Source organism: Pinus tabuliformis, chromosome 3_1 (genome assembly GCF_031772625.1).
Source record: "Pinus tabuliformis cultivar Carrire ecotype Pingquan chromosome 3_1, CPIR1, whole genome shotgun sequence".
In the NCBI taxonomy this organism is placed as follows: Eukaryota; Viridiplantae; Streptophyta; class Pinopsida; order Pinales; family Pinaceae; genus Pinus; species Pinus tabuliformis.
The window spans coordinates 384,284,356-384,356,444 of record NC_142301.1 but is presented as its reverse complement, the minus strand read 5'-3'; positions in this window follow the sequence as shown (position 1 = coordinate 384,356,444).

Genomic DNA, 72,089 nt, shown 5'->3' with positions numbered 1-72,089 from the left:
AACAATGGGAAGAGTACCGCTTACAACTGGTACCTCTGGAGCAACAGAAGATGGAGAACCTTGATCACTTAGACCGGGAGTTGACGGGTCAGCCAGGATGACCAGACCCCTTAGAAAACCTAAAACAAACTAACGATAAAGATCCTACTCAAAACTAACGCACACAAGATCTAATCAGGTATAGTTATCGTGGCCGAATTAAATTTTAGACACACGAACCAAACTTGACCTTTTCATGTTTCGAGAGTCGAGAAAAGGACGAAAAGATGACTCCAGTCTCCTTCGAATGTTTAATGAGCACGAAGTGACAAGACGCTCACAGGCACCTTTTCATTTAGGGAGTCCGAAAAGGATCAAAAGTGACTGCTCTGGAGACTCTAGGTATAAGGTTTACCAAGCAACCCGTAAAACTGCTTATACACCTCAGCAATTGTATGAGAGCCAAGGACTTTCCGTACTACAGTCAATCTTCCCGAATGCTGTGTTCGGTGCGTTACGGTTCACAAGGCAGCAAACTCGGCTTCCTATGGATAAAGGATAAAAGCCTAGTGGGGTCTCCCTATATACGCGACGGTACGTGGGAGCGCAGTCCGTGTTAGACCACTCTCGAGTCACAGAAGGAGGAATCACCCAACCTAATGTGAAACAACAGTGACTATGTTTAAAGACGCCGGAACACGTCTCTAACCTAGACCTCTAGATGTTTGCATTTAGTTCCAATGCGTTTTTAGATTCATTCGGTTCATTTTATAGTTGATCTTGAAATTAAGTTTCGATTTCAGGCTCTATCGTATGTTCTCTCACAATTACCTAGATGCAAACTACATGCCAAAGAATTTCATTTTGTTCGATGAATTCTAGCTATGAGAGGGTAAAGAATTTTGATCAAACAAAACGAATACAAGCAAACCAACAACCTAATGCAGCTAAAAGCGAGGAAAGGAAACTTTTTTTTTTTTTGAAAATGCAAATCAACGAAATGTTCTTTTCCTTTTCAATTTTCAAAAGCAAAGCTACTAGTTTGAGTTTCTTTCAATGGCATAAAGCATCTAAATGAATTTGGAGGAACCGGAACACCAAGCAAATCACTTAATGAAAGCACACAAAGTTCCCAAAACATCCAACAAAGGCTTCCAAATCAAAAGGAAAACTAAGTTGTGCACGAGCTATGTGATCTAAGCTCGGCAAGACAAGCACGGATTGCAAGCAAGTAGGAAGCGAAAACCACTCGGAAACACAACCCAAGGCACTTCAACAATCACTGAACAAGTGCAACAACAAATCTGAAGTTGGCTGGTTCAACTAGAAAACAAGATCCCGACGGAAGGCTTGACACACACACGGCCACTAGATGCCCTAGGGCTAGAGTGCGAAATCAATGGAGAAAAGCAAACACCCGAAGGATGAGAGTTACAACCGGTCAATTAGAGACTCGACACAATCCAGCAACTGTAAAAGTGATGGCAGAAACACAAACCAAGTAGCGAAAGCAAAGAGGAAGGTGTTTGTAGAATCGAAAAAATGAGCAAAACGAAACCCTGTGGAACAAGACTTTGCAAGCAAGCAGCTCAGAGTTCAGATAATAAAAAACAAGTCATAAACCAAGTGGAGAGAAGAGGGGAAAGCTAAAGCAATAAGTTCAGGAGGTTAATCTGGACAAAATCAGGTTTTACAGGATCAGCGCGGGTGGCCTTCAGCAACTCGGCGCTGACAGGAGGTGTCCCGTAGCAACTTTGCGACGTCAGCGCGGAAATACACCGGTAAAGCGCGCTGTCTCAGAAAAACGAGGTCAGCACGACTATTAATCACACAGATGCGATGACGGGGAGGACAAAGAAGCAAGTGTGCGACGTCAGCGCGGAAGCACACGGATAAACCGCGCTGTCTCTGAAAACGAGGTCAGCGCGACTATTGATGGTACAGGCGCGATGACAAGGACAACACAAAAGAAGGGACGCGACGTCAGCGCGTCTGTTTTGAATTAAAGCGCGCTGAGGGTAAAAACAAGTGAAGCCAAAGCAAAAACTTCCCAAACCAAAGGTAAAGACCTTCTAACAGTTAAAACACTTCCCAGATGCACCCAGAAACTTTATGAGCAAAGAAACAATCCCAAAATCTCGAAAAGAGAGAACAATCAAAATCAAACACAAAAGTGGACTCAAGAGACAAAAAGGCTGATCCCCAGCGGAGTCACCAAATTGTTGGAGAGGTAAATCCCCTCTACGGATAGAGGCGATCCCTACTAGCCCAGCAAGGGTCTAGCAACAATCACACAATGCTGCTATGCATGTTCCTAATTACAATTAAACAAGAGGTAAAGAGCACCTACTTGGATTCCCGCACTGTTGTTTGACGAAGAAATGTTGCCTTCGCTCCTTCGCTTCGGCTGGTCACAATCCTCCGCGATCCCCGCGAATAGACACCTGCACACACGAAGAGGAAACAAACGCAAGCGTGAAATCTAGTAAAAGCAACCATACATTGGTCAGAAAAGATGTAATTCACATTCAACCATTGCATGTACAAATGAGAATGGAACAATAATAGCAGTCATCTATTGTTAATCAAGACAGAGAAGAGTACAACCAAATGTTCTGACGTCAGTATCCTTCTCAGGAGGGGCCAGTCAGCAAGCGTCTCAAGCATTCACCTTTGGAAATGATTCTCCCAAGACAAGAAACTCTCTCTCACACAAGCAACACAAAACAACCTTCCCTAAGCTATCAATCACTTCCACACCTAGCACACCAAATACCTATAGTAGCAGCAATCTGAGCACTATAAGCTCTATACAATCCAAGCTATTCCAAACTAGCTGCTCATGGTAATGGTGGAAGTTTATATAGGAGAAGGAACCTCCTCAAAAGGTGGAAGGATGAGCTTATCCTTGATGGAAATGGTTACAAAGAGTCGAACAGACATGCCATAGAAGGGAGTCGATACTCACAAAGCCAACAACCAAACCTGGAGTGATCTGGAAGGCTGGCTGTTGGAACAGATTCGCCCAAACAGGATCAGTGCAGATTATAAGGAAACTGACATGCTGACGCCGCGCCTCAATAACTGGGAAAGTCACGTCAGCGCGACTCAATACAAAGGAGAGATGCGCTGTCTCATAAAATGCGACCAGCGCGGAAAAGTGATGTGCTTCCGCGCTGGCAGCGCACTGAATACACTAAGAGCCGCCGGTCAGCGCGGATATTTTAGAAACAGACGCGCTGATGAGGAAAACTTTGGAAAAGTGGGTTTTGGGCCAGTTCAGAAGGCATGAACTTGATTATTGTGAATTCTTGACACAGTAGGGTGACTGACAGGGAGACAGTGACAAATTACTGTGTAACAGTTGTGTTTATTTCTTGTTGTTGTTGTAGATCTCTTAGATAACTGTGAATACCTTTTTATGTTCTGTAGTTGAGTTTTACTTCTGTCTCAGCAATGTTTTGAATGCCAATCACAAACCCTTGGTTGAGGGCAGATCATAACCTTTCCCCTGCATATACCTTGCATGTTTCCTTGAAAAGAATACGCACCCGGATTGATATATTAATGTAAGGAAAGAAGTGGATAAGTTGTTCATACCTAGACACCAACAATATGATGCAAACCCTTACCTTGCAATAGGACACCATGAACATCAAAAGGAAGCAAGAGGAAGCAGAAAGAGCCTTGGCCATCTTTTTTCCTGGATGCACCAAGAGGCATCCTAGGAACGAATTTCCATTGAACTATATTAAGATTTGCTTAGTCTGTGAAGAGAACCACTCCATAGACAAGTGTCATTCTTTACCTGGACTCGAAGTTGTATATCAAGGAGTTGAAGTGGTCACTGAGCAGCTTCGCTAAATCAACCAAAGGAGAACTCCTGGGCCTAGACCATACCAATAGGGTATGCAAGGTTCATCCCATGCATATTACAACCCCAACCAAACCACAACTATACCTCCTTGGGGACCCCCTGCTCATCCTTCCTGGTCGACACCCCCTCCTTGGTCCTATACATCTTAGTATCATTCCCAACCAGCCAACCAGTCATTTCAACCTTATGTTCAGCAGAAACCTCAGTGGAATACCCCACTCTAGGGGTGGAGGCCGCAATTAAACCATGTTCCAGCCCTATTACCTCCACCACCTATCCAACCACAACTCTTGCACTCTGCTCCACCTTAGCAACCCCAGATGCTTGCCCAGCCAAATCCGAACCTGAACAATAGGCAAGCTCAAAAGGTATATAGTGGAGAGACATCATGCCCAGGTTATGCTGTAGAAATCCAAGAGATCAACCTAAGATCTAGGAGAATTCTCCCAGACAACCAACCTCCCGATCCACATAGGGAGGTTGAGGAAGAAAGAGAGGAAAGAAACCTTAAAGTAGTTCCACCCTTTCTTGAGAGAATAACCCAACCACTCCAGCCTACCCTAAAAGAAACTGAACTTTTGGGAGAATTGAAAAACCTATGTATAAATATTCCCCTTCTCTAGGAAATCAAAGATGTTTACATTTACAATAAGTTGATTAAGGAGAAGTGCTTCAAGTATCTAGGAAGAAGAAAAAGGGATGCCCCTACCATTAATGTCATTGGGCAGTTGTCTTACTTAATGTTGGGGCAGGTAATATGTCCAAAATATTTAGACCCTCGAAGCCCTGTAGTAGATGTCCATGCGAATGGCGCCATTATCCCACACACTCTGATTGATCTTGGGGCTTCCATTAATGTGATGACCAAGGATACCATGCTCAAACTCAACCTCAAAGGGTCATTGAGGAAGATCACAACAATTCTGCAACTTGCAGACCGTTCCTTAGTCACCCCTGAGGGAATTATGGAGGATGTGATGTTTTGCATTGAATCCTAGGAGTACCCTTCAGATTTCCTAGTTCTCCAGCCTAAGGCTAAGCATACTGGTTACCCTGTCATCCTTAGGAGGCCATGGTTGGCCATAGTTGATGCTTACATTAGCTACAGAGATGGTAATATGAACATCAAGAATGGGCATATGTCCAAACCGTTAATCCTATACCCTCCTGCTCAACCTACCCTAGAGCATGATTTACCTTTATGGTTGGAGGAGGAGGAAGAAGATGAGGTTTATTCTACCCAGCTTTATTCTTTGGAAGCAACCATAGGAGGAGGACAACAAGATTAGGATGAATTAATTGAACACCTTCTCCAAAGTCCAACTCCTAGTTCATTACCATTAGAAGAAGAACTAAGGGAAACCCGGAACAATCATCTAATTGACTTCTACTTGTCCAATTCCATCCCACTCTATGCCAAAACCATAGAATTTGGCCGAGAGAAAACTTTGAAAATTAATCCATCTCTTTTTGCTTTAGAATAGGAAAAGTTATGCAACATGTTGAGAGAAAACCTAGAAGCCTTCGCTTGGAGTTATAAGGAAATGAAGGGAGTACACTGCTCAGTGTGTACTCACCGCATATACATCAAAGAAGGTTGCAAGCCAGTCAGGCAACCACAAAGGAGGATGAATCCAACTCTTAAAGACATAGCCAAAGAAGAATTGCAAAAACTGCTAGATTCAGGATTCATTTACCATATATCAGATAGTGAGTGGGTCTCTCCTTGAGTGCTAGTTCCCAAGAAAAATGGTAAGCGGAGGATTTGTATTGATTATAGGGAGTTGAATCAAGCCAAAAATAAGGATCATTTTCCCCTACCCTTCATTGACCAAGTGCTAGATGGCCTGGTAGGGAAGAATTTTGTTCCTTCCTAGATGGATTCAGTGGGTACAACCAAATCCAAATCTACCCAGAAGACCAAGATAAGAACACATTCACCTGTCCTTGGGGTACTTTTTCCTATAGGGTCCTTCCTTCTGGCCTATGCAATGCTCCTGACACTTTCCAGAGAGAAGTCTTTAGTATTTTTGTTGAATTAGTACATGATGTTGTGGAAATCTATATGGATGAATTTACACCTTATGGCTGTGATTTTCAAGAAGCCCTAACTAACCTAGGCAAAGTATTGCAAAAATTCATTAAAATGAACCTATCTCTTAGTCCAGAAAAATGTGAATTCTTAATGACTGAAGGGACTGTGCTAGGTCATTCAATATCTCAGCAAGGACTACAGGTGGACCCAAACAAAATAGCAATCATCGAAAGCATCCCACCTCTACAAAAGTAGAGAGATGTCAAGAGATTCTTAGGGTTAGATGGATACTACCGAAGGTTCATAAAGGACTTCAGCAAGTTGGCCTCTCCTTTGTTTGGGTTGTTGGCCAAAGATTCTGAGTTTATATGGTCAAAGAGATGTCAAGAGGCCTTAGACATTCTAAAGGGTAAGTTAATCACTGCACCAAATCCTTAAAGGCCCAAACTGGGCCCTCCCCTTTCATATTCATGCTGATGCCTCACGCAAAACTATAGGAGCAACCTTAGGTCAGGAAGAGGAGAAATTTATCTATGCCATCTATTTTATCAGTAAGAAACTTTCAAAGGCTGCACTAAACTATACTATGACCGAAAAGGAACTCCTAGATGTCGTGCATTCATTAAAAAAATTTAGGCATTACATTAAAGGCTATCAAACATTTGTGCATACTGATCATGCTACAATCAAATATTTAATGAACAAACCAGATGTGAATGCTAGAATTATAAGATGGGTGATTTTATTACAACAGTTCGATCTAACTATTGTTGATAAGCCTGGTAAGGAAAATGTTGTTTCAAAGTTTCTATCTAGGATGAATCTTCCTATAGGTGAAGAAGGAATGGTGGACGACTAGTTACCAGATGAGCATTTGTTTGCTATTTCAATTCTCTCTCCATGGTTTGCCGATATAAAAAACTATTTGGTATCAGCACAGTTCCCACAAAAATTGCCCTCCAAAGAAAAGAGCAAGATAGTCAGGAAGATCGCCCCCTTCACTTGGATTGGGGGCAATCTTTTCAAACATGGCCCAGATCAAAGCTTGAGAAGGTGTGTCAGGGAAGAGGAAGTTTTCGACATCCATTTGACCTATCATGATGGGACTTGTGTAGGTCACTTTGCAGCAAAGAGGAGAACATTCAAAGTGTTACAAGCAGGCTATGATTGGCTTACTCTTCATCAGGATGTGAAAAAGTACATTAGTCAGTGTGATTGGTGCCAGAGGATGTGAAAGCCTACTCCAAGAGATGAAATGCCTGTACAACCTCAAGTGACTTTTGAGCCATTTGACAAGTGGGACATGGACTTCATTGGGCCTATCAACCCTCCTTCAAAGAAAAAGCAATACATTATTGTGTGCACTAATTATTTGATTAAGTGAGTTGAAACCAAGGCGAATAAGGAAACAAAAGAAGAGAAGGTGGCTAAGTTCCTAAGGGAGAATGTATTATACAAATTTGGGTACCCTAGAGAGCTAGTCATGGACCAAGGCAACTAGTTTACCTCCATCATGATTGAAGAATTGCTCGGCCATCAAAAAATCAAGCATAGGACCTCCACTCCTTATCATCCACAATTTAATGGGCAAGTGGAGGTGACCAACAGGGCACTTGTTACTGGGAATAGTGTCTATGCAGAGCTGCTAATCCCACTAAGGCTGGTAGCTACCTTAGAAACAAACAAACTTAAAACTACTTTCGTTTTCCTTTATGAAAGATAGATGAGAGAAGAATGAAGGAGACCAACCTCTGTCTTGCACTTGGTTCCTTGCTCGATTCCTCTCTCTTCTGATAGTCTTTTGCTACTTGATTTCTTGTATACCCAGCTTCACAGAGTACCTGTAGAATCAAAGCAGCATAACACTATACGAGAACATAGATCTATTATCCTAAGCAGTATAGGATCAGAGGTATATTAACCATACAAATGCATAAAGCATAAATCATACAAGAGTATGGAGGAAAACTTGAATAGCTTTATTGATAATCAAGAAAGAGCCAAGAGAATTACAACCAATTGTTCTGACCCAGCATCATCCTCTCAGCAAGAAGCCTTTCTTCACCTCATGAAAAGCTTATCACCCAACACTATGATATTGCACCAATAATCCAGCAACACTTCCTTACAAGATACAAAGTTCTAGCCTCTGGATCACTGGGAGGAGGGATCCATATATAGATGTCTTCAAGGGGGGTGAGTCAGCTTTTGAGATTTGATTAGTGTCTCCCCTCTGATAGTTCTTGATTCCACTTGGAGATTGATGATCTCTTACTTATCCCTGGTCGAATTCAAAGAGGCAAGTGTCACAGGAGAAGTTTCTGGAGGATTCCATGCTTTTCCACCCTGTGGATTGACCTTGCCATTTGTCTCTTCTTGCCCATCGCACCCCATAGAAGGGCTCTTTGACATGCAATGCACCTACTGTGTGTATTCAGGTAGGATGCAACGCACTTTTCCTATGGAGCAGGTTAAATGATCCAGTTTTGACCAGTTCTGAGTGGTTTTTCATGGAGAACTTCTGGGAGAAGCTGTAATCAGTTGACCTTGATCTTTTAGGGGTTAGAACAACACCTTTAGGGACTTAGGAGCGCTTTGTTTATGGACATTTATGCTTGGGGTGGCAGTGCCCAAAAATATCTATAACAGTTTCCCCCTAAAGCATGAGGTCGTTTAATCTTTTTGATGTCGGGTGAAATGCTTTATCATGAGGATCTGAAGTTCTTTCAAGCTGGAAGGAGACCTGTAATAAGATACAATACAATACATTATCTTCATAATATTTTCATGATCTAACTGAGGCGGGCATTCCCATGCTTAGCTTTATAAACTCATTTTTCATGTACATGATACAGACAATCGTCTGAGTCTAGACTGATGATTCTGGTAGAGCCATCATCCCTTAGATTGGATGATTATCTATATACATTTGATATCTTTATTTTCCTGAATATATATCGCAGCCCGGATGGATGAAACTAGATCTGGGGTCTTCAATCTCGTTCGATCTTCACTCAAAGTATAAGTAGATCTATGTGAGAGATGTTCTGGAGTCGAACATGGAAAGACATCGCCTGATTACTAGCCAATGATGTAAGCTATTAACAGGCGTGAGAGGAATCACCGATAATGATAATGATCCTCAAGGTATTGCAGTACAATTCACGTGGTGTGAATAAGGGACTTGGCATCGAACACCACGCAAAATCTTTCGGTTGAAGGCCATTGACGTAAACCTGTCGCTGGAAGTGAGAAACTTGCCATTGAGGCATGCAAGCTTCAAAGTACTGAAAGGGGTGTTCCTAGATCAACTTCTTGGATAATGAGCCGATGTCAACAAGAAGCGATCCGTCATAGGAGGGCCTTAATGAATCCCACATCAATGACACGGAACGGAGCGAATGATTTTAATGGAGGTGAAAACAATCTGGTGATATAAGGTTCAGGGTGGCAGTCATGAAAGAATGGAGCGGAAATGTATTGCAGTGGGTGAGACACAGGTGAATTCTCTGAGCAAATTCTCTTGAACATATCGGTGACACTGACATGATGGATTGGTAGCATTAACCCCAAATGTGGTGTTAGAAAATTATATATTACGGAGCAATGGAACACATAAAATATTGCAGAAATATAAACACAGAAAACGCACAAAACAAGAGAGACACAGATATACGTGGTTCACCCAGTTTGGGCTACGTCCACCCCGAACAGCCAGTCCTTCCTTTTTATTATCCAGCAAAATGAAGAGACACAACCTACAACAAATCCGTTGTAATATCCTCTGTTTTCTCTCATAGTCTCACCTCTCTGTTTCTCACTCACAGAATACACATCTATCACACAGCCTCAAATACAATACCCTCATACAATGAGAGGGGTTGCCTTCTAGGGCAAAAAACCCTAAACTAAACATAAGTTCTACCGTCAGATCATCCACCTAATGAACGGCCCAGATTGACTAGAAATTACTATACTTTTACAAGGCAATTTTACAGCTATTTTTAGCTTCGGGGGTGCTGCCCCCGAAACCCCCCGCTAGGGAGGGGCTCCCAAAGGTACCAGCCGCCCCCCCCTGGACCCCCCCTACAGCGAACATTTTACGAGCGGCGTTGCCGCCCCCATTTCGATCTGGGGTCCTATGTGGCGATACCTTTGAGTATAGAAGATAATCAGGCTCCACACCCAACATGTGGATGGTGTGATGGAACCATGGTGATGTGACCAGTGAATGGACAAACCCAACCCGACTTGGATGCGGAGTGAAAGTTTCATGTTCAAGAGCGACCTGCTACCAACAAAGTTTCTTCAAGTTTTCTTCCCAATTTTTCCCCAGTCATTGCTGATCAGTACCTCTTTATTTTTGTCAAGCTTGAGGAGGATAACATATGCTTGTTCTATAATTTTCCCTTCGAGCAAACCCATCGGTATGTTTTAACAAGCCTAGCGATAGTGAAACTCGTTCTTGTCTGTTATGGACAAGTTTGTCGCTATTAGGTTTTAACGAGTTTAATGACAAAGATAACTCTATCCTTTTCAATTTTAGAGAGTCTGAAAAGGGACGTAAAGGAAACTCCAAAAATCCTTTTTTGTCATCTAATCCCTTAAGTCCAAAAAAGTATAAAACAATACAAAAGGGATGAATTTACGGTACTTTTAATGAGCCAAACAAAACAAGCGCTCGATATTTTTGTGTAATAATCCCTCAAGTCCAAAAAGATTAAAATCTAAAGGAGGGATAGCACTTCCGGTCACTTTAACGAGCTGGAGAGGCCAATGGCTCGGCAATCTTTTCATATTTTACGAGTCAGTTGAAAAGAGCTTAAAGGAGACTTGTCTTTGAGGAACAAGTGATAAATTCGGGTAGCAGCTGATTCCAGGTAAGGTTTGGAATTTTCCAACCATGGCAGTGTCACAAGGATGGCTAACAAGATCACTCTTCGCAGCTGTTCCTCAAAAGGGGTAAACAATCAAGTGGAGGTGAATGATCGGCCAATACAGAGTGGAGGTGATGGTGAGAACACGACCAAGGCTTCAAAGGCTAAAGTACTGCATTCACGATGGTTATTTACTGGAAATTGGTTCATTTTTTTGTTTTAAAATGAGCTTAAATGCTGGGGGAAACACTTGCTCATTGCTTATGTTTATTTTTTAACGAGCATGAAGTCCGCGTTAAAACTTCTCGATGTAGTCGTATAATAAGGATGTCTCATCTAAGATTCCATTTTTGTGGAGCTTGCACCGTACAAAGCTTTGCTCTGGATCCTTTCTTTATGCAAGTTAGGAAACGACTAATCCTATGAGTTTAAAGGGTTAGAGGACCTACAAATTTAAAAAATAAATAGTCACTCTTCGCTTGCACGCCAAAAGGTTTCCATGCCCCTAGGTATAGAAAAAAATTTTGAGGTTACCGAGAAAGTTTCATCCGCGTAGCGGATAAAATTCTTTCTTGGCAATACCTATCGAAATAGGCAAAGAGGAGTGGTGTCACCCAACATAACCTTAACGAAGGTATCTTATTCCAGTCTGTTCCCATTTTCCTGTAAGGATGGGTTCGCCAGATTAGTCATATATCCTTCGTGGAAATCAACCCTATACCCAAGGTTCTCTTGCCGAAGCAAACCAAGGCGCATGCCTCCTGGGTTTCAGTCATGTCCCCCAAATCACTCGCGCTCAGCAGGTGGATGGACTGGGGATTGATGAGACATTCCTTGCGTGAAAAGACCATTCAGGGATGGTATATGACTAATTGCTATGTGTGAACTGGGGAATGAAAGCTGGTCTACAAGCTTGACCACTCTTCCTTCGTGCGGAAAACACATTACTCTAAAGAGTGAGGAGACAATGGCTCCCATGCAATAAATATAGTCTCGTCCAAGGAGTAGATTATAATCTAGGGGTCCTTGGACTACCATTACGTTCATGTGAACAGTTTTCCCTCTCAATGTAATGGGCACATTGGGAAGGATCCCTAACGGTTGACTGGTTCCTTTGTCAAAGCCTGTTAGATTTCTCATTTCAGGCAAAAGCGATGGCGAACCAAGCACTTTCCAAGCAGTTGAGGAAAGGATACTCACAGAAGCCCCTTCATCTATGATGGTACCGGCCATGACCATTCTATATATTTGAGCAATGATTTGGAATGGTACAATAGCCGGTAAACGAGGTCTGTCTAGTAGATTCCAGTCAAAGGAAACAACTAGGTTGCTTGGAGGTGGGACTGAATAGATGGCTGGATATGACTCTGACGAACTTCCTTCCTGTGGTAAAGGAACGGGAAGACTGCCCCCATGTTCATTGGAGTCTGTGCTTACGAAAAGAATTTGGACAGTGTCATCCTTGTTCTCTTCGGTGACTGTATCATCTGAAGATGGAACCTCTGAAGGCAAGACCGTTGCAACTGCCACCTCGACCTTTTGACTTTCGTCTGGTATGGATTCAGATGATTTTTCTTCAGTGATAGATGCTTCGGCCGACCACAAGGGCGTGTCAGCCGGATTTTCAACTAGTGATGGACTCGGCAAGAGTTTCTTATATTGTTATAGACATTTTTGTGCCTTACAACTCTAAGCATGAAATGTCCATAAACCAAGGGCTCCTAAGTCCCTAAAAGTGTTGTTCTAACTCCTAAAGGAACAAGGTCAACAAATTACAGCTTCTCCCACAAGTTCTCCACCAGAAACTGCTCAGAATCAGTCAAATCAGGATCATTTCAGCTGCTCCACTAGCCAAGTGCGTTGCATAGCACCCAAGTCCACTAGCTAGGTGCATTGCAACGCACCTAAATGCACTACCAGGGTGCGTTGAGCGGGAAATGACAAGTGGCAGAGTCATTCCACGAGGTGGAGAGACAATGGAAGCTTCCAGAATCTTCTCCAATGACACTTGCCTCACTGAATTCGACCAAGGATGAGTAAGAGGCTCTCAGTCTCCAAGTGGAAGCAAGAACTGACAGAGAGAAGACACTAGTCAAATCATAAGCTGACTCATACTCCTTGCATACATCTATATATGGATCCCTCATCCCAGAGATCCAGAGGCTGGAATTTTGTACATTGCAAAGAATTGCTGTTGGTTTTGAGATAGATATCAGAGTATTGGGTGATTTATGCTTTGTTGGAGGTGAAGAGGGGCTTCTCTGCTGGGAGGTTGATGCTGGATTAGGAATCATCGGTTGTAACTCCTCCTGGATCTTCTTGTTATATCAATAAAACTATTTGAGTTTCTCCTACATTCTTGTGTATCATTGATGTTTGTTACATTTGTATGTTTAGCTTAAATCTGATCCTAAGCTTTTTATGAGTATAAACCCATGTCTTTGTATAGTTTCCTTCTTTTGTGATCTTGCAGGTACTTGGTGAAGCTGGGCAAGTAAGGGAGCAGGTAGCTGGAAGCTATCAAAGAGGAGAGAGATTGGATCAAAGGACTAGCGCAAGACACAGGTTGGTTCATCCTATTTCTCTTTGTTTATAGTTCATAAAGAAGAATACAAAAGTAGTTTTCTTTGTTTGTTTCTAAGGTCACTGTCACACCTTAGTGGGATAGGGTCGTTCTGAATAGACACTTTTCCCGATAACATATATCGAAGAGGGAGTCGTAACGGTAAACCGGACGGTCATTGGTTGAAGGGAAAGTACCCCTAGGGTCCTTTGGGCTAAGACTCTACCAGACTCAAAATTGCTTATTCAAAGAAACACACGCACAACCATTATCTTTACTTTTAAGCAAATTCTAATGTTAAGGGTACGTACCTAAGGTCCTACGTTCGAGAAGGCCTTTAGGGTCCAAACCCTTCTTGGAGTTCCCTTCTTCTTCCTTTGACCTGTAAGACAATCAAATCAAAGAACACAACAGTACATGTACAAATACTTATGTATAAACCATCTTTATGCTATAAAGTTAGTTATAAAAATCTTTAAGTAACCACTTGCATAAGAATTCAAAACAAGAATCTCATAAGCATAAAGAAAGATTGTTTCGGGAACAAAGACGTGTTTCTTTATATATAAAGGCAAATAAAGTACATATAACGGAAAGATATCACCTGAACACCTTCAGCAGGCTCCAAGAAAAGCTTCCTCCCGGATTCGTTCCAGCCTCAAGCCTCCAACAAGAGCTCCTTCCAAGTCTTACTCAATGATGATATCAAGGATGAATGATCACCAATACACATGGAAACAACGGTTTCCTATGCAAAATGGGGGAAGTGGAGAAAGCACCAAGGACTTCCGACCTGGTCTATGGGGAAAATCTCAGCATAATAATCTTTCTCTTCTTTTCTCTCTCTTTGGCCTTCCCTTTGATGTCTTTTTATACCATCTCCAAAGTAGTTTTTTAGTTAGGAGTTGGTTGGGAACAGTTGGGCCACGGGCACTAACAGGTGATCCAGCAGGTAAAACCCGCGATCTCCGCCCGAAAATAAGGAATTTATTATTTTTTTTAAGTGTTTTAATACATACACGCGGGTTGGGTATACACAGACCCGTGTACACGCGTTTAACTCAGGGCAATGTCGCGTGTAGGGAATAAAACATTGTTTTTTAAATTTTAGGACCAGGTCTGGAAGGAGGGGTTGCCCTAGGCCATGAGTGCAGCATCACAAACCATAAGAGTGAGATTTGGAGCTATAACAGATGCCCCCTAATGTATGTGGTCAGAAGGGGAATATGATGGCCGAAATATATTATGTAAGTACAAGGAAAGGAACTCTGTCGAAAAACCGAGGAGGACTTCACCAGAATTCAGCCTGCCAAGCCACCGAAAGGAGATCAGAAAGAAACATTGTCTGAGGCGGGCATACCCATGCTCAGGAAAAGTAAGGCATGTCCGCATATCAAGTACAAGCGGATCCACTAAGTATACAACTATAAAATGACTGGAAGATACATAATGGATCATCTGATCATAATGAGTAAGTACATGTCTGAATATCACATATAAAACTGTCAATGATGCTGAAAGATGCAATGGATCACTGATATCAAAGACTAATCCCAAAAGGTACCAACTGAACATGATGGAATAGGATGGTACTACACTGCAAACTCAGGTGCCAGCATATAGAATGTCGCCATGACTGACTGCAACATATAAGGTGGAGTGGTATCAACTAGCAGCAACAGGAGCAACTATCAAGTGAACCAATGAATGCTGATACAACCTGAGGTCTTCACCGACCGCCGTGGTACATTTCTACACCATGGGAATGAATGATCTGAAGTCGACCATGTGAGAAATTGTTTGATTACCGGTCATTGATGTATACCGTTAACAAACGCGAGACTACTCACCGATAATGATAATGAGCGTCAAGGTACCCAGTACAATCTAACAAGTGTGAATAAATGAGCTGAAGTCGAACACCTGTAAGAATCTATCGATCAGGAGACAATGATGGTTTCCCACTGTCGATAGCGAAGGATCTGCCACTAATGACTGCAAACCCCAAGGTACTGCCAAATGGACTCTAGATCTTTGCCCCAGAGCAATGAGTCGGAGTCGATAGGGAAAGATCTGCTAGAAGGAAGGCATTAAGGCATCCTCCATCAATCTAGCGCGAGTGTAACCCATAGGCCAATAATGTGGAAGGAATCGGACGAAAAAAGATGTAGTAACCCAACCGAAGTACGTTTCCGGCGTACACAAGATGTGGCTAGCGCACGGCAGAAACCCTCTGAACCAATCAATAATAAAAGCTGACACAGAGGCGAGGTATCCACCAATAGGGTCAAATGGAAACCAAGGTACTGCACGAATCCCAATGTGTGATAATGTATGCTGACGTCGAACACAAGGGAAACCACTCAGTCAAAGACCCATGATACTGATCGATGTTGAGCACAAGGTGACCTATCAATAATGAAAATAGGGCCAGGGCGCGGCTCTAGGCCTGTCCTCAGAGCAAGGTGTCGTCGTCGATAAGGACAAGACTCGCCAGCAAGAAGTCAATGGGGACCTTCTCAAACCGGCACGAGTAAAGGACCAATATAACTGATGTGATGATAGACATGACACTGACAACCAGGGATGGCCGACTGAAAAATGAGTCAAGAGACACCGCAGAAAGGCCGACTCAGGCTAACTTCCCTTGAACAAAAGCACGACTCAATGTGACTATGTGGCAGCATATGATGAATCTGTATAAGTTCGTCATGCAGGAGGCACGAAGAAACCCTCCATATGATTGGAAGAGATAACCAATCGGGGGAGAACTGACTCGATAACAAGGTTATGGCATACCTAAGTCAAACTAAATCCCACCCATGCGGAGGAGACTTTGCTTTGAGTGCTTTGTTCAAGGGCAACATGACTGACTCTAGCTGCCACCGATAAATGGAAATAATGTCCCTGTTCCCGCTCTTTTTGGAATATTTAATTTTTTTTGTCTTTTTCTGATAAGCCGGAAAAAGAATAAAAGAATGCTATGGTACAGTGGAAAGAACGAGTGTCGGTGAAACAGATGATCTAGTTCCTGGGAAAGGAACGTTCCTATGCTCAATGCAGGGAGGTGAAAACTGGTCAGTGACACTCAGAGGTATGTTCCTTCCACGGATCTGGGTATGTCAAGCTGTAGAAGTCAAAGGTATGCAAGGTTGATTTTGCAGACGTCATGGTCAAAAGTTGGCTTAAGCACAAATCCAAGTGAAGCCGGCTCTAGGCCAAAAGGTGCAAATGGTCAACATGCAATGCAAAAGTACAACTCGACACTCATAGGAGCCTCTAGGGTATAAGGCCAGAACGAAGCGAAGAAGCAAAGAAGAATGAGTCTTCAACGCATAAGTCATGGCGGGACTACAGAGGACTCCCGAGCCTACTCAAAGCGAAGCTGCATGGGCAACAAATGTCAGTGAGGTGCTAACTAGGATGCCCATGTAAAGGATGGCTCTACCATCGTGTCATGATTTAAATAATCGGCGAGTGAAAATGGCTAACGAACCATAACACGATGGGGTCGACCCTATGGCAGATGTATCGGTCAAATGGAGGCTAGTATGCATAATGCAGCGGAAAAATGGTGTCCCTAACCTATATGCCAGTGAGAACACGATACCTGCCATGACGGGTCAGCAGTCATGGAACCGTCTCGAACCGTCGAAAAATGTCCAAAATGTCCTGAAAAACAACCCAATCTCGACATTCCAAGCTCCCAAGTTAAAAGTGACATGAAACCAAACAAAATAAAATTTTGAAAAAATTTTGCATTTTCAAAACTTATAAAAAGAAATTTTGGACTTACCATTTTCACCGTTTGACTTGGAGAGAAAAAATTGTGGAGCAAAAGGAGAAAACTTCCCTGTGACTTATTCAACCGTTCAAACTTGCCGAAAACTTCCAGGTAATCACTAAACTTGTCTTGCAATTAATTGTGATAGTTTTTAGGAAGTTTAATTGATGTTTTACCGTTGGATTTTTGCAAAAAATTCTTTTGCGGCGTACATGCGGGTTGGCTATATAGAACTTGCATATACGACGGCCCTACACGCGATTGTATACAAAGGAACCTGTGTGTGTGCAGCAAACTAATTTTATATACAAAACTAACGGATGAAAATGATTTTTTCTTCCAGGATGACTCTCACATGGCGAGAAAGAGAGCACTCAGCTGTGGATAATGAAGTTATGAACAATGATGAGGCATTAGATGCCCTACGGGGATGCGGGTTGCTAAAGTTCTTCAAATTGCCAAATATGAAAGCCCACACGCGTTTTCTCGAGAGACTCATTGATTATTGGGATGTCGATGAGGAAGCATTCATCATTGATTAGATGCCACTCAGGGTAGAAGTGGAAGATATATATTTTATCACGGGCCTTTCCCGAAGGGGAGAGGTAGTGCATTCCCGGGGCAGGACATGGAATAGCCTCAGTGTAGATGACTATGTATAGATTTATTGCCCGGGTCATCGGAAGGTCGGGAGTCAGATATCTATCCCACATGTGGCGAGTTTGTCACTCAGGATAATCTTGTTCACCATAGGTCGAGTGAACGGATCATCCTCACTACATCAGGCATCACGGGTAAACATGAGCGTGGTAGTGGACTGTCTCACTACAGTGTTTGACTGGTGTACTCCTCTCCTTGCCAACATGAAGGAACAACTCACTTCTATCAGGAGGGGACAGACCAAGAACTTTGGGTTCGGAACCATCTTGTGCACTTTCTTCTTCGAGAAGGTTCCCGCACTCCGCCCCAGGGTAGCAGTTTCCATCAGTAGTCCACGTGATCCACGCATGGGCCGGTGGGCTGACTTGATGAAACGTCTGGGGGGTGGGGAAGTCCCTAGGAATGCATTCGACGATGATTTCTTTACCTGGTGGGAGCAGCAAATCATCGCCGTGGATGATTACCCCTATGCCGGACTGGATTTCCGAGGAGATCCTGATCTAGTGTTACCACCGGATGCAGCATGGGGCGAGATTGGTAAGATTTTTGATTTTTATGATTTTATGATTTTTTGGATTTTTCAAATATAATGATGAACTTTGAAAAATATTTTTTGATGAGATTCAAATGACTAATATGATGATCATGTTCCAGACATTGGGCCCATACGACCAGATGGATTCCCGCGGCATGGACGGCGTGGCCGAGGAGCCGAAGAGGCGGCTGCAGATGCGGAACGGACCTTAAACAACGTCCAGCGACACTTGGCGAGACTGAGCTGCCAAGTACCGATGGCCGAGATAGAGGACCTTCCTCCAGATATGCAGCGTCATGTGGTTGGCATGCCACGTGACTGGGTTCGCATCTTTCGGCGCGTGGCCCACGCTATAGTGACATACTTAGATGCTCATCCTGAGCCGAGGCGCTAGATATGCCTGACATGATTATGGGCATTTGAGTCCCAATTTTGTATATTTTTGAACACACATATGTACACTCGAGACGCTTTGCGACATATATATATATATATATATATATATATATATATATATATACAGTTTGACTTTTTGATGCATGATTTTATGATGATGAATGATTGATATGCCAGTCTAATGCTTGATTAGCGATAGAATCAGCTAACCAATTTTGAGATCTTGGAATGTGCAAATAATTAATGTAAATAAATGATCTTTGTAACAACCTCACCCTTAAATATTGGCGATATAATAATGGATCTCTAACCCGATAAATATTAATTAACTGAGACACTATCAATTGAGAATCAAGATATACTACCAACGAGTCGATCCCATAAGAGATTGCCTCGGATAATAAATTGATAACAGCTGTATACTCGACCATATTGTTTGAAGCAGGACCGATACACACGCCTCTCGATATCATCAACTGACCAGTTGGGTAATAAAGTACCCAAGCTGCGGAAGCAAGATTCCGAGTGTGCCGACTAGCACCATCGGCGAATCCAAAATAGACCAAATCATCCATCAGCACCTGCCACAGCAGACCAAAAAGCACTGATATCAGAAAACGCTCGACAATATATGTATGAATATATACATAAAATACAAAGAAGTCATCGCCCAACCTGAACTAAGCAAAGTACTTATTTAGGTAGAGCCCATTTCGGGGCTCCGCCAGCTTGTTTCCTTCGAAATCAATTAACTCATACGATCCTTTTTCTAAAACTCGTTTGATAATGAAAGGACCGTACCACATAGGCTTAAATTTGCCTGCCCCCAAGGCGTCCTTATCTTGGTCATAGACCAAGACAAGGTCACCTTCAGAAAAGACACGAGGACGGACAGACTTATCATACTATGTTTTGACCCTTTTCTTATGGGTCTCATTCATCGTGGCGGCATCTCGACGCTGCTCATCGAGATGTTCCAAGTGAACAAGGTGCTCCTCGAGACTTGACATCTCAGGAAGAAGCTCAACAACCAACTTTAGAGATGGGATTTCACATTCAACCGGAAAAATAGATTCCATCCCGTAAACCAACTGAAAAGGAGTAAAACCAGTAGTCGTTTTGACGGAGGTTTGGTATGCCCAAAGCGCCGGATACAACATAATGTGCCAATTGGACCGATTTTTATCGATTGTCCATTGGAGTATCGTCTTAAGAGTTTTATTGACCGCCTCGACCTATCCATTGGCCTGAGGATAATAAGGGGACGAATGTTCCTGACGGAATCCTAATTTAAGGGCCAATTTGGACATTAGCTGATTTTGGAAATGACTGCCATGGTCAGTGACAATCTCCCTTGGGATACCGAATCTTGAGATAACCTGATTGAAAAGAAACAAAGCTGCCGTGTCATTGTCGTTCTTATAAGTAGGCATGGCTTCGGCCCACTTCGTGAAGTAGTCTACAGCCACTATAATATACTTGTGATTCGCCGCTGAAGGCGGATTACAAGTCGTAAAATCAATACCCCACTTAGTGAAGGGACCGACGGTGACAATGGGAAAAAGGGGAGCTGGATGCACGCGCATCTTGCGAGTAAAAATTTGACATGGGTGGTAGCGTTTGACCGCTTCCACACAGTCCTTAAAGAGTGAAGGCCAAAATTAGCCGGCACGTAAGATGCGTTGGGCTGTAGCAAGCCCTGATAGATGACCACCACAAGCTCCACTGTGGCAATCATTAAGAACAGACTCTGCTTCCTCTAAGGTTAAACAACGTCGAATAATTGAATCAACCCCTCGACGGTATAATGTGTCACCAATGATAACATAGTTTTTAGCCAGGTGACGTAACTTGCGTCGTTCATCCTTGGAGAAAGTAGAGGGAAACTTCGAAGTCTGGAGATAAAAAATGATATCTCCATACCAAGGGTCTTGTGAAGAGATGAGAATATATGTTTGTCGGGTAAACTTTCCTCATAAACAATATCCTCTCCACAAGGAAGCTCAGAGATTAGCTCCGCGAAGACCATAGATTTCTTAGACTTGGCGGACAAGAATTCGAGATCGAATTCTTGTAAAATGACTATCCATCTATTATATTTGCCCCCAATCACTCGCCTACTGAGGACAAATTGAAATGGATTGAGCACCGCTAAGACAAAATTTTTGCGTAGCAAAATATAATGACGGAGCCTCTGGACAGGATGGACAGCTGCCAAGGCCAATTTCTCAACCGGAGAATAGCGGAGTTCAGGACCTATTAAGCCTCGGCTCAGATAATAAATCACGTGCTCGACAAGAGCATCGTCTTCCTAAACTAGAACCATACCAATGGTAGATTCTGTTGCAGCGAGATATAAAAGGAAGTCTCTACCATAATCCAGTGGACTCAAAAGCGGGGCAGAGACTAATGCTTTTTTCAAAGCATCAAACGACCGCTGCGCAAAGTCATCCCACACAAATGGAACTCCTTTCCATAGCAAACGCATGAACCCTTTAGTGATCTCAGCATAGTTTGCTATAAACCGTCTTAAGAAATTAGCCTTCCCTTGAAGACTTTGAAGTTGACGAATTGAGGACGGGGGAGGCAACTGAACTATTGCCTCAACCTTGAAGGGATCAACCCGAATCCCTTCATTGGACACAATAAACCCTAACAGCCGACCGGATGTAACCGCAAAAACGCATTTATTGGGATTCAACCGGATTTTATAGAAACGACATCGCTCAAAGACTAATCGAAGATGACTCGGATGATCAGTTCTCTTTCGAGAGCGAGCAGCGAGATCTTCTAAGTATGCCTCGATGACATGTTTGATGTCGTGGAAAGCGTATGACATGGCCCGCTGAAAAGTGGCTCCAGCATTTTTAAGACCAAAAGGCATCTTTCGATATGCAAAGGTACCCCAGGGACATATGAAGGCTGTCTTATGTTGGTCTTCAGGAGGGATAGAGATTTTATTATAACCTGAAAAACCATCCATGAAGGAAAAAATTTCATTACCCGCACACTCGTCAATAATCTGATCAATGAATGGCGTGGGGTAATTGTCTTTCGGACAAGCCTTGTTTAAGTCCCTAAAATCAATGCATACTCAGATTGTTCCTTGCTTTTTGTCCACAGGGACTGGATTAGAAACCCAATCCGTAAGAGGAACAGGGTATATAAAACCCGCTCTTAGCAGCTTCTCAACCTCAGCTTTGATAGCCGCTACTTTCCTAGGGTTAACTGGCCGAAGCCTTTGACGAATCGGTTTTGCGTTTTCGTACGTCTTGATCTCATGTTGGACTATAGAAGGATCAATGCCGGGCATTTCCTCATAAGACCAAGCAAACACATCACGATATTCCTTGAATAGGTCGGTATAAATTTGAATTTCTTCAGGGGAACACTCAATTCCGATGAAGAGATTCTCAATGATGTTAGGATCCTTAGAGATGTTTATAGGTATCGTTTTTGAGATTACCGACATATTACCTTCGGCACGTACGTGTGTTGGAGCCAAAGGGTTCGACACCGAACAAACATCACTACCAACGAGCTCGAAGAATCTAGATTCTACTTCCAGCAATGGAGGAAGAAAATATGAACGATGGTGTAAGTCTTCCCAAGGTCGATCTATACCCATCATTACTTTGAGGATTGCTTCTTCAGAAGGTAGAACCGAATCTAAGCAGTCCAAGGCAGAGTTAGAATCAAAGCTCCAAGCGGGGGCCACATGACCATCTAACTCTTCGGAAAAAGGAGTAGAATGGTTATCTGCAGAGTCTACGATAGACTGATATCTAAGCTCAGCTGCAGATATAGGAAATGCCATTCCATTAACTTGTCCTTCAACTAATGTGGTCGTAGGTGAAGGCAAGGTCCAAGGGTCAGAAAAATAATGAGTTCGGAAGAACTCTTCTCGAGGAGACTCCTTGGATGATGAAATAGCATTGATTCTTGCAAAAGGAGAGGGAAGATCAAACGTACCCATCAATGAGGAATACATCCCTACTCCTAAATTCTCAGTCGGCGGGCAAGGGTTATCCACCAAAGGAACAGTAGAGTCGGAGCTTGGTTGAGGATCAATTGGGGAATAGTCCAATTGATCAACCTTAATGATTTTCCCCTCGTGAGGAAAGCAAATGACATGAAACAGAGTCGACACGACGGCTTCCATCTCGTACACCCAGTTCCTTCCTAACAGGAGATTATAGTCTAGGTTAGCATCTACGACTTCAACTTCGATATTAACGACCTTCCCTCCAACACATATAGGAAAGGTCGGGATAATCCCATGCGGCTTGTGAGAATGGCCATCAAATGCAGTTAAGACGGTTGGTGAAGGAACAACCGAAGGTGAACCAATAGCCTTCCAACATGACATGGACATGACACATGTGGAAGCTCCTTCATCTATAACGGTGTGAAAAATATTGATTTTCCAGTATGTAGACTTTATCTGGAAAGCCATGTGATGAGGGAATCTCTTTTTGACATTTGACATGTCAAAAGAGAGCACTAAAGAGTTAGCTGGATCGACTACTCCAATTGCGGAGAGTAAAGCACTTCTATGAGACGGACACGATTGGAGAACCTCCAAAGCGGACATAGCACACGGGCTTTGAGCCAAATCCTCCACAATGGAGTAATTTTGGGCGGCCCTAGCATTAGGGTTAATCGTCGCGCGTTTGGCGGAACCTTTCGGTATCCTAGGTATAGTCTCAACAGGAGGTCGCTCAATATGAAGGTCACTACCTCCGGGAACAGTTTTATCCTTAGATGTTTCAGCTTCACCATAATCACGTGACCGAGTAGTCACATGGACGTTTGAACCCATCATAAAAACATTTGATGCTTTTTCCCCTTCCTGGTTGCCCCCTGAGGAGGTCCCAGGATTCGAATTCGCGCCAGCAAGAAGTTGCTGCCCTTGGGGAAACGGGTTAGTTAACACAGCTTGCGAACTAGAAGTCCCTTGTTGTCCTAACAAGCGCTGAGCGTCTTCAATTCTAGGGCAGAGATGAGTTAGATGGTCCCCGCTGCATAACTTGCAAGGGAACTTAACTTTCTTTCTCGACTCACCTTTACCACCACCAGCGTTGTTGCCGGATTTATTTGCATCGGGCTTCCCGTCCGAATTCTTCTTCTTACCATGTCCTTTCTTTTTCCCATTGGAATTTTGATTTCCTTTGAGGTTATCGGATTGGACGGCGTTAATGGAAGAATTTTGGGAAGCGGGAGGATTAGACAATGTGACTTGGTTGTTAGAAGAAGTTTGCAAAGACAACTGCTGCAATTGATTCAACAAGTTCACTGTAGATGTGTCTACAGACCCAACGATACCGTCCGCGTGCGGACCTGGCTTCGGCTTAGCTAAATCAACCTTAGATCCAGGAGCATCTGGCAAGTACTTTTGGAGGATCCCAGACTGAGAGTAAATCAGTTCTAACTGCTGGGCCCTGAAAATGGCTTGCTCCTCAGAATAGACCCCAGACATGGAGACATCCTTGGAGATCTCAGGTTGCAAAGACTTCAAAAACCACTCTAGATGGTACTCCGGAGGGATTTCGGCTTTGATGAGCCTCTTTCTCCGTCTCCATTCCTGAATGTGATCAGAAATGTGGGTTGCCTTATCCTGACGAAAGGTGGCCAGAAGTTCAGTTCCGGCATCATAGCGGACAGGCAACTGGAAGTGATTTAAGAAGATATTGGCTAAGTCAGCGAACGATGTAAAGCTGCCTCCTGGAAACTCTATGTACCATTTAGCCACATTACCAGTCAAGGTGCGCTGAAAGAGTCTCAACCTAATCGAATCCTCGATGAGGGAGTTGGATGAGCACCACAAATGGAATGTGGTTACATGATCGCCCGGATCTTCACCACTCTTCCCTTCGAATTTTGGAATATCCGAAGGGAGTTTGGTTGGGACTGGAGGCCAAGCCGGATTATACCTGATTGGGTCGTTTGTTAACTTTGTGAGATCTGGCAGGTTTAACGTTGCCAGAAACGGAAGCCTAGGAGGACCTAGGGGATTCCACCCAGACTGGACAGAACTCCCTAAGTTCTGAAAAGATTGTCCTGGGATTTGGGAGGCACCAGGCTGCCCGAAGTGACCAGTAGAACTGGCTGAACCAAAAGGCAAGCCTTGTGGTCCAGCAAAATTCGGAGTTTGACCAACTCCTGCCGTATAACCTCCATAGCCAGCAAATTTTCCTCCTAAAGAATGGTAAGGAGTTGATAACCCCTGATATGGGTTCCAAGCCGAAGCAAGGGGAGGAATACTTTGAAACGAACTAACCGTGGTGTACGGCCTATTCGCTTATTGGCCGATAAATGGATTCCCAGCTCCTGCACTACTAACCCCAAGGTTATTCCAACCTTGGAAAGGATTGCTGCTTTGTCCTATAGAAGAAAAAGGCATGGATCCTACCGTCGGGTTGGAATGTGGTATATGACCACTTCCGAAAGGAAAACCCTGGAATGAGGCTGATCCACCCATCATGGACGTAGCCGGACTAAACGGAACCGATGGGATACTCTGTGATTGGGTGCCAAAAGAGAAGAGTCCAGTACTAAAAGCATTGGTTTGGGCATTTCCACTCGTGGACGGAATGGAGGTAGACCCAAGTAGAGATGTGCTCACAAAAGATCCAAACAAGGAAGTGGAGGGGATGGAAATGGTTCCTCCCCCTTGCACCGATGTAGGGGTTTGCATAGTCGCAGCACTCGTAGAAGCCATGCTTCCAGTAGTGATCATAAATGGTAAGCGCGTAGCGTAACCTGGACTTGCCGGCCTATGTGACGGAGTCCCAACGTATTGCAATACGTCTGGATGACTAAATGGTAGAGGAGAATTTGGAACCACTAATGATTCTGAAAGTTCTTCTACCTCTACGTTATTCTCCGCTTGAAAGCGAACTCGAGAAAGGACTGGAGTGTCCCTCTCTTGCTCAGAAGTACCAGGCCTTGCTTGGCCACTAATATCCCCGAGAGGAGGATCAATCCCCGATGCGTCAACCGGCGTGGGACGGACCCCACCGGTAGTATCCCCTCTGCGCCTTCTAGGAGAAGGCTCTAAACTAGGTGGCGAGAGACCACGAAGTCTTCGAGACCGTCTTGGAGACCGGTCAGCCACTTTGAATTTTTTGTTATGATCTAACTAAAGACTCAAAAAATTAAAAGCTAGGCCAACTAGGAGCACAGAGCACACACTATAAAGTCCCTAAAGATTACAGCCAGTCAAACAACTTCCACGTATTTCCGCTCCGGGTGATTAGGACCGGACACCAAAATACGAGAAAGTGAATCAAGGGGCCTTCCGAAGATAGTCTGGGATGATGAGGGCCCAGTCCTATCAGCGAAGGTATCAGAGGAAGTTACGCTGACCTCCTAACAATAGCCTGTGCCGGTGCAAGCCCCCAAGCTTCGCAAGGGTGCCCTCCAGTAGTACTGTCGAGAGTGATACAACGTCGACCTCAGGTGCCACGGGATTCCCCTCCACAGCCACCTATGCATATCCCTAGGAGAGGCAACTATGGGTACCAACTCGTCGCAGAAGCCAGGCGGAACAGTCGTGAGGTAAGTTCGGAAAAGTAGGAGAGGGGGTATCTCTCTTCCCTGTCTTCACAGACCCTCGTGCTTAACTCCCAGATCCGGAGCTTTCCTGGTCTTCCTAACGCTATTGGATTTACTCTCGTTAATCAGACTCTTATGTTTGACGTTTTATGTGGCCTTGGAGAGTTAACTCTCCACTCGCCTAATCCAAGGCCCTAAAATCCTAAACTTGTTGGTGTAACTGGCTAAAACAAAAAAGTTCTAGTGGATTTTAATTTAGCGCTTGATTTTATTAGGCTGTTATTTAAGTCACAAGGTAATGGAGATGAAACTTGTGGTGTTTTTATGGACGCAAAAGAAACTAATAAAACTTAGCTACATGCACATGCACTTTTTGTTTTCGATGAAGAGAAATTTCTATGAGGTTCAGAGGTACTTCTAATATAAACAAATTTTCTTTTTCTTTTCAGACTCCACACTCACAAAAACTAACAAAACTAAATATGCCTAAAAAGAGATGCAAATCTATCCTAATGCAAGAACTATATGTGGATGCAAGATTTAAAGACTACTTCTAAAAACAAAGAAGGAAAGTTGCTGCTTTACCAGATTTTGTCTTGCCACTAAAATGCTTAGATAGAAGATGATGTGTTACCAATCATTTCGTCCAAACAATAAAAACAAGTTTTAAGATAAAAACAAAGCACTTTCACTTCGCAAAAAAGGAAATCAAATGAAAAGCAAGTTTAAGAAAGCGAAACTCAAAACTTTCAAAAGATTTTCTTTCAATCAAACCAAAAAGTCTTTTTCAAAGGAAAGCTCTCAAAAATACTAACACCAATGATTGATAAATAGGCAACTAAACACTTTTGTGAATTGACACCTTTCAAATGATGAAAACTCAACAAAAATAAATGTCTTTGAAATCGCTTTTGACAATCAGAAGCAGCAATGAAAGTCCAAAAGATCAAAAGACAAGTTTCAAGAAAATGATAACAAACCACTTTCCCGAAACGAAGGAGCAAATGGTCACAAAAATGATTTCGTTAAGCAAACAAAAGTGTCATGAAAGCAAAATGGACACAACGATTGAACCCAATCTTCCTACTCTGCCGAAACAGAGCAATCAAGATTTCTAAACAGAAATCTTGTGTGTCAAAAATCAATGACGCTTGCAATCAACGAAAACAAGATTAATACTCCTTATGACTAGAGAGAGTTCAGAACAAGATGCCCCCTGTTAAACAGAGGATTGTTACTGGAAAATGACTGCTTGAAACTGACCCAAACCACCAGACAAACATTCAGCAAAAAGAAAATTTATAAATCTTGAAAATTATGTAATATACGCGCCTACAATTATGTGCAGAATGTGTGTACATGCGACTGTAACTAAGGAAACCTGCGTATACACGGGTTCACTTAGTGCAACTTGCGTATATACGCTTCTGTAATCCAGAAAAAGAGCATATATGAAGTCTTTCAAGAAAAATAAAAAACACAGACTGAAAAAACTGGAAAAGCTTGGAGTTCAAGAACAGATCAGACAGTCAGAGCCAACAAACAGAGGGGCTGAGCCTTGATTGGCTTGAAGACTACCCAAACTAGGAACAACAAGAGTGTTGTCCCTAGCGGAGTCGCCAATTCTGGTTGAAGGGAAAGTACCCCTAGGGTCCTTTGGGCTAAGACTCTACCAGACTGAAAATTGCTTATTCAAAGAAACACACGCACAGCCATTATCTTTACTTTTAAGCAAATTCTAATGTTAAGGGTACGTACCTAAGGTCCTACGTTCGAGAAGGCCTTTAGGGTCCAAACCCTTCTTGGAGTTCCCTTCTTCTTCCTTTGACCTGTAAGACAAACAAATCAAAGAACACAACAGTACATGTACAAATACTTATGTATAAACAATCTTTATGCTATAAAGTTAGTTATAAAAATCTTTAAGTAACCACTTGCATAAGAATTCAAAACAAGAATCTCATAAGCATAAAGAAAGATTGTTTCGGGAACAAAGACGTGTTTCTTTATATATAAAGGCAAATAAAGTACATATAACAGAAAGATATCACCTGAACACCTTCAGCAGGCTCCAAGCAAAGCTTCCTCCCGGATTCGTTCCAGCCTCAAGCCTCCAACAAGAGCTCATTCCAAGTCTTACTCAATGATGATATCAAGGATGAATGATCACCAATACACATGGAAACAAGGGTTTCCTATGAAAAATGGGGGAAGTGCAGAAAGCACCAAGGACTTCCGACCTGGTCTATGGGGAAAATCTCAGCATAATAATCTTGCTCTTCTTTTCTCTCTCTTTGGCCTTCCCTTTGATGTCTTTTTATACCATCTCCAAAGTAGTTTTTTAGTTAGGAGTTGGTTGGGAATAGTTGGGCCACGGGCACTAACAGGTGATCCAGCAGGTAAAACCCGCGATCTCCGCCCGAAAATAAGGAATTTATTATTTTTTTTAAGTGTTTTAATACATACACGCGGGTTGGGTATACACAGACCCGCGTGTACACGCATTTAACTCAGGGCAATGTCGCGTATAGGGAATAAAACATTGTTTTTTAAATTTTAGGACCAGGTCTGGAAGGAGGGGTTGCCCTAGGCCATGAGTGCAGCATCACAAACCATAAGAGTGAGATTTGGAGCTATAACAGTTATCCAAAACTCTTTTAGCCTCATCTAAGAAGGGAAAACGGTGGACGGTGTGATCACCTTCACACAGTTTACAAGGAAATTTTCATTTTCCTTTTTGTCCAGGGGCTTCACTTTCACTAGTTGACAGTGTGTTTTCAACATGATCATCAGAGGTTGACGACACCGGATTGTGCAAACGAGGAGACCAGTCCCTTAAGATCCGAGGGATGTAAGGACAATCTCGATGATAGTGGTCTCCTTTGCAAATGACACATGGCGATTTAGAACTGGTCGATGCAGTGTGTGGATTTCTGCTAGACGATGCTTGGTTGCCCCTTTTCACCTTTGGCTCCTTCTTCTTCTTCTCTTTTTTCTTCTTGTCCTTCTTCTTCTTAGGTACTTGATTTTCGGCTTTACCAGCTTCATCAAGCGAAGAGGAAGGAGGAGATGAAGAATTGGATGAAGTAGAGGGTTGGGGGGTAACTTTGGAATCGTTTAGTTGCTGACTCGATTGTTCAGGAATCGCGGTGTTCTGAACGACGGAGGTTGAGAAGAGCCATACGGGCAAGCCAATTGTCAATCCTGGAAGTGACAATGTGGCCATATGGGGTGCACCAACATCTCCCCAAGAGGAGAAGGGACTAGGATTTCCTCCAAGGGGAACTCCTTGGTTGGTGGACTCCATTTTCCTCAACCTAAGACCAACGTAGGAAAGGTGATAATTATTCCGTTTAAAATAAATTTTAGACTCTTTGACACAACTTGTTTTTTCAATTTTTAAGAGTCGAGAAAAAACAAAAGATGACTCTAGTCGCCTTTGATTTTTAATGAGCCGAAGTGACAAGTGCTCAGATGGACCTTTTCCGTTAAGGAGTCTAAAAAGGAACGAAAGGGACTACTCTGGAAATCTAGACAGAGGGATTACCAAACCAATCACAAAACTGCAGAATACTTTTTACGGTACGACTGTCAATCTTCCTGAATGTTGTGTTCAGTGCATTGCGATCAATAGGGTGGTAGACACAACTTCCTATGGATAAAGGCTAAAGCCTATTGTGGTCTCCCAAAATATAACTGATGGTACGTGGGAGCACAAGTCCGTACTGGCACTTATCTTCTCAAAGTGGAGGAATCACCCAACCAACAGTGAAAGCAACAGTTACCAGGCTTTACGACGCCGGAATACGTCTCTAGCCTAGACTTCTAGATGTTGTGCGTTAGGTTCCAAAGCGTTGTTAGATTCATTAAATTTATTTTATAGTTGATCTTGCTTAAGAAATTTTCCTTTCAAGTTCATCGCGTGATGTAGATGTACAATTCCTGAAATGCAATCTAAGATGACAAACAATCATTTTATCTTCTTTGTGCAATGAAAATCCTAGCTACTAAGGAAAGAGAAATGGCGTTCTTTCAGCATAGAGCAAAGAGCACACACTATATGCACTATCTTAAATCAAACCAAGAAACAGTCGAAATGCAAATGCACATGCATGTATTTGTTTTCAGCCTTCTTAATGTGTAAATGATAAAAAGAAAGCTAATGCGCAAATCTAAATTATTTTTCAAAGCGACAATTACTAACAAGTTTCTTTTCAAGACAAAATGAGGACAATGAAAAAACTTTGCAATTTGGAATTGAAAACTTGCTTTCGACACTAGAAAAACTACTAATTCAGATCGAATACAATAGTAACAGGGTAATCGACTATCAAGAACAATCAGATTCTCTTCTATGACTGAAAACAACACTTGTGAAACTTTCAAATCAAGAAACGAAAGTACAATTACGCTACTTCTTTGTAAAGGAGAACTGAAAATGACTCAAAAAATAAATAAAAACATTTACAGTTCTTTGCACAATGGAGGTGGAATATCGGCAAGGAAAGGGGTTTCCAACAGAGGTGTACTGACTACAGGCAGCAAAACTCCTGAATAGATCTGAAAAGAGTGATCACAGAAACCAAAATTTAGGAACAAGGCATTGTCCGATCAGCGCACCTGTAACACAGTGAAACTAAAATGCAACGCACCTACTACACTCGGGAAGTGCACTGCATTTGAATTTCACAGAACAAACAGTGCACTGGACCAGGGACGAGACTTTGATTGGGTTCTGGCTCACAGTTTGCAGTTCAGTTCAGGGATTTAAGCCAAGCAAGTGGTAATCAGTAAATCAATCATAGGGGTAGATCTAAGGAGGTTACTAGAGCCACAACAAGGGAAATTATAGAGCTTTTAAATCAATTGTTTAATTCATAAACAAAACCCGAAGATTGACTGAAGCAGCGTTTATCTACTTTGCACCTGCATAGCAAATGCAGTTCGAAGGCTAGTTGGCTTGACTTCAGGCTTCGTCTGTAAGTTTATAAAGTAAACAAATGTAGATGAACAAACAATCTACTCGCTCCCCATTGGAGTCGCCATTTTTTTACCGGGAATAGTGTCTATGCAGAGCTGCTAATCCCACTAAGGCTGGTAGCTACCTTAGAAACAAACAAACTTAAAACTGCTTTCGTTTTCCTTTATGAAAGATAGATGAGAGAAGAATGAAGGAGACCAACCTCAGTCTTGCGCTTGGTTCCTTTCTCAATTACTCTCTCTTCTGATAGTCTTTTGCTACTTGCTTTCTTGTATACCCAGCTTCACAGAGTACCTCTAGAACCAAAGTAGCATAACACTATACGAGAACATAGATCTATTACCATAAGCAATATAGGATCAAAGGTATATTAACCATACAAATGCATAAAATATAAATCATACAAGAGTATGGAGGAAAACTTGAATAGCTTTATTGATAATCAAGAAAGAGCCAAAATTACAACCGATTGTTCTGACCTAGCATCATCCTCTCAGCAAGAAGCCCTTCCTCACCTCATGAAAAGCTTAGATCACCCAAAACTATGATATTGTAGCAATAAACCAGCAACACTTCCTTACAAGATACAAAATTCCAGCCTCTGGATCTCTGGGATGAGGGATCCATATATAGATGTCTGCAAGGGGGGTGAGTCAGCTTTTGAGATTTGATTAGTGTCTCCCCTCTGATAGTTCTTGATTCCACTTGGAGATTGATGATCTCTTACTCATCCCTGGTTGAATTCAGAGAGGCAAGTGTCACAGGAGAAGTTTCTGGAAGATTCCATGCTTTTCCACCTTGCGGATTGACCTTGCCATTTGTCTCTTCTCGCCCATCGCACCCCATAGAAGGGCTTTTTGACATGCAACGCACCTACTGTGTGTATTCAGGTGGGATGCAACGCACTTTGCCTATGGAGCAGGTGAAATGATCCAGTTTTGACCAGTTCTGAGTGGTTTTTCATGGAGAACTTCTGGGAGAAGCTGTAATCAGTTGACCTTGTTCTTTTAGGGGTTGGAACAACACCTTTAGGGACTTAGGAGCCCTTGGTTTATGGACATTTATGCTTGGGGTTGCAGTGCCCAAAAATGTCTATATCAGCACTGGAGAACATCTTAACCAAGGTAGTGAACAACAACAGGAAGGATTGGGCAGAGAGACTAGTTGAGGCCACCTCGGCCTATAATACAACATGGAAGACCACCACTAGATTTACACCCTATGAGATGGTCTATGGTAAAAAGACTTTGTTGTCGATTGAGTTTGAATGTAACACATTGAGAATGGCAACCCAACTAGATTTGGATCTCAGTCATTCATAGAAATAAATATTGTTCCATTTGAATGGCTTGGATGAATTCAGAATGCAGGCCCTCCTACATACAGAGATAGTTCAGCTTCAAAGGAAGATCTAGCATGACAAACATATCAACGAGAAGCAATTTCAAGAGGGAGAATGGGCATTGTTATATGATTCTAGGTATAAATACTTCAAGGGCAAGATAAGGACAAGATGGCTTGGACCTTATGTGGTGGAAAGATGCCATGATAATGGTTCAGTGCAAATCAAAACTATAGATGAAGAAGCCATTCCATTGCTTTTTAATGGACACCGATTGAAAATGTACAAGAGGCCTTTATCAAAACAAGAGTTCATTGACAATATCAATAAGATAGTGATGATGGTGGAGCAAGTTCCAGCTCCTCCCTCATCAGGGCACTGAAAAAGAGAAAAAAGAATAAGGATTCAGGTGAAAACCTCCATGAGGCACCTAAGTCCCATCTTTGGGTTGAAAACCTCGTGAGGCGGCCCAAGGATGAGAAAAAAATGAAAAAGAGTAAGAAGATCCCTGGGTGAAAACCTTCCTTGAGGTGCCCAGGGTAGATATCTAGGGTGAAAACCTCTCTGAGGCAGCCTAGGTGTTTTTCAAAAAAAAATATAATAATAAAAGAAAAAAGAAGAAAGACATAATTGTTATTTGCAGGTGGGTGAGAAAGACAATTATGTCTTTTTTCTTTTTTCTTTTATTATTTTATATATATATTAAAACACCTAGGCTACCTTAGGGCGGTTTTCACCCTAGATATCTACCCTGGGCACCTCAAGGAAGGTTTTCACCTAGGGATCTTCTTACTCCTTTTCATTTTTTTCTCATCCTTGGGCCGCCTCACGAGGTTTTCAACCCAGATGAGACTTAGGCACCTCATGGAGGTTCTTACCTGAATCCTTATTATTTTTTCTCTTTTTCAGTGCCCTGATGAGGGATGAGCTAGAACTTACTCCACCATCATCACTGTCTGATTGATATTGTCAATGAACTCTTGTTTTGATAAAGGCCTCTTATACATTTTCAATCGGTGTCCATTAACAAGCAAAGGAATGGCTTCTTCATCTATAGTTCTGATTTGCACTAAACCATTATCATGACATCTTTCCACCACATAAGGTCTGAGCCATCTTGTCCTTAGCTTTCCCTTGAAGTCTTTATACCTAGAATCATATAACAATGCTCAGACTCCCTCTTGAAATTTCTTCTCCTTGATATTTTTGTCATGCCATATCTTCGTCTGAAGTTGAACTATCTTTGTATGTAGGAGGGCCTGCATTTTGAATTCATCCAAGACATTCAAATGGAACAATATTTCTTTCTGTGCATGACTGCGATCCAAATCTAGTTGGGCTGCCATCCTCGATGTGTTATATTCAAACTCACTGGACAACAAATCCTTCTTCCCATAGATCAGCTCATAGGGTGTAAATCCAGTGGTGGCCTTCCATGCTGTATTATAGGCCCAAGTGGCGTCAACTAGTCTCCTTGCCCAATCCTTCCTACTGCTTCTCACTGCTTTGCTTAAGATGTTCTCCAGTGCCCTGTGGTTACCTCCACTTGCCCATTAGCTTGTGGATGACAAGGAGTGGAGGGACCATGCTTGATTTTGTGATGGCTGACCAATTATTCAAACATGCTAGAGGTAAGCTTGCTGCCTTGGTCTGTGACTAGCTCGCTAGGGTACCCAAATTTGTAGAATACATTATCCCTTAGGAACTCAACCACTTTCTCTTCTGTTGTTGCCTTAATCACCTTGGTTTCAACCCACTTAGTCAAATAATCAATGCACACAATAATGTACTTATTTTGTTTTGAAGGAGGGTTGATAGGCCCAATGAAGTCCATGCCCCACATGTCAAATTACTCGAAAGTCACTTGAGGTTGTAGGGGCATTTCATCTCTTGGAGTAGGATTTCCCATCCTCTGGCACCAATCACACTAACTAATGTACTTTTTCACATCCTGATGAAGAGTAGGAAAATAATAGTCTTCTTGTAGCACTTTGAATGTTGTCCTCTTTGCTACAAAGTTACCTCCACAAGGCCCATCATGACAGGTTAGAAGGATGTCAAAAACTTCCTCTTCCCTTACACACCTTCTCAAGATTTGATCTGGGCCAAGTTTTAAAAGATTACCCCAACCCAAGTGAAGGGGGCGCTCTTCCTAACTATCTTGCTCTTTTCTTTGGAGGACAAGTTTGGTGGGAACTTTGTTGATACCAAATAGTTTTCTATATTAGAAAACCATGGGGAGAGAACTGAAATAGCAAAAAAATGCTCATCTGGTAACTCATCATCCACCATTCCTTCTTCACTTGTAGGTAGATTCATCCTAGATAGAAAGTGTGCAACGACATTTTCCTTACCAGGCTTATCAACAATAGTTAGATCAAACTGCTGTAATAAAAGCAACCATCTTATAATTCTAGCATTAACATCTAGTTTGTTCATTAAATATTTGATTACAGCATGATCAGTATGCACAAATGTTTGATAGCCTGTAATGTAATGCCTAAATTTGTTTAGTGAGTGCACAACATCCAGGAGTTCCTTTTCGGTCACTAATATAGTTTAGCTCAGCCTATGAGAGGTTCTTACTGATAAAATAGATGGCATAGGGAAATTTCTCCTCTTATTGAGCTAAGGCTGTCCTATGGCTTTGTTTGAGGCATCAGCATGGATATGAAAGGGGAGGGCCCAGTTTGGGCCTCTATGGATTGGTGAAGTGGTTAACTTACCCTTTATAATGTCTAAGTCCTCTTGACAGCTCTTTGATCATATAAACTTAGAATATTTGGCCAACAACCCAAACAAAGGAGAGGCAAACTTGCTGAAGTCCTTTATGAACCTTCGGTAGTATCCAGCTAACCCTAAGAAACTCCTAACATCTCTCTGCTTTTGTGGAGGTGGGAGCCTTTGGATGATTTCTACTTTTTTTTGGTCCACCTGCAGTCCTTGCTAAGATATTGAATGATGTAGCACAGTCCCTTCAGTCATTAAGAATTCACATTTTGCTGGAATGAGAGAGACGGGTTCATTTCAATGCATTTGTGCAATACTTTGCCTAGGTTAGTCAGGGCTTCTTGAAAATCACATCCACAAGGTGTAAAATCATACCTATATATTTCCACAATATCATGTACTAATTCAGCAAAAATTCTCAAGACATCTCTTTGGAAAGTGTCACGAGCATTGTAAAGGCCAAAAGGAAGGACCCTATAGGCAAAAGGACCCCAAGGACAGGTGAATGTGGTCTTATCCTAGTCTTCTGGGCAGATTTGGATTTAGTTGTACCCACTGAATCTACCTAGGAAGGAAAAAAACTTCTTCCTTGCCAGGCCATCTAACACTTGGTCAATGAAGGGTAGGGGAAAATGATCCTTCTTTATGGCTTTGTTCAACTCCCTATAATCAACACAAATCCTCCACTTACCATTTTTCTTGGGAACTAACACTAAAGGAGAGCCGCTCACTGTCTGAGATAGGGTAAATGAATCCTAAATCTAGCAGTTTTTACAGTTCTTCTTTGACTATGTCTTTAAGAGTTGGATTCATTCTCCTTTGTGGTTGACTGGCTGGCTTGCAACCTTCTTTGATGTATATGTGGTGAGTACACCCTAAGGGGTGTACTCCCTTCATTTCCTTCTAACTCCAAGAGAACGCTTCAAGGTTTTCTCTCAACATGTTGCATAGCTTTTCCTCTTCTAAAGCAGAAAGAGATGGATTAATCTTCAAAGTTTTCTCTTGGACAAATATTATGGTTTTAACATGGAGTGGGTTTGGATTGGCCAAGAAGAAGCCAATTGGATGATTGTTCCAGGTTTCCCTTACTTCTTCTTCTAATGGTAATGAACTAGGAGTTGGACTTTGGAGCAGGTGTTCAATTAAGTCATCCTCATCTTGTTGTCCTCCTCATATGGTTGCTTCCAAAGAATAAATTTGGGTAGAATAAACCTCATCTGCTGAATCCTCCTCCAACTGTAAAGGTAAATCATGCTCTAGGGTAGGTTGAGTAAGAGGGTATGGGACTAACTGTTTGGACATATGCCCATTCTTGATGGTCATATTCCCAGCACGGCCGCTAATGTAAGCATCACCTGTGGCAAAGCATGGCCTCGCAAGGATGAGAGGCTAACCAGTAAGCTTAGCCTTAGGCTACAGAACTAGGAAATCTGAAGGGTACTCCCAGGAGTCAACGGAGACCATCACTTCCTCCACAATTCCCTTAGGGGTGACTGTGGAATAGTCCGCAAGTTACAGAACTATTGTGGTCCTCCTCAATGACCCTTTGAGGTTGAGTTTGAGCATGGTGTCCTTAGTCATCACATTAATGGCAACCCCAAGATCAATCAAAGTGTGTGGGACAATGGTGCCATTGATGTACACGTCTACTACAGGGCTTCTAGGGTCTAAATATTTTGGACATATTACCTACCCTAGAATTAAGTCAAACAACTACCCAATGACATTAATGGTAAGGGAACCCCTTTTTCTTCTTCCTGGATGCTTGAAACACTTCTCCTTAATCAACTTATTGTAAATGGGAACATCATTGATTGCCTACATAAGCAGAATCTTTACACATAGATTTTTCAATTCTCCCAGAGTTTAGCTTCTTCTAGGGTAGGCTGGAGTGGTTGGGTTAATCTCTTAGGAAAGGGTGGATTTACTTTAAGGTTACTTTCCTCTCTTTCTTCCTCAGCCTCCCTATGTGGAGAGGGAGGTTGGTTGTCTGGGAGAATTCTCCCAAATCTTAGGTTGATCTCCTAGATTTCTACAGCATAAGATGGGTATGATGTCTCTCCACTATATACTTGTTGATCCTGCCTATTGTTCCAGTTCAGATTTGGATAGACAGGCATTTGGGGTTGCTTAGGTGGAGTAGAGTGCAAGAGGTGTGGTTGGGTCGGTGGTGGAGGCAATAGGGCTGGAACATTGTTGAATTGGGGCCTCCACCCCTGAAGTGGGGTAGTCCATTGAGGTTGTGGCTGAACATAAGGTTGAAATGACTGGTTGGCTAGCTAGGAATGATACTGAGATGTATAGGGCCAAGGAGGGGGTGTAGGCTAGGAAGGCTGAGTAGGGGGTCCCCAAGAAGTTATAGATGTGTTTTGGTTGGGGTTGTAATATGCATGGGATGACCCTTGCATACCCTATTGGTATGGTCTAGGCCCAGGAGGTCTTATTTGGTTGATGTAGCAAAGCTACTCAGTGACCCCTTTAGCTCCTTGATATACAACTTTGAGTCTAGGTAAAGAAGGGCACTTTTCTGTGGAGTGGTTTTCTTCATAGACTGAGAAAATCTTAATATGGTTCAATGGACATTCGTTCCTAGGATGCCTCCTGGTGCATCTAGAACAAAAGATGGCCAAGGATCTTTCTGCTTCCTCTTGCTTCCTTTTGATGTTCATGGTGTCCAATTGCAAGGAAAGGGCTTGCAACATATCACTTTTGAAATCTTCCAGCATATTTCCAATTTCACCCTTGATGGATGAGTTTGAGGATGATGTACTGGCCATAGGTTGACTACCCCTATCCTTTTTCCTAGTTGCCCTAGAATGGTGTCTAAAGAAATTCTTAATATCCTCATAGGGTAATTGGTAGATATCTCCTCATGATATCATATTTAAGGTATCCAGAAGATCCTCCCTTACTACTCATAGGGTAATTGGTAGATATCTCCTCCTGATATCATATTTAAGGTATCCAGAAGATCCTCCGTTACTCCTCTAAGCAGAACTAGCTTCAATGACTTAGGGTCAAGTGTGCACCTGGCCCTTTCGTAACTGAGCTGGAATCTTTCTTCATAATCTTCTAAGTATTCATCTTGGACTATGATCATCTTGAAAATCTCTTCTTTAGTGTCCTTTTACCTACAGTAGTCCCTATATTTGTTGTTAAAATCCTGTTGCATCTAAGCCCAGTTTATGATGCTATCTCTAGGTAAAGCCATGAACTAGTGCAATGTTGCATCCCTGACAGTAGATGGAAACAGTTTTAACTTTTTCTCATCATCTATATAGGCATAGGTTTGGCATATAACAACAAAATCAAATAGGAAAGTGTCAGGGTCCTCTATGGTTAGGCCATAGAAATTAGGTAGAGCAAAGGGGCTCATATTCTTCATCTTAGTGTCCCCATTCGTCTCCCTGATGGGGAAGGCACCCTCAATTCTCTCTCTATTTCCTCTAGCATTTCGGTTTTCAGCCATTGGTTCCCTAAATTGTCCCTATTTCTATGAGGCATGAAAGGAAATGTTTTTGGGTTGGTTTTGTAATATTTTTTGTTTTTTTTTTAAGATGGAAAGTACTTTGTAGAAAGGAAATTGATGATTGAATGAAAAACCACTAACAAGAAAAACTAGCTGAATTGAAATTCTACTCACAAAATGAAATTGCTGATTGAAGGAAGACTACTGATGGAAAATGTCTACTTGTTGAATTGAAATTGTACTTGCAGAATGAAAAGGAAAGGAAATAATGACAACTGAAAGAAAGGAAGAAACTAGTTTACTTTTGTAGAAATAAACTAATGGAAGAACATTGGAGACTAGAAATAGAAGAAAGGAGTAATCACATTCTACTTAGACACCTCCCCAACAAAGGTGCCAAAAGGTGATGAGCCTAGGTATTGCAACAAGAATGTTGCAACTCCGAGGGCTACTAGCTTTACTTATCAACCCATGGTTTGTACAAACTTGGAGGTGACAGTGCTATATGCACAAGTAAAAGTGAAGGTCCTGCCTGTTGTCACTGCTCATCTAGGAAGAGACCCCAGGGGTTCCAAGACAGACTTCTATAGGGTTAGAAGAAGCTTAATTATTTGATGGAACAAGAGAAAATCTATTCTAAGAGAGAGCTACTCTACTGCAGTAATGAAGAAAACAACATGTAATGCTAAACCACACCATAACCTAACTAACCATTTAGACAGCTATGCTAAACAGAATTTCTAAATGAACACTAACCTAATGTTGTTATCTAAGTTGTAGAGGTAAAGAGAATTAAACTATTCTAAGGCATAAGCAAAGGAAATAAAATGAATCTATTTTCAAGCAGAAGAGTAGACAGAGATCGAAATTAGTGAAAGGAGGATGTAAGGATGCAATAGTACATAGGGACCATTGGATCGGTTAACGAATAGGATGAACGGTGGAGATCTTGTCACGAGGAATTAAGTGAATGGATGGACGAACAGGTGTTATAGATCCATTTTGGCACATCAACCCCAAATTACATATCAATACTATTAGGGCCCAACAACCCCTAATGTAGTTGTTACATGCCCTAAAGAAGTTAGTCATCAGAATGCCTCATTTCCAAAGACGTTCCATCAATGAAAACATCCAAAAACTACCTCTAAGAACATCAGTCCAGGTAGGCCATCATTTGGATGCACTGCAATGAAAACCATACATTGACAGGGTACTATGCAGCACACTCGGTCCCTCTTTGGCCTACGCTGGGCGAATTTGAGCAAAGTTCCATGAGGGTTTGAATATTCCTTATCCATTGGAAGCCTCTAGAAGTTTCTCAAATGCCACCTAAACGTTTGAGTTTGCTTTTGGATGAGGAAGGGAATTAGGAAACATCAATCCTCTATCCCTTCTACCATGGAACTAATTTCTAAATTTAGAAAGGCATTCAATATCTCCATTGATGGCATAACCTGCTTCACTCACCTATAAATAGATCACTAATCTAAGAGATCTGGGCCTGGAAATCATTGAATTATAGGGAGATGTTGGTGATATGAGATTAGAATTGATTGCAAGTATTGTAATAGTGTTGAAGTGTCTTGCCTTTCATGAGGTGAAGAGGGATTAAATTGGAAGAATGTTGCTGGATCGAGCTCATATGGGTTGTAATCTTTCCTCTTATCAATAATGTTTTTAAGACTTTTTCCTTATGCTTGTGTTACATGTTACTGCTTTCATACGTATATCATGTTCTCGATTCCAAGTTATTTATAAGCAATAGATCATTATCATTTGCCTTGATGGGTGTTTGTTTCGATGTTTGTGCAGGTACTTGCCAAGCGGCTTAAGTACAGAAAGGAGCAGCAAGATTGGTCAAGGGAGACAAGGACCTAGCAAAAACTACAAGTAGGTTACTCTCCTCTCTTGTTTTATCTGTTGATTATAGAAAAGGTTAAGATTACTTTGTCTGTTGTTTCTAGACCTACTACTAGATCTACAGGGTTACGCGTTTGTCCAAGAACACTAAATATTCCCAAAACAAATTGGAGACTCCACTTGGGAGCAATTGTCCATCTTAGTAGCTTATCAACCTCTTAAGACACCTTGACATACTTTACTTATTGTAATTCAGCCTTTTGAATTGAATTTTGGTCAAAATTTGAGATTAGAGGACTCTTGAGTGGCCGCACAGGAATTAGTGCAGGCTAGCCTTAGAGACAGTGCATTGCAGCGCAATTAGGCCTTCTTTGCCCTGCACTAATTAAGCTTGGAATATTTTGATCAGCCCCGTTTGGCCTTCTTTGACCTACACTAATCAATGCAGATTGGCCCTCTTTGACCTGCACTGATCAGTTGTGAAATCATTGAAATTAGCGCAATCTTTAGTGAGAGGTAGTGTTCTGTAGCATAGTTAGCTCCTCTGTGACCTGCGCTGATCAAACTTATGTTAAATTCCCACCTTTGGATTGATTTTTTGCCAAAATTCTTCTGATTGTTTGCTTGCTGAAAACCAATGATGCGCTGATCAAACTTAGGTTAAATTCCCACCTTTGGATTGATTTTTTGCCAAAATTCTTCTGATTGTTTGCTTGCTGAAAACCAATGATGTCTTATCTCTGAAAACAATCTTTTCATCTCCTTAGCTAGCCTTGCTTTGATTGGATTGATTAATGTTTCTTTAATGTTTTCTTTGTCATTATTAGTCTATAGTGAAAGTTATTTTTTGGTCAATTAATATTTGTTGAAAGAAAGTGTCATAAAGTTGTCTTTTCGTTCGAAAACTGAATTGTCGTAAAGTCTTCATTCTAAAAGATCGATTGATTTATATGTGAATATGGTTTGTCTTTTCGTAGAAAGTGTCGTAATTCCTCATTTCTTTGAAATCGAAAGTGTCATAAATTATTCCTTTCCTTGAAAAGAAATTGTCGCAAAATCGTTATTTTTATGAAAAGAGATTTTTGATCAATTGTGCATATTTCATTTTTGTTCATCATAACATTAAAGAAAAACATGCATTGTGAATATTAAAGTTTGTGAATGCTTGAAAGGAATGGTTTAGGGATATAAAAGGTACTTGTTTGCTCTATCCCTAGTAGCTTGCTGAAATCAGATGGAAAGAGTGCTTCTCATTCTAGTTGCATTCTTAGGAATTTCGACAAACATCTCATGGTGAACCTTCAAAGGAAAATTTTAAGCAAGATCAACCTAAAATTTACATCAATTAATCTAATAACACATTGGAACTTAATGAAAAACATCTAGAGGTCTAGGCTAGAGACGTGTTCCAGCGTCTTTAAACCTAGTGGCTGTCATTTTCACCAAGGTTGGGTGATTCCTCCTCTCTGATTCGGTAAGTGCTACTACGGACTTGTGCTCCCTGTACCATTGCGTATATGGTGGGAGACCCCAAATAGGTTGAAATCCTTTTTCCCTAGGAAGCCAAGTTTGTCTCCTTACCGATCGCAATGCACCGAACACAACATTCGACAAGATTGATTGCGTACGTAAAGTCCTTAGTCATTTCTCCTTCATTTATCACCAAGGTGTATATTGTAGTTTTGTGATTGGTCTGGTAAACCCTATTGTCTAGAATCTCCAGAGTAGTCACTTTCATTCCTTTTCGAATCTTTAAAATTAAAAGGATCATCTAAGCACTTGTCGTTTCAGGCTCATTAAACATCGAAGGTGACTAGAGTCATTTTTTGTTTTTTCTCGACTCTTAGAAAATGAAAAATAAAAGTTGTGTTCCAGTGTTGTAAAAATTAGTTGATCACTGATAACATCCTCCACACTTATTTCTTATTTGATCTTAGGTTGAATCATATGGTGAAAAATATGGAATCCACCGATCAAGGAATTCCTTTTGATGGGAATCCTAGTCCTTTTCCTCCTTTCGGAAATATTGGTGCTCCTTATATGTCTACATTGTCCCTTCCAGGATTTACCATTGGATTGCCAGTATGGTTGTTTTCAACCTCCTTGGTTCAAAATGTCATGATTTCTCTGCAATCGAGTACACATCCAACTGGAAAAAATCAACCGCCAGTTGATCCTAAAGTTGACCCTTTGCCTTCTTCCTCGTTTGTTTCTTCCTCCCCTTCTTCCTCTTCGCTTGGTGAAAGTATTGGTACTAGTAACCAAGTGGCTAAGAAGAAGAAGGAAGGGAAGAGGAAGAAGAAAGGGAAGAAGAAGAAGAAGCAAATTCAGCAGAGAGTGATGGAGCGAAATGTTTCCCTATGGCTTTTTGGGTTGAAACCCTAGCAGACTGAAAGTTGTCTATTCAAAGAAGCACACATTCACACAACCATTATGCTATTATAAGAAAATTATATTGTAAAGGGTACATACCTTAGGTCCTACGTTTGAGAAGACCTTCAGGGTCCAAACCCTTCTTGGAGTTCCCTTCTTCTCCTTTGTCCTGCAAAACAACCAATTCAAAGAACACAGCTGTATATGGACAAAAACTTATAAAGAAACCATCTTCATGTTATAAATAAAGGTAGTTAGTCATGAAATCCAAATAACCATTTACATATGAATTCAAACATGAATATCATTAACATAAAGAAGATTGATTTCGGGAACCAAGACATGTGTTTCTTTTATTATAGACAAATAAAGTACATAAAAAAGGAATATTTTCACCTGAATCACCTTTAGCAGGCTCCAAGCAAAGCTTCCTTCCGGATCCATTCCAGCCTCAAGCCTTTAACAAACTCCTTCCATGACTCTCTCCATGATGTCATAAATGGTGGATGAACATCAACACACAAGGAAACAAAGGTTTCCTGGACAAATGGGGGAAGTGCAGAAGGCACAATGGACTTCAGACCTGGTCAGGGGAAAAATCTCAGCATAATAACCTTTCTCTCTCTCCTCTCCTCTTTTAGGCCTTCCCTTTGAGGTCTTTTTATACCTCTCCCAAAGTAGTTTCTTAGTTGGGAGTTGGTTGGGAATAGTTGGGCCACGGGCACTAACAGGTGATCAGCAGGTAAAACCCGCGATCTCCGCCCGAAAATGAGGAATTTTATATTTTTTTAAGTGTTTTAATACATATACGTGGGTTGGATATACACAGACCCGCGTATACACGCATTTAACTAAGGGCAATGTCGCGTAGAAGGGATAAAACACTGTTTTTTAAATTTTAGGACCAGGTCTGGAAGGAGGGGTTGCCCTAGGCCATGAGTACAACATCACAAACCATAAGAGTGAGGTTTGGAGCTATAACAGATGCCCCCTAATATATGAGGTCAGAAGGGGTACATGATGGCCGAAATATATTATGCGAGTACATGGAAAGGAAGTCTGTCAAAAACCGAGGAGGACTTCACCAGAATTCAGCCTGCCAAGCCACCAAAGGAGATCAGAAAGAAACACTGTCTGAGGCGGGCATACCCATGCTCAGAAAAGTAAAGCATGTCCGCCTATCAAGTACAAGTGGATCCACTAAGTATATAAGTATAAATGACTGAAAGATACATAATGGATCATCTGATCATAATAAACAAGTACATGTCTGAATATCACATATAAGACTGTCAATGATGTTGAAAGACGCCACAGATGACTGATATCAAAGACTGATCCCAAAAGGTACCAACTGAACATGATGGAATAGGATGGTACTACACTGCAAACTCAGCTTCCAGCATATAGAATGTCGCAATGACTGACTGCAACATATAAGGTGGAGTGGTATCAACTAGCAGCAACAGGAGCAACTATCAAGTGAACCAATGAATGCTGATACAACCTGAGGTCTTCACCGATCGCCGTGGTACATTTCTACACCATGGGAATAAATGATCTGAAGTCGACCATGTGAGAAATCATTTGATTACCGATCATTGATGTATACCGTTAACAAACGCAAGACTACTCACCGATAATGATAATGAGTGTCAAGGTACCCAAACAGTCTAACAAGTGTGAATAGATGAGCTGAATTTGAACACCTATAAGAATATATCGATCAGGAGACAATGATGATTTTCCACTGTTTATAGTGAAGTATCTTCCACTAATGACTGCAAACCCCAAGGTACTGCCAAATGGACTCTAGATCTTTGCCCCAGAGCAATGAGTCGGAGTCGATAGGGAAATATCCGCTAGAAGGAAGGCATTAAGGCATCCTTCATCAATCTAGCACAAGTGTAACCTATATGCCAATAATGTGGAAGGAATCGGACGAAAAAGATGCAGTAACCCAACCGAAGTATGTTTCCGGCGTACCCAAGATGTGGCTAGCGCACGACAAAAACCCTCTGAACCAACCAATAATGAAAGCTAACACAGAGGCGAGGTATCCACCAATAGGGTCAAATGGAAACCAAGGTACTGCACGAATCCCAATGTGTGATAATGTAAGCTGATGTTGAACACAAGGGAAACCACTCAGTCAAAGACCCATGATACTGATCGATGCTGAGCACAAGGTGACCTATCAATAATGAAAATAGCGCCAGGGTGTAGCTCTAGGCCTGTCCTCAGAGCAAGGTGTCGTCGTCGATAAGGACAAGACCCGCCAGCAAGAAGTCAATGGGGACCTTCTCAAACCGGCACGAGTAAAGGACCAATATAACTGATGTGATGATAGGCATGACACTGACAACCAGGGATGGCCGACTAAAAAATGAGTCAAGAGACACTGCAGGGAGGCCGAATCAGGCTAACTTCCCTTGAACAAAAGCACCACTCAATGTGACTGTGTGGCAGCATATGATGACTCTGTATAAGTTCGCCATGCAGGAGGCTCGAACGAACCCTCCATATGATTGGAAGAGATAACCAATCGGGGGAGAACTGACTCAATAACAAGGTTATGGCATACCTAAGTCAAACTAAATCCCACCCATGTGAAGGAGACTTTGTTTTGAGTGCTTTGTTCAAGGGAAACAAGACTGACTCTAGCTTCCAACAATAAATGGAAATATTGTCCCGTTCCCGCTCTTTTTTGGAATATTTAATTTTTTTTGTCTTTTTCTGTTAAGCTGGAAAAAGAATAAAAGAATGCTATGTTACAGTGGAAAGAACGAGTGTCGATGAAACAGATGATCTAGTTCCTGGGAATGGAACGTTCCTATGCTCAATGCAGGGAGGTGAAAACTGGTCAGTGACACTCAAAGGTGTGTTCCTTCCACGGGTCAAGGTGTGTCAAGCTGCAGAAGTCAAAGGTATGAAAGGTTGATTTTGTAGTCGTCATGGTCAAAAGTTGGCTTAAACATGAGTCCAAGTGAAGACGGCTCTAGGCCAAAAGGTGCAAGTCGTCAACATGCAATGCAGTAGTACAACTCAACACAAAGGAGCCTCTAGGGTATAAGGCCAGAACAAAGCGGAGAAGCTAAGAGGAATGAGTCTTCAATGCATAAGTCATGGCAAGACTACAGAGCACTCCCGAGCCTACTCAATGGAGCAGAATGGGCAACAAATGTTAGTGAGGTGCTAACTACGATGCCCAGGTAAAGGATGGCTCTACCATCGTGTCGTGATTTAAAGAATCGACGAGTGAAAATGGCTTACGAACCATAACACGATGGGATCGACCCTATGGCAGATGTATCGGCAAATGGAGGCTAGTATGCATAATGCAACGGAAAAAATGGTGTCCCTAACCTATATGCCAGTGAGAAAACGATACCTACCATGACGGGTCAGCAGTCATGGAATCGTCTCGAAACTGAAAAACATTCAAAATGTCCTGAAAAACAAACCATTCTCGACATTCCAAGCTCCCAAGTTAAAAGTCACATGAGGCCAAACAAAATAAAATTTTGAAAAAATTTTACATTTTCAAAACATATAAAAAGCATTTTGGACTCACCATTTTTACCATTTGAGTTTGAGAGCAAAGGTTTTGGAGCAAAAGGAGCAAACTTCCCACAGTCCGATTCAACCATTCAAATTCGTCAAAAACCTCTAGGTAACTCTTATACTTAGCTTGCAATTGATTGTGACAGGTTTTAAGATTTTTAATTGATGTTTCACCGTTGAACTTTTGTCAAAAATTTCCTCACGGCGTATATGCGGGTTGGTAATATTGAACCCACGTACACGCGGGCCCTATACGCGACTGTGTGCACAGGGACCCACGTATACGCCGTGAACCATTTTGAAACAAAAAACTAACGGTTTTAAATCAAATTTTTTTCTCAGGATGCTTGTCACGTGGCGTGAAAGAGAGCACACAGCAGTAGATAATGAAGTTATAAATAGTCCAGAAGCATTAGATGCCCTACGGGGATGCGGTTTGCTTAAATTTTTCAAACTGCCAAATATGAAAGCGAACACGCATTTGCTTGAGATGCTCATTGATTATTGGGACGTCGAGGAGGAAGCCTTTATGATCGATTAGATGCCGCTTAGGGTAGAAGTGAAGGATATCTATTTTATCATGGGCCTTTCCCAAAGGGGAGAGGTAGTACATTCCCGAGGTAGGACACAGAGTAGCCTCTTGATAGAGGAATATGTACAGATATACTACCTGAGACATCCCAAGAAGGTTAGGAGCCAAATTTCCATCACACATGTGGCAAGTTTGTCACTTAGGATAATCCTGTTCACCATAGCTCAAGTGAACGGATCATCCTCTCTACATCAGGCATCATGGGTCACCATGAGCATGGCAGTTGTCTGTCTCACTACTGTGTTTGACTGGTGTACTCCTCTTCTGGCCAACATGAAGAGCCAACTCACTTCTATCAGGAGGGGATAGACCAAGAACTTTGGATATGGGACTATCCTGTGTAATTTCTTTTTCGAGAAGGTTCCCACACTCCGCCCGAGGGTAGCAGTTTCCATCAGCACCCCACGCGATCCATGCATGGGTCGGTGGGCCGATCTGATGAAACATATGGGGGTTGGGGAGGTCCCAAGGACTACCTTTGATGATGATTTCTTCACCTGGTGGGATCAACAAATCATCGCAGTGGATGACTACCCCTGTGCTGGGCTGGATTTATGAGGAAATCCTGATCTAGTGTTACCACCGAACGCAGCATGGGGCAAGATTGGTAAGAATTTTTTGATTTTATGATTTTTTTGGATTTTTCAAATATAATGATGCATTTTGAAAAATATTTTTGATGAGATTCAAATGACTGATATGATGATCATGTTCCAGACATTGGGCCGGTACAACCAGATGGGTTCCCACGGCATGGATGGCGCGGCCGAGGAGCCGAAGAGGCGGCTGCTGATACAGAACGGACTCTAAACAACGTCCAGCGACACTTGGCGAGACTGAGCTGCCGAGTACCGATGGCCGTCATAGAGGACCTTCCTGAGGATATGCAACATCATGTGGTTGGCATGCCACGTGACTGGGTTCGCACTTTTCGGCGTGTGGCCACTGCGATAGTTGCATACTTAGACGCTCATCCTGAGCCGAGGCATTAGATATGCCGGACATGATTATGGGCATTTGAGTCCCAATTTTGTATATTTTTGGACACATATATGTACACTCGAGATGCTTTACGATATATATATATATCTATATATATATATATATATATATATATATATATATATATATATATATATATATATATATATATATATATATATATATATACAGTTTGACTTTTTGATGCTTGATTTTATTATGATGAAGGATTGATGTGCCAGTCTAATGCTTGATTAGCGATAGAATCAGCTAAGCAATTATGAGATCTTGGAATGTGCAAATAATTAATATAAGTAAATGATCTTTGCAACAACCTCACCCTTAAATACTGGCGATATAAAGATGGATCCCGTACCCGATAAATGTTATTTAATTGAGACACTATCAATTGAGAATCAAGATACACTACCAATGAGTTGATCCCATGAGACATTGCCTCAGATAATAAATTAATAATGACAGTATACTCGGACATATTGTTTGAAGCAGGACCGATACACACGCCTCTTGATGCCATCAATTGACCAGTTGGATAATAGAGTACCCAAGCTGTGGAAGCAAGATTCCGAGTGTGGCACCATCGGCGAACCCAAAATAGACCAAATCATCCATCAACACCTCCCACAGCAGACCAAAAAGTGCTGATATTAGAAGACTCTCGACGATATATGTAGAAATATACATAAAGTACAAAGAAGCCATTGCCTGGCCAAAACTAAGAAAATTACTTCTTTAGGTGGAGCCTGTCAGGAGGATCCGCCAACTTACTCCTAGGGATGTTTATATGTACGACAATCGAGCCAATCAATATACTCCCTTCGGCAAATGAATGTGTTGGAGCCAAAGGGACCATACAAACATCACTAGTCGAACTGGAGGACCGAGATTCGACTTCATGCACAGGGGAATGAAAGTGTGATCAATGATGTAAATCTTCCAAAGGTCGATCTACAGCCGTCATTACTTCGAATATCGCTTCATCCGATGGAAAAACAATATTCGAGCAATCCGATGCAAAGGTGGAATCGAGGGTCCGAAAATGAGCCACATCACCGTCTATCTCCTTCCCAGAGGAACAAGTAGAATGGTTATCTACAGAGTTATCGATAGATTCACATCTAAGCTCTACTGCAGATATAAGAGATTCTATTCCACCCACCTTATCATCACCTGATGTGGTCACAGATGAAGCTAAGGTTCCAGGTTTTGAAGAATAAGGAGTTTGAACAAACTCTCTCCGTAAAGGGTCCTTGGAGGATGAAATTGTATCTATCCCAGCTGTAGGAGGGGGAAGATTAAACTTACCCATCAATGAAGAGTACATCCCGACTCCTAGACTCTCAGTAGGTGGATAGGGGTTACCCACTAAAGGAATAGTAGAGTCAGAGCTTGCTTGAGGATCGACTAGATAATAATCCAATTGATCAACCTTAACGATTTTCCCCTCACGAGGAAAGAAAATGACATGAAACAGAGTCGAAACAATGAAATCCATTTCATGTACCCAGTTCCTTCCTAAGAGGAGATTATAGTCTAGGTTAGCATCTATGACCTCTACTTCAATATTAACGACCTTTCCTCCAACACATATAGGAAAGGCCGAGATAATCCTGTATGGCCTATGAGAATGACCATCAAATGCTGTCAATAGGGTGCGTGAAGGAACAACCGACGGTGATCCAATGGCCTTCCAGCATGACATAGACATGACACACGTGGAAGCTCCCTCATCTATAACCGTCCGAAAAATATTTGTTTTCCGGTAGGTAGACTTTATCTGGAAAGCCATGTGATGAGGAAGTCTCTTTTTGCCATTATTCATATCAAAAGTGAGAGCTAAGGAATTACTTGGATCCACTGCCCCCATTGCCAATAGCAAGGCACTTCATTGAGCACGACACGACTGGAGAACTTCTAAAGTGGACATAGCACATGGACTCTGAGCCAGATCCTCGACAATGGAGTAATTCTGGGCTGCCCGAATATTAGGGTTGATAGTCACGCGTTTTGCGGAACCTTTTGGTACCCGAGTTATAGTCTCGACAGAAGGTCGCTCAATATGAAGCGGGTTGTTAGTTTCGGGAACTGATTTACCCTTGGAAGTTTTACCTTCACCATAATCGTGTGACTGTGTGGTCACATTAGCGTGAGCACCCATCATGAAAACATTTGATGACTTTTCCCCTTCCTGGTTGCCCCCTATGGAGGTACCAGGGTTTGAACTTGCGCCAGCAAGCATTTGCTGCCCTTGGGGGAAAGGGTTGGTTAACACAGCTTGGGAACTAGAAATCCCTTGCTGCCCTAACAAGCGTTGAGCGTCTTGAATCTTGGGGTAGAGATGAGTTAAATGGTCTCCACTGCACAACTTGCATGGAAACTTGACTTTCTTTCTCGGCTCATTTCTACCACCACCAGCGTTGTTGCCGGATTTATTTTCATCAGGCTTCCCATCCTGGTTCTTTTTCTTACTTCATCCTTTCGTTTTCCCATTGGAATTTGGATTTCCTTTGGGGTTATCAGATTGGATGACATTAATTGAAGAAGTTTGGGAAGCGGGGGATTAGACTATGTGACTTGGTTGTTAGAAGCAGTTTGTAAGGACAACTGCAGCAATTGATTCAACAAGTTCACGGTAGTTGTGTCTACTGACCCGACGATACCATCTGCGTGCAGACCTGGCTTTGACTTAGCTATGTCAACCTTAGACCCAGGAGCATCTGGCAAGTATTTTTGTAGGATCCCTGACTGAGAGTAGATCAATTCTAATTGTTGGGCCCTAAAAATGGCTTGCTCCTCAGAATAGACCCCAGACATGGAGACATCCTTGGAGATCTCGGGTTGTAAAGATTTCAAAAATCACTCGAGACGGTACTCTGGAGGGATTTTGGCTTTGATGAGACTCTTTCTCCGTCTCCATTCCTGAATATGGTCAGAAATGTGAGTTGCCTTATCCTGACGAAAAGTGGCCAGAAGTTCAGTTCCGGCATCATAGCGGATAGGCAACTCGAAATGATTTAAGAAAATATTGGCTAAGTCAGCGAAAGATGTGAAGCTGCCCCCTGGCAACTCTATATACCATTTGGCCGCATTACCAATCAAGGTGTGCTGAAAGAGTATCAACCTAATCGAATCATTGATAAGGGAGTTAGATGAGCACCACAAATGGAATGTGGTTACATGGTCGCCTGGGTCTTCACCGCTCTTCCCTTTGAATTTTTGAATGTCTGAAGGGAGTTTGGTTGGGATCGAAGGCTAGGCCGGATTGTATTTGATTGGTTCATTTGCTAACTTAGTGAGATCTGGCAAGTTCAACATTGCCAAAAACGGAAGCCTAGGAGGACCTTGGGGATTCCACCCAGAATGGGCAGAACTCCCAAAGTTCTGAAAAGATTGTCCTGGATTTTGGGAGGCACCACGCTACCCAAAGTAACCCGTAGAACCGGCTGAACCAAAAGGCAAGCCTTGTGATCCAACAAAATTCGGAGTTTGACCAACTCCGGCCACAAAACCTCTATAACCAGCAAAGTTTCCTCCTAACGGATTATAAGGAGTTGATAACCCCTGATAAGGATTCCAAGCCGAAACTAGGGGAGGAATACTTTGAAACGAACTAACCGTGGAGTACGGCCTATTTCCTTGTTGGCCAATAAACGGATTCCATGTTCCCACACCACTAACCTTAGGGTTATTCCAACCTTGGAAAGGATTGTTTCTTTGTCCTATAGAAGAAAACGGCATATATCCTATCATCGGGTTGGTATGTGGTATATGACCACTTCTGAAAGGAAAACCCTGGAATGAAGCCGATCCGCCCATCATGGACATAGCGGCACTAAACAGAACCGATGGAATACCTTGCGAGTGGGTGCCAAATGGGAAGAATCCAGTACCAAAAGCATTGGTTTGGGCATTTCCACTTGTGAACGGAATGGAGGTAGACCTAACTAAAGATGTGCTAGCAAAAGATCCAAACAAGGAAGTAGAGGAGATGGAAATCGTTCCTCCTCCTTGCACCGATGTTGGAGTTTGCATAGTCGTAGCACTTGTAGAAGCCATGCTTCCAGTAGTGGTCATCGATGGTAAGCGCGTAGCGTAACCTGGACTTGACGGTCTATGCGTTGGAGTCCCAACATATTGTAATACGTCCGGATGACTAGATGGCAGTGGATAATTCGGAGCCGCTAATGACTCTGAGAGTTCTTCTACCTCTATTTTATTCTCCACTTGAAAGAGAACTCGAGAAAGGACTGGAGTGTTCCTCTCTTGTTTAGAAGTACCAGGCCTTGCTTGAACACTAATGCCCCCAAGAGCAGGATCAATCCCCGATACATCAACCGGCATGGGATGGAACCCACCGATAGTATTGCCGCTGCGCCTTCTAGGAGAAGGCTCTAAACTTGGTGGCAAGAGACCACGAAGTCTTCGAGACCGTCTGGGAGATCGGTCAGCCACTTTGAATTTTTTGTTATGATCTAACTAAAGACTCAAAAAATTGAAAGCTAGGCCAACTAAGAGCACAGAGAACACACTATAAAGTCCCTAAAGATAACAGCCAGTCAAACAACTTCCAAGTATTTCCGCTTCGGGTGATTAAGACTGGACACCAAAATACAAGAAAGTGAAATTAAGGGGCCTTCCGAAGATAGTCTGGGATGATGAGGGCCCAGTCCTATCAGCGAAGGTATCATAGGAAGTTACGCTGACCTCCTAACAACAGCCTGTGTCGGTGCAAGCCCCCAAGCTTCGCAAGGGTGCCCTCCAGTAGTACTGTCGAGAGTGATGCAACGTCGACCTCAGGTGCCACGGGATTCCCCTCCGCAGCCACCTGTGTAGATCCCTAGGAGTAGCAACTATGGATACCAACTCATCGCAGAAGCCAGGCGGAACAGTCATGAGGTAAGTTCGGACAAGTAGGAGAGGGGGTATCTCTCTTCCCTGTCTTCACAGACCCTCATGCTTAACTCCCAGATCCGGAGCTTTCCTGGTCTTCCTAACGCTATTGGATTTTCTCTCATTATTCAGACTCCTACGTTTGACATTTATATGGCCTTGGAGAGTTAACTCTCCACTCGCCTAATCCAAGGCCCTAAAATTCTAAACTTGTTGGTGTAACTGACTAAAACAAAAAGTTCTAGTGAATTTTAGTTAGCGCTTGATTTTAAAATAGCCTGTTCTTTAAGTCACAAGGTAACGGAAGTGAAACTAGTGGTGTTTTTTGACGCAAAAGAAATTAATAAAAACTTAACCACATGCACATGCACTTTTTTGTTTTTCGATGAAGAGCAATTTCTATAGGGTTCAGAGGAACTTCTAATAAAACTAAATTTTCTTTTCTTTTCGTTAATTCACGCTTCACACTCACAAAAGCTAACAAAGCTATGTATGCCTAAAAGGGGATGCAAATCTATCCTAATGCAACAAATATATGCGGATGCAAGATTTAAAACTACTCTAAAAACAAAAAATGAAAGTTGCTTGCTTATCAATCTTTATCTTGCCACTTAAAATGTCTAGATGGAATATGAGATGCTACAATTCATTTCGTCTAAACACTAAAAACAAGTTCTAAGACAAACATAAAGCACTTTCACTCACTAAAAGGAAACCAAATGAAAACCAACTTCAAGAAAGCAAAACTAAGTTTTTCAAAAGATTTTCTTCAAAAGAAACAACAAAAGAGTCGTTTCAAAAAATGCTCTCAACAACACTGAAACTTGTGATTGAAGAATAGGCAATCAAACACTTTTGCAAGTTGGCCCCACACAATGGATGAAAACTCAACAAAAATAAATGTGTTAAAAAGTGCTCTTAACAATCAAAAGCAGTAATGAAAGCTTTGGCAATGAAAACCAAAAAGATCAAAAAGACCAATTCCAAGAAAGTGTCAATCAACAACTTTTCATGAAACAAAGAAGTGGATGGTCACAAAAAGCGGTTTTTGTCAAGCAAACAAAAAGTCACCAAAAGCAAGTTTAACACAAAGATTGAGATCAATCTTCCTACCCTAATAAATCAGAGCAGCCAAGATTCCTAGCAAGAAATCTTGTGTGCTTTATCAAAAAAACGATGATGCTTGCAATCAACAAAAAACAAGACCAATACTTCTTATAATCAGAGAGAATTCGGAACAAGATGCTCACTGTAAAACAAATAACTGATACTGGAAAACGATTGTTTCAGACTGACTCAAACTACCAGATATACCTTCAGAGACAAAAAGATTTACCAATCTTGAAAATTGAAAGATATACGCGACTGTACTTATGTACAGAATGCATGTATATGCTACTGTAACTAAGGAAACCTGCGTATACGCGGGTTCGCTTAAAGAAACATGCATATATACGCCTTTGTAACTAAGAAAAATAGCATATATAAAAGGTTTCAAGAAAAATAAAAAACAAACTGAAGAAACTGGCAAAACTTAAAGTCCAAAAACAGACCAGACAACAACAGCAAACAAACAGGCAGTTGAGCCCTGATTGGTTTGAAAAACACCCAAACTAGGAACAACAAGAGTGTCTTCCCCAGTAGAGTCGCCAATTCTGATGGAGGGAAATGTTCCCCTAGGGCTTTTTGGGTTGAAACCCTAGCAGACTGAAAGTTGTCTATTCAAAGAAGCACACATTCACACATCCATTATGCTATTATAAGCAAATTCTATTGTAAAGGGTACATACCTTAGGTCCTACGTTTGAGAAGACCTTTAGGGTCCAAACCCTTCTTGGAGTTCCCTTCTTCTCCTTTGTCTTGCAAAACAACCAATTCAAAGAACACGGTAGTATATGGACAAAAAATTATAAAGAAACAATCTTCATGTTATAAATAAAGGTAGTTAGTTATGAAATCCAAATAACCATTTACATATGAATTCTAAACATGAATATCATTAACATAAAGAAGATTCATTTCGGGAACCAAGACATGTGTTTCTTTTATCATAGACAAATAAAGTACATAAAAAAGGAATATTTTCACATGAATCACCTTCAGCAGGCTCCAAGCAAAGCTTCCTTCCGGATCCGTTCCAGCCTCAAGCCTTTAACAAACTCTTTCCATGACTCTCTCCATGATGTCATAAATGGTGGATGAACATCAACACATAAGGAAACAAAAGTTTCCTGGACAAATGGGGGAAGTGCAGAAGGCACAAGGGACTTCAGACCTGGTTAGGGGAAAAATCTCAGCATAATAACCTTTCTCTCTCTCCTCTCCTCTTTTGGGCCTTCCCTTTGAGGTCTTTTTATACCTCTCCCAAAGTAGTTTTTTAGTTGGGAGTTAGTTGGGAACAGTTGGGCCACGAGCACTAACAGGTGATCAACAGGTAAAACCCAAGATCTCTGCCCGAAAATGAGGAATTTTATATTTTTTTAAGTGTTTTAATACATATACGCAGGTTAGATATACACAGACCCACGTATACACGCGTTTAACTCAGGGAAATGTCACGTATAAGGGATAAAACATTGTTTTTTAAATTTTAGGACCAGGTCTGGAAGGAGGGGTTGCCCTAGGCCATGAGTACAGCATCACAAACCATAAGAGTGAGGTTTGGAGCTATAACAGAGAGGCAACCAAGCAACCATTGCTTTGAATGCAACATCTAATGAGAAATTATCCATCAAGCCTCACAAAGTTTGATATCCATGCAAACTTTGTGCGGGAGACCATCTTCTTCGAAATTGTCCTGATATTCCTCAGATCTTAGAAGAATGGTCCTCCCGGGCACATCATCCTATGTCATCAACTTCTAGAGATCATGTTAGTGACACACCATCAACTAGTGGTAGTAAAGTTCATGGAAAGAATGGAAAAGTTAAGTTTCCATGTGGGTTATGTGAAGGGAATCACCCCATTCACCTTTGTCCTTATTCGGATGAAGTCAAAAAAGTTTTGGATAACTGTCCTGCTTCACCGCAACGACTTCCATTTGGTTACAGGAAACTATCCCTAAATACCTCACTAGTTTATGAATTGACTGACTCAAATCAACCATTGGTCAAGCCCACTCTCTCTAAAAGTGAACCCTCTGAGTCTATAGCCAACCCAAATCAACAGGTCGAGGTAACATTTGACCCAATTTCACCTTCAGTAAATCGTACCTTTCCCGAAGAGAGTGAACATGATGCCACTCAAGTTCTTTTTGTTTCTTTAGATTCTAATGAGCTTGGGGGCAATCCTCCTGTTCCATCAAGACAGGAGGTACATCAGCCCGCTCTCGTAACTCAAGGGGTTAATTCTCTTGTTTCTACGGTACCCCCTCTAAGTAGTCTAGTCACTTCCTTTGATTAGAATTGACTCATAGGATTCTGCCTTCCTTCTTATGTGCCACACTTTTAGGGGTTTAGAAGCCCTTGGTTTATGGAGATATGTGATTGGGGTTGCAGTGCCCAAATATGTCTATAACAGTTGCCCCGTAAAGCATGAGGTAGTAAATCTTCTAATGTCCGGTGAAATGCTTTATCATGAGGATCCAAGGTTTTTCGAATTGGAAGGTGACCTGTAAAAAGATACAATACAATACATTATCTTCATAATATTTTCATGATCTAGTTGAGGTGGGCATTCCCATGCTTAGCTTTATAAACTCATTTTCATGTAGATAGGACAGATAATCGTCTGTGTGGCAGACTGGCGATTCTAGTAGAGCCATCATCCCTTAGCTTGGATGATTATCTGTGTAGCTATGGAATACATTTGATGTCTTTATTTTCCTGAATATATTGCAGCCCGGATGGATGAAACTAGATCTGGGGTCTTCAAACTCGTTCAATCTTCGCCCGAAGTACAAGTCGATCTATGTGAAAAGATATTCTAAAGTCAAACATGGAAAGACATCATCTGATTACTAGCCAATGATGTAAGTTGTTAACAGGCGCAAGAGGAATCATCGATAATGATAATGACCCTCAAGGTACTGTAGTACAATTCACGTGGTGTGAGTACATGAGTCAATGTCGAACACCACACAAAATTTTTCGATCGAAGGCCATTGATCTATACCTATCACCGGAAGTGAGAAACTTGCCATTGAGGCATGCAAGCTTCAAAGTACTGAAAGGGTTGTTCCTAAGTCAAATTCTTGGATAATGAGCTGATGTCAACTAGAAGTGACCCATCATCGGAGGGCCTTAATCAATCCCACATCTACGACATGGAATGGAGCAAATTATTTTGTGGAGGTGAAAACGATCTAATGATACAAGGTTCAGGGTGGCAGTCATGAAAAATGGAGTGTGATGGTATTGTAGTGGATGAGGCGTTAGCTGCGTTGGTGAATTCTCTAAGTGACTTCTCTTGAACATATCAGTGACATTGAAATGGATTGGTAGCGTTAACCCCAAAAATGGATGGTACGGAGGACCGATGGTGATATGACCGGTGAATAGAATAATCCAACCCGACTCAATCATGGTGACAGAGTGAAAGTGTCATGTTCAAGAGCGACCTGCTACCAATGAATTTCTTCAAGTTTTCTTCCCTTTTTTCCTAGTCATTGCTGACCAGTACCTCTTTATTTTTGTCAAGCTTGAGGAGGATAACATATGCCTTTTCTATAATTTTCCCTTCGGGCAAACCTGTCGCTATGTTTTAGCGAGCCTAGTGAGAGTGAAACTCGCTCTTGTCCGTATGGACAAGTTTGTCGCTATTGTTTTAACGAGTTTAATGAGAAAGATAACTCGGTCCTTTTCAGTTTTAGAGAGTTTGAAAAGAGACAGAAAGGAAACTCTAGTAGTCCTTTTTTGTAGTATAATCCCTTAAGTCCGAAAAAGTATAAAATAATACGAAAGGGGTGACTTTTCCGATCACTTTAGCGAGCCGAAAAACACAAGTACTCGATATTTTTGTGTAATGATTCCTCAGGTCCAAAAATATTAAAATATAGAGGAGGGATGGCACTTCTAATCACTTTAACAAGATGGAGAGGCCAATTGCTAGGCAATCTTTCCATATTTTACGAGTCTAAAAATAGCTTAAAAGAGACTCATTTTTTAGGAACGAGTGATATTTTCGGGTAGCAGCTGGTTCCACATAATTTTGGAACTTTTCAATCACAGTAGTGTAAAGAAGGTGGCTAATAGAATCACTCATCACAGTTGTTCCTCAAAAGGGTAAACAATCAAGTGGAGGCGTATGATCAACTAAAAAGTGGAGGTGATGGTAAGAACATGACCAAGGCTCAAAATTTGATAGCAATGCGATCACAAAGGTTATTTACCAAAGGTGGGTTCATTTTTTAATGAGGTTGAACTCTGGGGGAACATATGCTCATTGCTAGGTTTATTTTTTAACGAGCTTGAACTTCGTGGAAACATGCTCGTGGCTAGGTTTATTTTTTAACGAGCTTGAACTTTGTGGAAACATTGCTCGTGCTACTCATCTTTAAGGATGTCTCTCATTAGTAGGTTCATTTTTTAGGGAGCTTGCCCCATGCGAAAATTTGCTCCAAAGCCTTTTGTATGCAAGCTAGGAATGACCAACTATTGTCCTAAGGGTTAATGAACTACTGGGGTTAGGTAGGATAGTTTCGTACAAAAATTTTCCTTTACTTTGCTGTCGCCACTGGTCCCAGCAAAGGTGAATGGTGGATCAGACCAATCACCTAACCTAAGCAGTTGAAATTAGTAAAAACTGTGGGGTTAGAGTTACGTTGGTTGCTTTTCACTTGCGTAAAAAGGGTTTTCATGCCCCCAAATAAGAGAAATTAGAGTTTCCAGGTTACCATATGGAAGTTCTTGCATTAAAGCAAGGTTGTTTCATCCACGTTGTAGACAAAACACTTCCTTGGCTCTATCCATTGAAATAGACAAAGGTGAAAGGTGTGGATCCACTACCAATCACATAAACTACGATGAGGGAATCCTATTCCAGACTAATCCCATATCTTAAACGGACAGGTGTGTCAAACTGATCATATATCCTACACAGAAACCTATCTTATATCTGAGGTTTTTTCTGCTGAAGTAGACCAGGGTGCATGCCCCCTGGGTTCGTCACATTCACCAAATCACTCATGATCATCAGGTGGATGGACTGGAGGTTGATGAGACATTCCTTGTGCAAAAAGACCATTTAGGGATGGAATTTGACTAGTAGTTGTGTTTGAACCGAGGAATGAAAACTGGTCAACGAGTTGGACCATTATGCCTTCATACCGGAAACACATCACCCGGAGGAGTGAGGAAACAATAACTCCCATGCTGTAAATGTAGTCCCACCCAAGGAGTAGATTGTAATCTAGTGGCCCGTGGATTACCATCACGTTTAGATGAACGATTTTCCTTATCAAAGTTATAGGCAAATTTGGAAGGATCCCTAATGGCTGACTGGTTCCTTTATTGAAGCCTGATAAATTTTGAATCTGAGGCAGAAGTGATGGCGAGCCAAGCACTTTCCAAGTAGTTGAGGAAAGGATACTCACAGAAGCCCCTTCCTCTATGATAGTGCCAGCCATGATCATTCTGTAAGCTTGTACTATGATTCAGAATGGCACATTAGATGGTAGGTGGGGTCTCACTAGTAGATTCCAATCAAGGGAAACAACTAGATTTCTTGGAGGAGGGACCAAATAAACAATCGATGAATCTCTTGAACTGAGGAACTTCCTTCCTGTGGTAAAGGAATGGGTAGATTGCCCCCATGTTCATCGGATTCAGTGTTAACAAAAATAATTTGAACGGTATCGTTCTCATTCTCTTTGGAGACAGTATCATCTGAAGATGGACCTTTTGAAGACAAGACGGGGTCGACTGCCGTCTCGACTTGTTGATTTTTGTCTGATGTGTACTTAGAGGGTTTATCTTCAATGATAGGCATTTCGACCAACAACAAAGGTGTGTCAGTCTAATTTTCAACTAGCGATGGACTCGGCAAGAGTTTCTTGTATCCAGGTGGAAGTCGTTGTGGTGAAGCAGGACGGTTATCCAAGACTCTTTTTGCTTCATTCAGAAAAGGACAACGGTGGAGGGCATGATCGCCTTCACACAGCCTACAAGGAAATTTAGATCTTCCTTTCCGTCCATTGACTTCGTTTTCACTAGTTGATGGTGTACTCTCAACATGATGGATAGAGGTTGAAGACACGGGATTGTGCAAGCGGGGAGACCAGTCTCTCAAGATCCACGGGATGCAAGGACAATCTCAATGATAGTGGTCTCCTTTGCAAATGACAAATGGAGATTTAGCTTTGGAAGGTGCAGTGTGTGGATTTTCACTAGACGATGCCTAGTTGCCCCCTTTCGTTGTTGGCTTCTTCTTCTTTTTCTCCTTCACTTTCTTCTTCTTCTCAGTTACTTGGTTTTTAGTGCTACTAGTTTCACCAAGCGAAGAGGAAGAAGGAGAGGGAGAAACAAACAAAGTGGAAGGTGGGGGAGCAACTTCAGTATCATCTGGTTGTTGATATGATTGCTGAGGAATTACGGTGTTTTGAACGATAGAGTTTGAGAATAGCCATATTGGTAGGCCAATTGTGAGTCCTGGAAGGGACAATGTGGCTATGGAGCACCAATATCTCCCCAAGAAGAGAAAGGACTAGGATTCCCCCCAAGGGGAAATCCTTGATTGGTGGACTCCATTTTCTCAACCTAATACCAACGAGGGAATAATGATGTTATTCCGATTAAAATAAATTTTATGACGCTTTGACACAACTTGCTTTTTCAATTTTTAAGAGTTGAGAAAAAGCTAAAGATGACTCTAGTCGCCTTTGATTTTAATGAGCCTAAAGTGACAAGTGCTCAGATGGAACTTTTCTTTTAAGGAGTCTAAAAAGGAAGGAAAGTGATTACTCTGGAAGTCTAGATAGAGGGATTACCAAACCAATCGCAAAACTACAATATACACCTCGATGGTAAATTATAAAAAAATTACTGAGGACTTTACGTACGACAGTCAATCTTCCCAAATGCTATGTTCAGTGATTGCAATCGATAGGGCGGCAAACACGACTTCTTAAGGATAAAGGATACAAACCTATTGTGGTCTCCTAATATATACTTGACAGTACGTGGGAGCACAAGTTCGTACAGGCACTTTTTGTATCAAAGATAAGGAATCACCCAACCTGCGATGAAAATGATAGTTACCAGGCTTTACGATGCCAGAATATGTCTCTAGCCTAGAATTCTAGATGTTGTGCATTAGGTTCCAAAGCATTTTTATGTTCATTAAGGTTTATTTTACAGTTGATCTTTCTTAATAAGTTTTCCTTTCAAGGTTCACCGCAGGATGTAGGTGTACAATTCCTAAATATGCAATCTAAATGATAAATAGTTGTTTATTTTCTTTTAGCAATGAAAATCCTAGCTACTAGTGAAAGAAGAGTAAAAAATTCTTTCAACATAGAGTAGAGAGCACACACTAAATGCATTTTCCCTAAATCAATTTCCGCATGCAGTCTAAATGCAAATGCACATGCATGTATTTGTTTTCCATTTCCTTAATGTGAGAATGACAAAAAGAAAACTAAGTACAGATATGAACTACTTTTCCTCAAATCGACACTATAGCAATTTCTTTTCAAAAACGAAACGAAGACTAAGACAACACTTTCAATTCTGAATGGAAAACTTCTTTTGACACTTCAAAGAATTGATAATACAAATCAAATACAATGGAAAAAGTGTAATCGACTATCTAAAAGAGGAAGACTTTACGACACTCTTTTTATTGACTGAAAATCACAGTTGCGACACTTTCAAATCAAAAGAAAACAGTTCAATTAAGCTACTATTGCAAAGGAGGACTGTAAATGAGGAAAAATGCATAAAAAACATTTACAATTCCTTATCAATGGAGGCTGAAAATGTAAAGGAAGAACGTTTCAATAGTGATATACTGATCATAGACAGCAAAACTACTGAGTAGAGCTGAAAACAATGAAGAAAAAACCAAAATCCGGAGGTAGAAAAAGTCTCACTCAATTATTGCACCTGTCCTTAAGGGAAACAGGGATGCATCTCACCTACAGCACACAGGAGGTGCGATGCATCCAGACTGCTAATAAGAGATAGTGCGATCGTCTAGGGACGAGACTGAGCTTGGTTTTCACTCACATTTTGCAGATAATTTTAGGGATTTACGCTGAGCTTATGATATGTAGTAAACACAAAGTACAGGGGCTGATCTAATGAGGTTATTTGAGCTACCACCAAGGAACTTAGGATGTTTTCAAGTCAGATGTTTAGTTCATAAACCAACCTGGAGATTGACTAAAGCAATGTTGATCTACTTTGCAGTTGCATAGAAAAACCAGTTCGAAGGCAAGCTGGCTTAACTTCAGGCTCTGTCTGTAGTTTATAAAACGAACAACAGTAACAAACAAACAAACTATTCGTTCCCAGTGGAGTCAACATTTTGTTTCCGGGAAAACTAGTGTCTATTCAGAGCTGCTAGTCCCACTAAGAAGGGTAGCTATCTTAGAAACAAACAATTCAAAGTAACTTGTGTTTTCCCTTATGAGAGATAGATGAGAGAGAAGCAGAGAGCACCAACCTCAGCCTTTCACTTGGCTCCTTGCTTGTTTCCTCTCTCCCTTGATAGAGCTTTCACCACTCCTTTCTCACTTATCCCACTTCAAAGAACACTTGTAGAGTCAAAGCAGCAAAATACCATCAAAGCATAGAGATCTATAACCATAAATAATATAGGATAAGATGTACATTAACAATACAAATGCATACATAAATACAAGATTCAGAAATATACAAGTATATGGAGGAAAACTCAAATAGCTTTATTGATAGAAGTAGTAGAAGAGAGGATTACAACATAGCTGTCTGATCCAGCGCCATCCTCCCAGCATGAAAGCCCTCTTCACCTCATGAAAAGCTAGATCACCCAACAAAACAATGCTTCACAGAGAAACCAACAACACTTCCTTACAAAATACAAAATTCCAGCCTCTTGGATCTCTAGGATGAGGGATCCATATATATATATATATATTTGTAGGTGGGTGAGATAGCTTCTGGGATTTTTATTAGTGTCATTTCACTGATAGTTATTGGTTCTGCTTGGAGATTTCATGATCTCTTACTCATCCCTGGGAAAATTCAGAGAGGCAAGTGTCATATGAGCAGTTTCTAGAAGATTCTTTGAGTTTCCACCTAGCAAAATACCTCTGCCATTTGCCTGCTCTCGCTCATCGCACTCTACAGAAAGGCTTTTCAGTATGCATCACACCCTTTGTGTGTAGTAGGTGAGATGCATCACACCCTTAGCATGGAGCTGTCTGTATGGTCCAGTTTTGACCAATTCTGAGCAGTTTTTCAGGGAGAACTTCTCCGAAATGATGTAATCGATTGACCTTGATCCTTTAGGGTATGAAACAAAAATTTTCGGGGTTTAGAAGCCCTTGGTTTATGGACATATGCGATTAGGGTTGCAGTGCCCAAATATGTCTATAACAACATTGGAACCAGATCTCTCTTTCATGACCTTGTATGGGTCGTTAAAAAAGGAGTATGAGGATAGTTCGTGGTCTTGTGTCAACCTCGTTAAAAAATGAAATAGTTCACATCAGGATGGTTCTTTTATTGTGTCAACCTTGTTAAAAAATGAAACATGTCCCTGAGCAGAGTTCCTTGTCTTGTGTCAAGCTCATTAAGAAATGAATCCATGAATACGAGGATAGTTCCTGGTCTTGTGTCAAGCTCGTTAAAAAATGAAACAAGGAATCTGAGTAGAGTTCCATGTCTTGTGTCAAGCTCATTAAAAAATGAAACAAGTTCCCAAGTTCTAAGTCGAGTCTTTGATTAGATCTCATAAAATCCCAGTCGATTCTTTCCCTTGATCTCGTAAAATAACCTTCATTCCATCCACCTGATAACCATGAGTAGTCTACTTAGGTGAATGTAATGAAGCTTGGGGGGCATGCACCTAGTGGTAAAGTTAAGTTTCCATGTAGGTTATGTGAAGGGAATCACCCCATTCACCTTTGTCTCTATCTGGATGAAGCCAAATAGGTGTTGGATAACCCTCCTGCCTCACTGCAGCGACTTCCATCTGGTTGTAGGAGACTCTTCCTTTCATCATGTTGGGGGCATGTAAACCAATCTCAAGCATAGTCTTTTGTTTCGAGCTTGTATAAAAATGAAACTAAATCCAAGAATAGTTCCATATGGTTCAAGATTGTGTAAAAATGAACCCATTTCCATTTTAACCCTTGTGATTGCCATTCTATCAGCCTTTTGAGCCTTGGTTTTTTTTGTTCCATCACCACCATCACATTGGCTGATCATACGCTTTCACTTGGTCGTTTTACCCTTTTTGAGGAACAATTGCAATGAGTGGTCTTATTAGTCAACCTATTCACATAAATCAACATGTTTTGAGAAGTTCCAACATCACTGGAACCAGTGCTATCCCAGACACCACTCGTTCCTCAAAATGGAGTCCTCTTTAAGCTCTTTTCAGACTCTCTAAACCTGAAAAGATTACCGAGAGCTTGTCCTTTCCAACTCATTAATGGATTGGAAATGATATTTCTCTTGTATTATTTTATGCTTTTTTGGAATTGAGAGATTAACTTACAAAAAAGAACTTATGGAGTTTCCTTTTCGTCACTTTTCAAACTCTCTAAACATGAAAAGGACTGAGTCGTCTTTGTCATTAAACTCGTTAAAAACATCAAAAAGTGACAAACTTGTCCATCTAGACAAGATCGAGTTTCACCTTCGCTAGATTCGTTAAAGCATCAAATAGTGATGGATTCACCTGAAGGGTGAAATTATACAACAAGCATATGTTATCCTCCTCAAGCTTGATAAAAAATAAAGAGGTATTGGTTAGCAATGACTAGGGAGAATGAGAAAAAGTAGAGAAAACTTTATGGTAGCAAGTCGCTCTTGAACATGGCACTTTCACCTCATGACCGTGACTATGTGGGTTGGGTCATTCAACTTGATGGTTGATCACACCATTAGTCTATCGTACCATCCATTACCTTGGGTCAATGCTACCAATTCCTCTTAGTGTTGCTGATATGTTCAAGATAAGTCATTCAGTTCAAACTTCATCATTTGAAATACTGTAAACCTTCAGTTTCATGACCGCCATTCCTGAACCTTGTGTCATCAGTCGATTCTCATGTCAAAAAATCATTTACCTCATTTCATGTCGTCGATGTGGGATACATCAAGGCCCTCCTCCGATGAAGTTGCTTCTTGTCGACATCAACACGTTATCCAAGAAGTTAACTTAGAAACACCCCTTCAGTACTATAGAAAAGGTTAAGATTACTTTGTCTGTTGTTTCTAGACCTACTACTAGATCTAGAGAGTTAGGCATTTGTCCAACACTAAATATTCCCGAAACAACAGGGTAACGAAGCAGATGAATGGCAGAGATCTTATTGTGAGGAACTAAGTGAATGGATGGACGAACAAGGTAACGAAGCAAATGAAGGGCAGAGATCTTATCGTGAGGAATTAAGTGAATGGATCAATGAACAGGGTAACATAGTAGATGAATGGCAGAGATCTTATCGTGAGGAATTAAGTGAATGGATGGAAGAACAAGGTTAACAGGAGATGAATCACAAAGATATTATCGTGAAGCTTAATTCAAGATATGGATGGACAGGATTAATCGGAGGATGGATGGTGGAGATGGTATCACTAGAAGAAAACGTGTGAAAATGATGGAGTGGGTTTCGAAGGCGCTAAGCAATTTCTCATGCACCCTCAAAGCTATAAGCTTTATTTCTAAATTGCACATGATTAGCCTAATTGAGCGACACATAGCATGAGAAAACCACTTTTATCATGTGCTCTCGGGTGGATAATGGTCGTGCAGTATTCTGTGTGAGATTGGGCGATAGCCGTTGGATCAGGTAGGGATGATCAATGACGGAGATTGGCCAAGCTAGTTGGTGAGCGGGTGATGCTATAGCCATCAGATCAAGAGAGGCAGATCAATGTTGGGGGTTTAAAGTGCATAAAGTGTTGAGGTGACACGATAGCTATCAAATCAGGAAAGGTAGATCGACGGTGGGGATTTAAAGCGCATAAAGTAGGTGGAAGATTTCATGCAAGGTGGCAGTTGGATAAAATAATGAATTAAACGGTGATTGGGTAGGTTTTTTGTGGATTGGATGGTGAGGAAACTATGCATGAAGAACATGTTGCAGGAGGTTTCAAGTGAAAACGACAGAAAAAACTAGTGAGGCTGAGGGTGGACTGAGAGTGATGGAAAACAATGAGAGTGAAACGAAACAAGTAACTGCATCAAACAAAAAACTCCAAAGTTCATGTGAGAACTAGAAACCTATGCTTTTGGGGTTGTTGAAGGGTCTCTTCCTCAAGTCATGGTCCCAGACGAAGGAGGTGAGGCCGAGAAACCTACAGAGGACCTTATGGTGATATTTTTCTCCTAGCTAACCTGTGAAGTGAAAGAAGGCAAAAATGGAAGTAAACTAAAGGACAACCTATCTACTCTACACTACTGCAAGCAGAATGCAGCTACTTAAGTAAATAACAGAAAACCATGAATCATCTACTCTATACTGCTGTAATGGAAATGCAACTACTTAAGAAAATGAACAGAACCAGAAATCTATGCTAGCATACATGTACAATAAAGAGGATATTTGGCTGCTCGGATTGGGCCCTAACCTAAGAGCTTCAGCCCTCTAAGTTAACTCAGTGTTGGCTCAAAACAGAACTCATCTTTATTATAAAAACCATGGATTACATAACAAACTATCACAAGTCTTGCAACTCGGAGATAAAGTAGAGTTTTACAATAAAAATCTAAATCCTACTGAGGTCTTAAGCCTCTCTACTTATACATTTGAAGTCTCCAACAACCTCCTTCCAATTAGGGATGCTAGGCTCCCCACTCAAGATAAACTGGTTTTTGTCCCTTTCATTTGCTCGGTTGTCTTCTAGTCCTCAAAGTGATGGTTGTTTGCACTCCGAGCTGATGGAGGAATATTCGAATGGAGGGGTAGTAAATGAGGAGAATTTACCTCCTATAATTCCTCTCCCTTATCCCATTTGAGTTTTTACCAAGGTCTTTGCCACAATTCCTTGCTTTTATCCTTTCTTCCTGCATTAAATGCACATTAGACCACAAAGAAAAATATCCAACTCTAACTCATATCATAAACAAAATATAATCAAAAGTATGCAATAAGTTGTGACAGTAGTTGGTTTGACTAAGTTAAGAGGTGAATTTAGGTCCATATAATTACCTAATTATGAGGCTCATCAATTACGTTCCTAGTCTCAAAATTAATTTGATAAGTGTTGGTCAATTAACACATAAATGATACAAAGTTATCTTTCAAGGTCAAGAATGTGTTATATATGACAAGCATGTAAGAAAGCAACTGATAGTGAAGGTGCGTATGATGAGGAACATACTCTTTCATCTAATTATGAATTACATTGATCAGGTCAGTTCTTTTATAGTTGCATGTTCTAATGATTATTGGTTATGGAACTTTCGATTTGGACACTTGCAATTTTCTGGTTTAAGATTTTTGTAGCAGAAATAGATGGTCAAAGGATTACCTCCCATCAAAGAACCTACTAGTACTTGTGAGTGTTTCATGTCAAGAAAGAAACATCATGAAAGGTTTCCAAAGGGATTTACATAATGAGAAGAGAAACCTCTTGAGCTAGTGCATACAGACTTTTGTGGAACTATAAGGACACATTCGATTTGTGGAAGTAGTTACTTCCTCAGTTTCATTGATGACTATAGCAGAAAGACTTGGGTTTAATTATTGAAGCAGAAGTCTGAAACTTTTGCAAAGTCCAAAGAATTCAAAGCCTTAGCAGAGAACCAAAGTGATCAACATATGAAGGTATTGAGTTCATATCATGGTGGAGAATATGATTCAAAGGTATTCCATGATTACTGCAAACAACATGGAATCAGAAGACTGGTTACAACCAGATACATAGTGTAGCAAAATGGTGTAGCAGAGAATGAATAGGACAATTATGAACATGGTAAGAAGCATGTTGAAAGGGAGAAACTTGTCTAATGAGTATTCAACAGAAATAGTTGCATGTGCTATTTATGTGACCAACATATCTCCTACAAAGAGTGTGATGAAAAGAGTACCAAAAAAAGAATGGTTAGGTATATCTTGCATCGTATCTCATCTCTAAGTGTTTGGATGTGTATATTATGCACATGTGCCTAAGGAGCGAAGAGGAAAATTGGTTGATAAAAGTGAAAAATGGATATTTACTGGTTATAGTAAGAAATCAAAATCTTACAAATTGTATAACCTTGTCACAAAGAAGAGCATAATTAGCAGAGAGGTGTGTTCAAATAACAAGAGTCATGGAATGGAACTATAGACAAAACAATTGATGCACAAGTTCCACTAATGGAAGAAGATGATGTAGCAGAAAAGGAGTAGCAAGAATCATAGGTGAAGACACCAAACAGAGACACACCAAAAAGGACTCAAATATTTTCAGAGCAACATGGATCTTCAAGCAGATCAATAGATTGAGACTCTCCCAGCAATCAATCAAGTGATGAATCAAGAAATGGTAAGAGAAATATGAGAAGTCTAAAAGATATTTATGATGATTTGGATGTTAGTTCAAACTTTTCATTGTTATCATTCCAACCTTCTTCGTTTGAATAAGGAATCAGAGATGAAAATTGGGTGCAAGCCATGGATGAATAAATTGAAGCTATTGAAAAGAATGATACATGGGATTTGGTTTATTTACCAAAGGAAAAAAATATAATTGGTGTAAAGTGGGTGTACAAGACAAAGTTGAATGAGAAAGGTGAAATTGATAGATTTAAAGCTAGACTTGTAGCAAAAGGAATCTCGCAGCAACTGGGAATAGATTTTAGAGAAACGATTACTCTGGTAGTCAGATTGGATATTGAAAGAGGATTTCTAGCTACAACAACTAAGAACAAGTGGAAATTATATCAAATGGATGTGAAATCAACCTTCTTGAATGGAATTCTAGAAGAATAAATTTATGTGCAGCAACCTCCGGGTTATGAAGTTGAAGGTATCGGAGATAACGTTTACAGGTTGAAGAAATCTCTCTATGAACTGAAGCAAGTGCCTAGAGCTTGGTATAGAAGAATTGATAGATACATGATTAAGAATGGATTTTGCAGAAGAAACATTGAGCCTACCTTATACACAAAGGTAAATGAGCATGGATAGATTTTTATTGTTTGCTTATATCTTGATGAGATGATTTTTATAGGTGATTTTGAGTTAGATGAATTTAAATCATCCATGATGAAATAATTTGAGATGGAAGATCTTGGTCTCATGAAATATTTTCTTGGCATAGAAGTTGAGCAATCTGAAAAAAGGAATTTTTATTTGTCAAAATAAATATGCCAAAGATTTGTTGAAAAGATTCATGATGGAAAATTGCAAACTTGTCCCTACACTAGTTGCAACAGGTACAAAGTTAAGAAAGAATGATGAAGGCTCAGATGTCAATCCAACTCTATTCAAAAGATTGGTTGACAACCTCTTGTATCTCACAGCTACAAGATTGGATATCATGCAAGGAGTGAGTTTGATTTCTAGATTTATGGAGACTCCAAAAGACACACATTGGAGTGTAGGAAAAAGAATTCTGAGATACATAGCAGGAAATAGAGATTGTGGCATAATGTATGCAAGCACAAAAAAGAAGGATTTGATTGGATACACAGATAGTGATTTTGCAGGAATTTTGTTTGATAGGAAGAGCACTTCTGGTTTTGTGTTCCATCTTGGTTCAGGTGTGATTTCATGGGCATCTAAGAAGCAACCCATTGTGACACTTTTGTCAACAGAAGAAGAATATGTAGCAGCAACATGTCATGTAGTGTGGTTAAGAAGAGTATTCGATGGACTCAAGAAAAAACAACAAGGATCAACAACAATATATTGTGACAACACCTAAGCGATTGCACTATCCAATAATAGTGTGTTTCATCAAAAGAGAAAGCATATTGATACTAGATATCACCTTATTAGAGAAATTGTGAGCAATGGAGAAGTTCACTTGAAGCCTTGTAAATCTAGTGATCAATTCGCTGATCTATTTACTAACTAGTTAGAAAAATATGTGTTTGAGTTTCATAGAAGAAACTTGGGTGTTGTAAGCCTAGCTGAGACATAGACAAGCAAGCATGTTTGAGTTGTTATGAGTCGGTCTTAGTTTAGTGGTTGTAATTAAGGGGGAATGTTAAAATAAGCTAATTATTCCCACATGAGGAGTTGCCTAAAATTAGAGAGTTAGTTAACTAAGTGTTGAGGGTTGAGGGTTGAGCATTGAGTCAAGTCAAGTGATAAATGACTTTTAGTGTTTTGTTGCATGCTAAGATATTTTAGGTGCGCTGCTAGTCGAATATTATGAAACCAGCTCACGAAAAGATAGAAAATATAGATCAACGCCTTCCAACTCAACCTCCTTTACATTACACATATGAAAAATTCTAAGATGATATAATTGACAAAGCCTCCTTTCTATGTATAGGAGTCTATGGGGTCACAATAAAATCAAAGCCGACATAACAATAATAATATAAGGGCACAACAATAACAATAGTGGGCTTCTATGGGGCACAATAACAACAATATGGGGACAATAGGGGCACAAAAATAACAATAAGGGCTATAATGACAATAGTAATGGGGGAATCACTAGTATTATAGGGACCTAACATTCCCCTCTCCTTCAAAAAAGTGTTGTTATCAATGCTTGAGTAGTTTTGGATGCATCTTTATAAAATTCTCATCCTCCCATGTGGAACCTTCAGCGGGTAAGTTCTTCCACTTGAAAAGATACTTCAAAATTGATCGATTTTGTAGCTGTTGAGTTCTTGTTTCTATGACTGCTTCAGGTTCCAATATGATTTTTCCTTCCTTCTCAAGTTTTAGAAATATTGTTTGAAGTGAGAGCTTGTCACCAGTCACCTTATTTGAGCATGAAACATGGAAAACTGGGTGTACTCAGGAAGTTGCAGGAAGCTTCAATTTGTATGCCAAAGTACCAATCTTTTGCAACACCTTGTACGAACCATAATACTTTGGTGATAATTTACTATCCTTCTTAGCTTGCTTGAGGGACATTTTTTAATATCGTTGTAGCTGTAGAAATACCCATTCACCTATATCAAAACTTCTTTCACTACGATATTAATCTGCTTGTTGTTTCATTCTATTATGTGCCAAAGTTAGGTTATCCTTTAGAGTTGGAGAACTTCTTGTTGATGCTCAATGTGATCTTCCACTGCTTGAACCTTAGAATTTTCTCTTAAATATGATGTGATGGATGGTGGGTGATATCCATAAAGTGTCATAAATTGGGTCATTTTTGCTGCAGTATGGAAGGAAGTGTTATAACACGATTTAGCCAAAGGCAACCATTTGACCCATTACATCTGTTTATCAGATACAAAGCAACAAAGATATCCTTCCAAAAATTTGTTTAATATCTCAGTTTTCCCATCAAATTGAGGATGATAAGATGAGCTATGAGCTAACTGAGTACGAAGACAAGAAAATAAATTTGTCCAAACATTTCCAGGGAAAATGTGATATTTGTTGCTTACAATAATCTTTTGGTTTCCATGTAGCTTTTGAATTGTTTCCATAAATGCAGTAAATGGATGAGATAATGAACAAAAACGTGCATACTTGGTAAGTCTGTCAACTACCACCATGATGACACTCTTTCCTTTAGACATGGGAAAAACTGTGATAAAATCCATTGAAACCTCCTCCCAATGTTCACTTGCAGTGGATAATGTTTGTAATAGACCAGGGGTTTTCATTGTTTCAACTTTATTTGTTGGCAAACAAAACATTCCACCACAAAATTTTGAATATCAAATTTAAGGCCATCCCAAAAAAATTCCTTCTTAACCCTGTGGTAAGTTCTTAAAAATCCTGAGTGCCGTCCTAAGGGA